This window comes from Trachurus japonicus, chromosome 18 (assembly GCF_045865225.1).
Source record: "Trachurus japonicus isolate A0001 chromosome 18, Traja_1.0".
NCBI classification, from domain to species: domain Eukaryota; kingdom Metazoa; phylum Chordata; class Actinopteri; order Carangiformes; family Carangidae; genus Trachurus; species Trachurus japonicus.
The window spans coordinates 14,258,623-14,330,295 of NC_140924.1; the positions used below are offsets into that span (position 1 = coordinate 14,258,623).

A 71,673-nucleotide genomic window follows, 5' to 3' on the forward strand; every position below is an offset into this window, starting at 1 on the left:
TCTAAGGGGATTACTGAAAAGGGACAGGCTGTGCATTTCAAGCAGATAACAGACAGAGTGAACATTGGCACGGCACGGCGCGGTTCTACACGTGCTGTTCTTCTGTTTGCACCTGTCCTAGTTCTGTCTCTCTTCCGCCTGGCTCGTGCCAAGTCACAAACTCACAAGCACGATGAATTAAAACATAAAAGCTTTGAATTACTTTGACACTTCGTTAAACTGCCTCAAGACATACAGTGAGACAGAACGAGGCCGGAAACAAAGAGAACTTGCCTTCAAAATAAAACTAGGTCAGGGGTTTCTTCTTCTTTTTCTCCATATAACATTGGGAAATTAAAGTGACTTTTTTAGTAAATAAAATAAATAAACAAATAATAATAATAAAAAAGCGTTTGCAAAGATTCTTTACAGTTTGAATGTGAGGATTTAAAATGGGAGTTGGTTTAGGGCTACTGTATGGTAATTAGCCTATATTATTAGGCTACTCTACAAATGATCATAATGTTATAGGCTATGTTTTAATAATAATGGATTATGCATAGCCTATACTCTACACAGGAAGCACATAGAGCAAAAATAAACATCAAATAAGTATAGGCCTATATATATTTCAAATCAGATTCTGTTTTATTTTCATGTTTTTTATTTTTTGTTATGTATGGGCTTATTCTACTGAAAGTTACTGGGAGCAAGAAAAAAAGTAAGATTAAAAAACAGATTTAGGGTGTGGGTGGGTGCACGGGTGGTGGTGGAGAATTAATTTATTACTGCTTTAAAAGTGTCTTTTTAAATCTGTGCATGTCTCATTATGAACGTCCTTTTAAATTACAGTGTTATTCATTATTTCTTAAGCAAAATAATTGGATTATTACTCATTCATTTGATTTATTCATTTTTTAACCTTATGACCTTTGTGTGAATCAATATGGGGCCACACAAGAGTGCACCTCTGTTGTCTCTGGCAGTTTGTGTGTGAGTTTGTTTGTTTGAAAGGAGAGAGCTAATATTGCCATTTTAATCCTCCTGATATGCAAACTATAGAAACTTTGGCATCTACTGTACATTGTTACGTCACAGCCTCAGACTTTTATTCTGAAATTCCAGAACGGAACCCCTACGTTCCATCACGTTCAGCTCGACGCTGGTACCTGTCAAACAGTCTCCGTCCTCCTCTCTGTCTCACTGCTCCGCTGAGAAGCCGGCTCGCCTCCGGGGCTCAGACTGAGCACTCACAGCAGCAGCAGCGGCAGCAGCACTGGCCTCCGGTGTTTCTGCTGAGATCTCTGCTCATTCAAATCCGCTTTTTCCCCACCACTACATGACCTTCAAGCGGTAACGGACTGAACACCGGCTTCAGCACGGACCTCTCGATTTTTCCCCCCTTCTACTCTCTCCGTGCGGCGCTCTGCATTGCAACGAAATGGGAGCTGAATGCACTGAAAGTCGGACGCCGCGGATGCATGCAGAGGGACCGGGAACAACAGGAGAGAGACTATAAGTCTGCAGTAGCCTGATATAGCTCCCGTGGCCGGCATGACCTACATACCACACAGCTTAATGGACCCGTCTCCTGGACATCTCTGCGGTATGGACACCTCACACAGTAACTGACGAGCCGCTCAACCTTGTAACACAGTAATAAAGTGACCTTCGTTTCGTGCTGCTATACTGCTGCAGAAGAACTATGCATAACAAGACACGTGAATGTGCATATGACTGAACGGTGGGGGAGAATCATCCATGCAGACAATGTCCTATGCAAAATAAGGGAAGGCGAGACCAAACAGCATGATAAGGAGTGTGTGCTGGATGTTTTGCTGACCTTATGTACTGGAGCCAAAGAGGAAAAGCAAAGGGAAAACTAATCAAGCAGGTGGCCTGAGGCTTCAGGATAAGCCACTCTCTCTATAGCTACACCAGCTCTGCTCTTTAGACTGGCCTACAGCTCACGAGGATCGTAGTGGAGCCGGGGATCAAAGGTCCACATAAGAGCAAGGTTGGTGTTTTTTTTGTTTTTTTTCAAAGCTGGAGCTGCCTTGATGCCTCACACACACTCACCATCGACAAGTTATACGACAGTGGTCACAAAATGCTGTGATCGGCAATAAAAGTCAACAACCAAGCAATAAAAAACCGAAGTACTCTGCAGGAACAGGTCAGATCCTCACAGACCTCCTTAGGCGGCGGCTGTCCATCAGCAACTAAAACTGTCGCCATCATGCTCCTAAACTGCGGTCAGCAGTTACCTCTGCTTAGACACACAGATGTGCCGCCTCGGGTGATAGAAAACTTCATCCTGACCGGCTACCGGTTTCCAAACTACAGCCTGAGGGACTGCTTGCTCTCAGCTTTCAGACCTACCAATGAGACGGGCAACTTCTGGACCCACTTCCTGCCGGTGTTTGTGTTTTCGTACTATTTCGTGGAGGTGTTCAGTTGGGAAGGCGCGCCGCACGGCGATGCCCCCTTCTTCTATCCGTTGTGGAACTACTACATTGGGGTTTTCTGTCTGCTTATGGCTAGCAGCATGGCCCATCTGCTCAACTCCATGTCTCTGGTGGTAAGGGAAGTCTGCTTCTTCGTGGATTACGGCACCATCAGCGCCTACACGGTTGGGTCGTCGTTGGCGTACTACTACTACATCCACCCTCGGGCAGGGATAGTGGAGACAGAAGGCCATAATGTGGACTTAAAACATGAACCTGCAGCGACTGTTACCTCATCGTTTGCAATCCCAGAGTTCAGCGTGTTCTTCGAGACCTTCTACATCCCAAGCGCATGTATCGTCGCAATCATTTGCATCTTATCTTGCTGTAATACCCGCCAGAGGTGGAGGAAGCATCGATACGTCATCCGGACCCTTGTGTTCCTGCTCCCGTTCCTCGTCTCCTCCACGCCGGTCTTCTACCGCCTCCTCACCAGATCGCCTTACTCCAACTCCTCCTCCTCCTTCGCCTCCTCTGCGTCCATGCCGACCTTCTTCTATCGCCACTGCCTCTGGCTGCTGGTCTCGGCCGTCTTCAACATCAGCAAGTTCCCCGAGCGCCTGGCGCCCGGTCGCTTCGACATCTGGGGGCACAGCCACCAGTGGTTCCACTGCTGCACGTTCTTGTCCATCCTCGACGAACTTCAGATGATCAAAGCCGAGGTGAGGGCCCTCCTGCTCAGCCCGACTCTGCTGCTGCCGCCCGCGACGCTCTCCCGTCTACCGGGACCCACCGTAGCTTCGACCTACGGGGTGATGTTCCTCCTCCAGACCACCATCATCTCCATCATCGTGTGGTTCTCCTGGCATGCCAACCGCATCTACGGACCTCAGAGGGACCAGCTCGCAAAGGAACAACTCAAAAATCACCAGAAATGTCACTGATGATCACGCGAGACGTCCTTTTTTTTTTTTTTTTTCTGACTGTGATTAAAGATTTGCACATTGCGTATGGAGCCATGCCACTAAGCAAAGCGCACAAGTCAAACAATGTTTCCCATCTGATTTCAAGTCCCTTGTTTGTTTCAAACCCCTCGGAGAGCGTTTTTTTTTTTTTTTTTCAAGCTTTCATGAGGAGAAATTGGGGACAACAGGAGATGAAAGGATTATATTCTGAGCTCACCATGGGGTGGCTGTCTGCTTGAGTGGATATTGAAAGACCGTGCCAGCTCTTTCCCCTGAGCTGTTCCAGCATGTTCCAACAGGATGTCTGAGCAGTGGGGATAATAACTACCTCTAAGGGCCTATACTATATGCATGAGGAGAGAGGAACGGTACCCAGGAGAACACATATTCCATATCACATTTGGTAACGTGGCTTAAAAAGAACCAGAAGTAAAGTTGACTCATATGCTGTCATGTCCTTCCTCCTGTGTCACTTCCTCTTCCTCCTAACCTCCTAACGGTATCTTTCGAAACTCTGCTAACGACTCCGGTCGAGCCCATTGTCTCGAAGAATTAATCCTCTCGCCTGAACTTTGTTGACCATACCTTCTCTTCCTCTCTAACTTACACAAACATCCCCTTAGTCCCATTTCCTCTCTCTCTCTCTTTCTGAGTAACCCCCTTGACCCCCTTGCAGGAAGTGTGGCCTTGCTGACGTGAACACAAACTGCTGAGAGCTCGTATAGTGTCTGACAAGTTAAAGCACTTTCAGGAGGCCGGTTGAATCCCTGGCCTGTCATTAAAGAAGCCATGCTCACTTTCTAACCTTAAGGGACAAAAGACATTTTCTTAAGTATATAAGGATGTTCTTTCTGTCGACATGTTCTGTTTTAATACTTGGGTTATTTTAATGTGAAATATGTTCATGGTGCAGTCAATACATCTGCTGTTTGTATGGGTTTTTTTATTACACTGATCACTAGTTCCTCATTCATATGGTTCACATTGTATCACTAGTTCCTCATTCATATGGTTCACATTGTGGTTAGTTCACTACTTCGTATATAAAGTCTGTGTGAATCTGATGTTTTCAAATCAGGATGTTAAGTTTATTTAGTGGGTTTTTCAGGAGTGCTTTGCTGTTGTACCCTACGGTCGCCCTGATAACTCAACACCGTGCAACTTAAGGAAACAAATAGACAAAAACACCACAAACTCAGTTGTACAACACAACAGAAGTGATTCCAGTGGACACAACCAAGTGGAAACACTTCTGTTGTTGTTGTTGCTGCATGTGTTTTCTTAACTTGTACAGTGCTTCGAGCTCTGAAGGCCACCGTAGTAGCCACCACTCTGTAGGTGCATCTTTTTATTGACAGTCCATGTTAGCAACATCTGTCGCTAACATAAGCTAACACGGTCAGTTCCAGCTCCAGTGTGACGGCCGGCATTGTGAACATAGAGGAAAAATGTGGACAAAGGTTTTTTCATGTCATGTGACGTTGATGTACAGCAACCTCTTAGAGAGCAAAAAAAAAGAAAGAAAAGAAAAGCCATACTGTTATATCGCGGCAATATCATAGTTATATAGTCACCAGGAACTTCCTGTATAGTTTTGCACTTGGCAGATTAATCAGGTTAATAGTTCACCTGCAGTTTGTGCCTCTGTATTATCAATACCCTTGAGTCAACAACAACAAAAAAAAACAGAGTTTCTTTTAATAACTGCCCCCTCAAGGTTTTTCCATCATCCTCAGTGACTTTTTTGTATGGAGGCCAAGAAGTGCCCACTAAAAAAAAAAGAAAAAGAAAAAAACATAAAGATAGGCTTTGTAATCCTATCTGCATTAGATTAAAAATAGTCTTTTAAGACTCTGGGGACCACATATTCTGACCAAGCATCTGGGATTTTTTGTTTGTTTTTTTGATATGTAACCATTGTTTTCTAATCGAAACAAATCTAATATAATGAAGTGTCTATGGTAAATTTATATAAAGTAAAACCAAACATTTGTGTGTTTCAAGTTTGACACAATTTTCAAATAATTAACTTCATCATTTACATGGACTGTAAAGTGAACAGTGTTCAGAGTTGTTTAATGACCCACTGGGGATTTGATTATCACCAGGTATCTGCTAATGGATGCCTTGGGTGTGCGACTCAAACACTGTGGTAATACATGAGAGGGACAAACTGTGGCTGCCAACCCTTAGCCCAAACACCAACCCTAACCCATGTAAAATTATAAATTGCTAACCGTAGCACAGAAACTACCATCTTTTTTTATTCAGTTTTTAATTCTAGGAATCAAGGTTAGCATTAGTGCTAGCAATCGTTTTTGTGCATCACATAAAGTTTTGGACCAGGTTTGGGTTTGGTTGTTGTAAGAAATTGTCTTTTAAATCAAAAAGATTGTACCGATTGTTTGCGTCCATGTGTTTCTAGTGTCTGGAAAGAAGGGGAAAGAGAGCAAGTGTAGGGATGAATGCGTCACGTTAATTGTCTTTGTCGTATTTACATTGATGTTGGGCATTATGTGGTGTGCAGGAGTGCTTAGTGCTGCTGTGACCTCCCCGATTAAAGGGGAAGAGGAAAATATTATGAAAATGAAAAATGGACCATGAATATGACTTTTAAATGCTACATTGAGTATTAATTAGGAGAGGGAGTGTGTTTTTCGTTGTGTTTTCATGTGGTGGTTGCATCGTCCTGCAGTATTTCACGTCTTCAAACTGTGACCTGTTGCTCGTTTATCACATCACGTTGCTAACTCGTGTTTGTCAGCGTCTAATTTTTCAGAAATGTCCCAATCATCGTCGTCATTATCGTGTTAGTTCTGCTCGTAGTTGCACATCGATGCATTCACTTGCACAAAAAACGATTTAGAGATGGAAGTCAAGTTGTTGTCGTTGTTTATGACGCACAACACTGGATCGAGTACACGAGGACCACACTGTTATGGTTGCACTTTAAAAAACAACAACTCCTCCTTTAACTTTAAGGGTCGACCCTGCAGTGCTGCATCAATCCAGCACGTTTCAGGTTTAGCTTTCTAATTTACTCGCTAACAAAGACAGATTCATTGCGTCCGATGCTGAAGCGATGTTTCTACCTCAACACAGCTTTGTTTTCAAACAGACCCCGCCCACCCTTTTTTTAAATTTTCTTCTACTTCCTCCGTTAGACTTGAATCTACCATAAGTTGAGCAGTGTTTCAATTCAAGTGTGTGAATGTTGGACTAACAGACTACTGTGTCTTACCTAGTGACGTACTCAGGGGTGACTGATTAACAACATTTATACATTACACATGCACTTAAATTATGAATGAGTACAGATGGAGGTTCATTATATAGTGCACTGTGTGTGGATAGGTTATTAATGCTGAAAAAGTGAAAACCCTCCATTGTTGTGTTAATTGTACATGTCAAATTGCATTACTAATGTGGATGATTTTAAGTTTTATTGAATAAATTATGCCAAGACATGACATACTTGTGGCTCTTTATTCATTTTACTTTTAATATGCAACTCCTTTTCTGACATTTTCTCTCATTTTTGATTGATTCTCTGATAAGTACTTTATATTTGTCCAGTCCATGTGCTTGAGTAAATGTTATATTTGGAATAAACCATCTATTGTTATGCTAACATGCTAACTAAACATTACAAATGGGCAGGTCAACTCCTAATGTTGGCACAGTGACTTTCTAAGTTACATAGTGTTCGCATAAATCCAAATAGTGGCTAATATACTAACTAGTTTATGTTCGCTGAATTCACCTGAAACTGACGGGTTGCAAACATTTAGTGTTTTAATGAGCAGCACTTTTTAAGCCTGGACATAAAGCGTTAACAGATTTGATTAAGGTGGTTTTCAGAAATTTGAATAATTCAAATGTTTTGTCTAGTTCCTTGTCCAGCGCTGCCTGTTTTTCTTTGTTTGAGGAGTGTGTGCGTTCAATGTAGGTTCACTGGACCTCGACAGAGTTATATAGTGTATGTGTGTTCAACACGTGCAGCTGGCTTTTCATGTCAACCTCTACTACACCTCCTCCCCCACCACAGCAGCTTTTTCCATCCCTCTGTCTCTTTTTACTCGAGCGACCTGAGTCACAAACAAACGTCTGGTGAAACATGAACCACAGAGAGAAGATAGATCCTCCTTCTGGTTAAGAAAACCACCAGAGTCTCATATAGACGGCTCACGTCACAGATAAACAGCTACTTAAACATGATCTCTATAGAAACCAGGTTTAAATACTATAATTATGAAAGTGGTCATTCGTTCCAACCCTTCAGTCCTTTCAGGATAATTAACAATGAATGAGAAGAGTCATCATGAACACAATGAAGACACGGATCTGTTTTCACTGTGGCAGCCTGCCACAGGCCAGCACCACACCCTGGAGATACTATTACATTTCTCTTTCTACTACTACACACATTATTTATGAATGAAAACACACATTTAACAATTTTTAAGTGCAAAAAGATTAGAAAACACTAGGTTCATCTTGAACACTTATTCCTAGTCACTAAAGTAAAGTTTTATACTCCTATTATTCAAATGGAGTTTTAATTGGTCATTTTTGACTATAACTTTATTGACAGTGACAGTGTAGAGGAACGAAATAATGTACACTGTTGTGCACTCATGGACATAATCTTCTTCCTATTTCAGATCTGTTGCGTATAATACCCATAATGCACTCTGACTCAATGTATTTCACCCCAGTGTATGAAATATTGCAGCTTAACCGATGCACTAAATATATATACAGTCCTATACATTACTTCTATAACATGTATTTTTATTTTTAACATATGAAAACTCAGTGTTTTAACCTAAAGGGAGCCCCCTGGTGGCTGAAACGAGGAGTCATCTGAGACAGACTGAGCCCAGAGCAGCACAGGAAGGCAGCAGCTCACACACTCGGCCGACCACAAACGCTCACTTCCCCTGCTCCTGTCAGGTTAAAAATAGACCAGTCGATAACGAGCTGCTTCAAGAGAAAAAAAATCCCCCAAAAACCCTCACTGTTCGCAATCAGAGAGCGAAGCACCGTCGGCCCGAAAGACTATTTATGGAATTAAAGAGCGTTCAGGGAACTATTCTCAGCCTCCTTGTCCGCCAGTGCTTTTAAAAATAACACTCCTGATTGTTGTGTTAAGTGTCTGAAGTTCAGACGGAGACTAATAATAGTTATATCGGTTCCTTCTGCACAAAAATAAACATGACAAAAAAATCTGAAATACAAATTCAGTGTCATTTTATTATTATTATTGATCAGAGCTCTGTGGATTAATGAACGTTCAACAGAAACATGGGTTTTGTCAGGTTTCATAATAATCACATCGATCAGTGTTTGAGGATAAACACAAAACAAGATGAGCAAACACATGGTGTTATTATTATTATTATAATTAATATCATTATTATCATCATCATTAAGGCAGTTGAAAACATTAACGTTGACACATTTGAGAGGAGAAAAGCCGGTTTACAACTAAATCTGGAATGTCTGAAAAAAAAAAAAAAGTTAATCTGCTTTATCACAACCTGGCACTAGTGTTTGTCACTATCTGTCCGTCCTAACTTCTTATTCTTCAGTCTTTGTTCTTGTATCTAGTGTATCTAGTGCAAAACTATCGGTGGGAATGTGTGACGTCACCTGTCGAAATGAAACGAGGACAAGACCCGATAAATTAAACTGTTTTTTTTTTGTTTTAAAAACTGTCACTAGAGGCCAAAAACACATCAGTTCTCCAGATCAGAGGACTGCGGTTCAGACTAATGAAGCACTAAATCAAAAGCCAAGAAGTAATAAACTAAGATATTTCACCTCCTCTGTTCCAGATGTGCCACGTCACGTCTCAGGAGGGTTAAAAAAAAACAAAAAAACATCAGGAAACAAAGACGAACATCTGGTTGAAGGGTTAAAATGAAGCTGACTCATTTCAAGCATTTTCCTACCTTGCATATCTTCTCCCCTCAGGTCTTTATGTGCGTGTTTAAAGTGTTTAAAAACATTTTACCATTAGCAGCAAATCTCAAAAAACTATGAGAATATTCTGTCTCCATTCACACTAATGTTGTTGTTGTTGTTGTTTTCAGCTCTCGGAGAGCGACTGACTGGACGGTGCTTCCTGTTTCCCGGGTCAACTACGGCACTAACATGTAGAGGGGGTTCGACCCTGCTGCAGCTGCTGTAGCTGAGAGTAATTAGACTAATTAAAACCTGTTTGTTTGTTTGTTTTTAGTTTCTTTTCTTGTTTTCTTGCGCTCAGTTCTCCGACATCTTGCGGATCATGTAGTTGAGGATTCCTCCGTGGTGGAAATACTCCAGCTCCACGTCCGTGTCGAACCTCATCCGCACCTGGAAGGTTTTCCCCGTGTCCAGCTGCACAGAGAGAGAGAGAGACGTTAAATTAGACTTAAATTAGATAGATAGATAGATAGATAGATAGATAGATAGATAGATAGATAGATAGATAGATAGATAGATAGATAGATAGATAGATAGATAGATAGATAGATAGATAGATAGATAGATAGATAGATAGATAGATAGATAGATAGATAGAGTTCTGATCAGATTTCCAGTTGTTCAAAAGGTTTCATCTGGATCAAAAAGATCCGGATTTTGAAATCCCATGTTTTGCCATCCAGGATCACATAATCTGTCTTACTTTTATCCCTGTTGTTCAAAGCAAAATATGACCCACAAAAAAGGGGGGAAAAAATACAGTAAATTACTGAATATTTTTTCATGCGTTTCATATTCAAACTTCAAATTTCATAGAAATGTGCAGTAGTTGGGGAAAAGTTCTTAATTTGTGGAGTAATCAAAAGTTAACTTTATCTACTTCATCACTCTAATGGTTTAAAAACCAGGTGCAAAATATAAATCAATAAAATTATATATACTACATTATAAATATTGTATTATTTGACCAGTTTGAATTTAATTTAAAGGGATAGTTCCACATTTTGGCAAATTGGCCCATTGCCATAATCCCTATAGTCATAGCAGTAGGTTCGTTACCTTTAATTATCGGTGCAAGCTATTTTTAGAACGGCAGAGCAGAGCCGCGAGCTGAAGGAAACCAAGAAATCCCATGAGCCTCCGTAGCGTAGCTCTGAGCAGCTCATTAAAGGTAACAAACCTACTGCTATGACTATAGGGATTATGGCAATGGGCCAATTTGCCAAAATGTTGAACTATCCCTTTAAATCAAATTTTTTTCCTGAATCCACCAAATATTTGGGATCAGAATAATCCTGATGTTTTGGATCAAAATTATCCAGATCCCACACAGAAAGGGTTTGATCTCAGAACCCATTTTCAAGATTCGATCCGATCTATTATCTAAAATCCGATCATGTTGCTTTTGAACAGCTGGACCCAGGAAGTAGTTTGTTCTTCACCGACCTTCACGTCCACCGTCATCCTGGGCGTCAGCTGCTGGGGGATGATGACGCTGTAGCGCTCTCGACCCGTCAGCCCCAGGCTGTCGGCCGTGTCTCCGTGGAGATACTCCAGAGGGATGACGCCCATGCCGACCAGGTTACTGCGGTGGATCCGCTCGTAGCTCTCCGCCAGGACCGCCTTGATGCCCTTTCAAAATAAAACCACAAAGAAACATCAGTCTTCATCCCTGTGAGACACTCAATTTCTTTCAGACAGATTTTTTATCTTGACGGTGGATTTCAAATCTACTGATGTCTATACTAAACTTTCTCAAATGTTTAATTCATCAAAGTCTACAGTTGATTTTTATTGTTTATTTTATTCTTCTACTTTTTTTTCTGTTTGCAAATAACATCATATTCACTGATCAAGACAATAATGTGGTTGAAACTTCCACGTCTTCACCTCTTTGAGACGCTCGATTTCCTTCAGCCAGATTTTTATCTGGATAGTGGATTTCAGAAAAGTTTAGCCGGATGTATTTAAGTGTATGTTTATATACTTTTGTCTGATTTCCTATATTTTAGATTATAAAAAATGACCACACCTTTGGACCCCTGGAGGTTTAGGGCGTGGGGAATGGGGTTGTTTCTTATTTTGAATTTCTTATTATTGTTAGTAAGATTTCTATTAGTAATTTTATCATTGTTTTTATTTTCTTTTTGCTATTTTATTATACTTGTCTTATTCTTTGCACATTTATTGCCACATTTCTATTTATTTCTTCAAAAAATTTAATAGAAAATGGGTAACAAAAAAGAGAAGTTTATCATGACATTTGAAAACTTAATAGTGAATAACTATTAATCTACTGACATAATTACTTAGATCTCACTAAAATATTAAATACATTACAGACTATAGCTGCACTTTACTTTTGCTAACTGTTCTACAAAAGGCTTTGTACATCTAAAATACAATATCTTGAATATACAAACAAATATCATGATATAGATATTATTGTGAGGGAGGGTCTTCTAATATTTGTGGTGGTGTTTGAGTACAGTGCAGGTTGGAGCTGCTCACCAACAGGAACGGTCCTTTAGCCGCCCAGTCTCTGGAGCTTCCTGAGCCGTACTCCTTCCCCGCCAGAACCAGCAGAGGGACGCCGGCCTGCTGGTACCGCTCGGCGGCATCGAACACGTCCATCTGGACACAACACAGGACGACACATACACAACATCAGTCCAGCTGTGGATGGATCAGTCATCATTTAGCTTTGACACTGTTAAAATACAAAACTCTGCTTTTTAAACAACTAAATTAATGACTGAACATATATTTAGTGTTTGTGTGAATGTTTCATCTTCATCCTCTCATCATTATCAGGTTTCATTGAGTCAGAGACAGTGAACGCATCAGTGCGACGGCGTGCTGGACACCGACCGTCTCTCCGCTCGGCAGGTGGAGCGTCTGCGGCGCCTGTTTGTTGAGGAACTTGTTGAAGAGACGGATGTTGGCGAACGTCCCTCTGGCCATGACGGCGTCGTTGCCTCGACGAGAGCCGTACGAGTTGTAGTCACGAGGACTCAGACTGTCGGGAGAAAAACACGATACGACAATTTAGATACAGAGTTGATCTTTTCTTACAGTTTTATTTTTTCCTATTGTATATAATGTAAAGTTTTTCTTCTTTATCTTTTCTTTTGTCATATGCTATAGTTTTTTGCAGCGTTGGGCTGGAGCAGAAACTAAATTTCAATCCTGTATGTCCAGAAATCATCAATAAACTGACGATGACTTTAGACTTTGACCCCACGCTCTTGTTTCACTTTCATTACAACTCAGTCTTCAGGTTTACGACAGCTTTAAATGAACATAACAGACTGAAAGACGCAGCTGTGATCTCAAGTAGGAGATGAAGGAAAATAGTTTCCACATTTTCTACTCAAATCAGACAGAGGATACCTGAGCTTCATAGTTTTACAGACTGACTGGTTGTTTGACATAAGACAAGACTTTATATTGATCCTATGTGTAGGAAATTCACTTGTAACAGTAGCAAAGAGTACAGGGCATGTAAAGAAGTAAGGAATAAAACTATAAAGACAAGAATATATATATATAAAAAAACAAAGATCTGTACTGTTATGATTTAAATAGAGTTAAAGTGAAAGCACGGCTTGTATGAACGAAACAGGGTAAAAATACACAAGAATAAATTATGCAGAAAAGAAAAGAAAAAAACTACAGTAACCCTCCACACACACACACACGTGCGGCTGCTCACCCTCTGTTGGTGAGGTAGCGAGCAGCCGGACTGTTCCTGGCGATGTTTCCTGCAGGAGAGATGTGGTCGGTGGTGACCGAGTCGCTGAAGTTCAGCAGCACCTGGGCGTCGGTGATGGAGCGAGGAGGCTGCAGCTGCATCGTCTGGAGCAGAGACAGAGAGAGACGGGTCAGAAACTGATAACGATGAATATAATAACAATAATATTGTTAACTGAGTGTTATTTACCAAACCATCGAAGAACGGCGGAGACTTGATGTAGGTGGAGTTCGGGTCCCAGGTGTAGAGTTTGTCTGAGGGAGCGACCAGAGAGTTCCAGCGCTCGTTCACTTTCTGGAACGACGGAGAAGAAGAAACAACATGAGAGACGAGACTGGGATTTAATCTGGAGGGGATCAGATGTGGATCTGTGAGCCCCTTATTACTGCTCACACACTGTGGTTTTCTATTAAACGAGTAAATGAGTGAAAGGAGGGAGGAGGAGAAGTGAAATCTGAAATAAAAATTTAAGATAAAGAGTCACTGATCCTGGATCAACTCATCTCAGCGATTTTTTCCTCATCTCTTCTCCATCTTTTATCATTCTGACAACTTTCACTTAATGTTTAATGTAACTAAATTGTATGAGCCATGTTTTCTTTTTAACATTATACCATCAAACCGCTAGGTGGCAGCAGCAAACAGTTATTGAACTGTGCTCCAGCGGTGCTTCAGCTTTTTGAGCATTTTTTTTCTGTTTATTGTATATGATAAGTGGCTTCATCAAGAAATTAAACGTTTCAAACGCAAATAGGTTTTTGTTGGTTTGTTGTCTGCTCGAGTAGCAGTCTAAAACAAAACAATCAGCATCCAGTAGTGGCTACAGGACAAGCCACTACAGAAATTATTAGTCAGGTAATTTTCTTTTTCCCTTTCTTTCTCTCTTGTCCTGTCTCTCTCTGTCTCCATCTTATTTGTATTATTGTCTCCCTTTCTCGTCTTTCTTTTTCTCTCTGCTGCCCACTGTCTATCAATGCTTCTCTCTCCTTTCTTTCCTTCCTACCTTTTGTCATTGTTTCTTTCCGACTCCTCTTCTCTCCCCATCTGTCTTTCTTTCTCTGTCTCCTTCTCTCCTTCTGTCACTTGTTCACCTTACACCAAGGTCATTTCTCATTTCTAAGGTCGTTTCTGTAACAACCTGTTCGATTTTAAAGTCTCAATAAAACCACATGACGAGACAAAGTGAACGTGACTCGACCTCGATCTTCTCGTAAACTTCTTTGAACATCGATGGGATGACGAACTTCCTCTCCACGGCCTGGATCTCCTCCCGCGTCGGCCAGATGTCTCTCAGGAAGATCTCTTTCCCCTCGGCGCTGACGGCTGCACAGAGACAGAGAGGACGAGTTTATCCCATCAACATTATTAGATCTGGTGTTTATGAATTAAATATTTTACAGCGTCAGTGCATTAACCTGAAATTAACTGTTCGAGCTCTTTGTGTCTTTTCATGTTTAGGGCTGCAACTAACGATTATTTTCATTATCGATTAATCTGTCGATTATTTTAGTTGTTTGGTCAATAAAATGTTTAAATAAATGTAGAAAAATGTCAATCTGTGTTTCCCAAACCACAAGATAACGTCCTTAAATGTCTTGTTTTGTCCACAAACGAAAGAGAGGCTCAGTTTATTGTCATAAAGGAACAAAGAAACCAGAAATATTCACATTTAAAAGCTGAAATCAGAGAATTTGGACTTTTTTTCTTAAAAAAACGATTAGTTGATTATCAAAATAGTTGACGATAATTGTTGCAGCTCTAATCATGTTACAGAGGAGGATTACAGCATCAAACCTGACTGTTACTGTACATTTTTTTTACTATAAAATAAAAGCCCATCAGTGGTTGTTTGTGTTTAGTTGTGTGTCTATTCACCGACTGGCTCCGTCTCAAAGTCGATCCTCATGGTTCCTGCGATGGCGTAGGCGATGACGAGCGGCGGCGAGGCCAGGTAGTTGGCTCTGGTGTTGGGGTGGACGCGACCCTCAAAGTTCCTGTTTCCTGACAAAACTCCTGCAGCGACCACATCGCCCTGAAACACACACACACACAGAGGGGTGAGAGGAGGGAGGTCACATGACACAAGTGGAAACGAATGCCGACTGGACGGCCGTTACCTTGGTGATGGCCTCCACCACCGGCTCAGGCAGCGGCCCACTGTTCCCGATACACGTCATGCAGCCGTAACCGACGACCTCGAACCTGTCGGGACCGAAAAAACGATGTTAATAAAGAAGTTAAAGACGCAAACTGAGTCTGTACGACGCTGAATAAAAAACACTAGAAACTGAGGACTTATCAAAGGATCAATAACCGTGAACTAACGCACCCCAGCTTAGACAGGTAGTCCATGACGCCGCTCTCCTTCAGGTAGTAGGTGACGACTCCGCTGCCCGGCGACAGGCTCGTCTTGATGTACGGCTTCACGCTCACACCGAGCTCGATGGCTTTCTTCGCCAGGAGGCCTGAACACAACAACAACAACAACAGCGTTTATTATCTTTAACAACTGAGCTGAGAGGAAGTATTCTATTCTATTCTATTATTGTTAAAGGGATGGTTCAACATTTTGGCAAATTGGCCCATTGCCATAATCCCTATAGTCATAGCAGTAGGTTCGTTACCTTTAATTGTCGGTGCAAGCTATTTTTAGCACGGCGGAGCAGAGCCGTGAGCTGCTCAGAGCTACGCTAAAGAGGCTAATGGGATTTCTTGGTTTCCCTCATCAAACTCATCAAATACACAATCCAACAACTCCACAACGCTCTGGTGGACAAGTTGTGACCTGCACATTCACCACGCTATGAGATAATAACAGAACGTTATGAGTCTGAGTTGTTTTAGAGGCAAATACAGAGACTGCTTGCTGAAAAACTGTCCCTGAACATGCACATCAGCGGTTTTGAATGAATTTACCTCCAACTCTGAACTATCTCTTTAAATATTTTCTTTTTATATTCTTGTTTTGTTTTTTTTTTCTATGCAAATGACCAAAAGGTACATAAGAATTTCACTGTAATTACTTAATGTGACATATAAAGTTAACTTAAATTTGAAACTTGAACACACACACCTGCTCCGAGCATGACCGAGGGGTTGCTGGTGTTGGTGCAGCTGGTGATGGCGGCGATGACCACGGAGCCGTGGCTCAGCGTGTACTCTTTACCGTTGAACTGGAACGGGACGGCGGTGCTGTGACGCTCAGCGGGAACCTGGAAACCCTTGAAGCCTTGCTGGACACACACACACACACACACACACACAAGAAGCGGAGATGATACAGTGGACGAATGACGATTAAAACAAGTGATGATGAAGTCAAACAGAAATCTAATACAATCTGATAAACTCTTCCTCTTCCAGCTGTAAATGATCAAATTGTCTAAAAGTCTAAAACTAGAAGCAGTGAGGTCTGCACCTTGGCTCCCAGACAGGCCTCGAAGTCCTTCTTCATTTCAGAGACAGCGATTCGGTCCTGTGGTCTCTTGGGGCCGCTGCAGCAGGGGACCACTGAGCTCAGGTCCAACTCCACCACCTGACGGAGAGAAGAGGCGGAACAGAGGATCAAGTTTCTGGTGTTAATGGTGAACATGTTGTCGTCCAAGACTGATTTCCCTATGGAGACAATAAGTGTGTTGTGTCGTATCGTAGTGAAATGTATTGGATCGAATGGAATGGAATGGTATTGTATCAAATGGGATGGAATGGTACTGTATTGAATGGAATGGAATGGAATGGAATGGTATTGCATCGAATGGAATGGAATGGTATTGCATCAAATGGAATGGAATGGAATGGTATTGTATCAAATGGGATGGAATGGTACTGTATTGAATGGAATGGTATTGCATCGAATGGAATGGAATGGTATTGCATCGAATGGAATGGAATGGTATTGCATCAAATGGAATGGTATTGTATCGAATGGAATGGAATGGTATTGTATCAAATGGGATGGAATGGTACTGTATGGAATGGAATGGTATTGCATCGAATGGAATGGAATGGTATTGTATCAAATGGGATGGAATGGTACTGTATTGAATGGAATGGTATTGCATCGAATGGAATGGAATGGTATTGCATCGAATGGAATGGAATGGTATTGCATCGAATGGAATGGAACGGTACTGTATCGAATGGAATGGAATGGAATCGTATCTCCATTGTGCTCAGGAAGAATCCTAACAACCTTTGTAAGACACCACTCAGAGACTCCAATAACACCTGGTGGTGTTTGTTGTTTTAATTCATGCTATAACCTCCTGTTTGTATCAGAGCTGTAGGTCGTCTTTGGTCTGAATAAAACTTAGCATTTCACCTTAAAATCAAACAACCCTCATGTGTTTCTGGGCTGGACAAACCTCCACAGTTAGGTGTGTTTTTCCACTGACGAGGAGCCGAGTCAGAGCCACTACACCGCTGCGAACAGCAAATACGTTTTGATTCTAGTCGTATAGCTGGGTTTCTTCGCTTCACCTGTGCTTGCATCGATTACAAAACAGTTTAACAAACATAACATTGATAACGTCTACGTATATCTTTGCGCCGGTCCTGTTGGCCAGGTAACCACGCCCCCAGCCAGACTCTGGCTCAAAATTAGCCCTGAAACTAGCTTGGTGGAAAAGGGGTTAAAACAGTCTGAGACCGACCTGGGTGAAGTCTGGGTCCTGGGAAACGTCGTTGTAGTCTCTGAACATGCCCACGGCCTTCAGGTACTTGGTGATGTAGGCCAGCTTCTTGGCTTCTCGCCCTGAATCACAACACAGGAGACAAATAAATAGAACATAAAACACATATATATGTTCATAATCCTGAAAAAAACAATGTAGAGAAGAGCTAGTCTGAATTATTTAGTCTCAAACCCAATGAGCGACTTCAGAAACTGAAAAATGGAGCCAAAACACAGAAATACCAAAAACTGCTCTTATTCAAATGTGGACACTTCAACTTTTGAGTCAGACCGACTGACTCCCATTTTAAAATGCAGAAATAAACATATTAATAGTCTGGTGCAAAGAATTTTGATGAATATTTACAAAATCTACTTTATTAAAACTTTAAGGTGGGAGTTTGTTGGAGTAAGACGGTGTCACAAGCTTGACAGCTGCTCCTCAGAAACCTGCAGTTGACTCTTCATCCATCTTTCTTTCTCCCGGCGACTCACCGGTTTGCTCCAGGTACTGGATGCTGACGTCGTCCACGGGGAAGAACGCCGCCGTGGCGCCGTACTCGGGACACATGTTGGCGATGGTGGCTCTGTCGGCGATGGACAGCTGGGCCACGCCGGGGCCGAAGAACTCAACGAACTTCCCCACCACGCCCACCTGGCGGAGGTGCTGAGGGGACGGAGAAAGGGTTAAAAACGTGTTGATGTGAGGAAGAAAATGTGTGAAAAACCGATCACGATGATGATGGTGAGTGCTGTTACCTTAGTAACGGTGAGCACGATGTCGGTGGAGGTGATGAACTTGTCCGGGCTCCCGTGCAGCTTGTAGCCCACCACCTCGGGCAGGACCATGCTGATTGGCTGACCCAGCATCACCGCCTCCGCCTCGATCCCGCCCACTCCTGCAGGGTTCATTACAAACAAACAGACAAATCTTTATTGATCACACTGCAGATGACAAAACTCATGACTAAACCAGAAACCAAAGCCAATTAAATGGGAAACCACAGCTCAGCTTCCATGAACTCTCTCATCAAACTGACTCTTCAGATCTGCACGTCCCTACGGTCAGTGTTGTAAATGTGGTGAAGCACATGCCATTAAGAAAGACTGTATTTAATTGGATTTTTAATTTATTATTGTATTATTTATTTCTCATCGATTTGAGAATCCTCTGAAGAACTTTCAGACTGCGACAACATCACCTAGATGACTGTTTGTTGATTATTTCTGTAAGTCTGTTTTCTTTGTTTTTACCCTTTCCTGTTACCTGATTATAGTTCTTAATATTTATCATTTGAGTTTCATTATTTAACTTTAATTTATTCATTTTTTAATTTTGAAGACAATAAATAAAGTATTGAGTGATCTAATTGGAAACTATAATAAATGGCAAGTTTACAACAACACACTAAAAGAAATACAATTTTGACATTTTGAAAACACAGTTGAAATCCAAGGTCTGTACTGGGATGTGAGTTACTATTTCAGGATAAAACAATAAAATCTGTCTTCTTTTGACTAGAAAAAGATGATTTTTGAAACTATTTTCAACCATTTCTAGATCATGGTGATGTCATCTACACAAGCTGCTTTCATCACACTCAGCGCTGAGGTTTATCACAGTTTAAAGCTACTAAACACGTTTCCATCCTCTATAATGAGTTCAGTTGGATTTCTCCCTCGATAAGTCCTTGATGGAAACTCATCTAATTATAAACCACATCTACAGTACGCTGCAGTGGGACCCTGATGGACACCAAGGAAACAAGACTGGATGAACGCACCCCAGCCGAGGACGCCCAGCCCGTCGATCATGGTGGTGTGGGAGTCAGTGCCCACCAGGCTGTCGGGGTAGAGGAACCCGTCGTGGTTGAACACCACCCGGGCCAGATACTCCAGGTTGACCTGGTGAACGATCCCCGATCCGGGAGGGATGATCCGCATGTTCCTGAAGGCTTTGGAGCCCCACTGGGAAAGAAACAGGGAAGAGATGTTTAAGAGCTGAAGGAAAGGGAAAAGACGTGGAAAAATAATATCTATGGGTTTTGTTTAATTTACAGGCCGTTAATTATGTGATAATGTCAGGAAATAACAATTAATTGCATCATAATGTCCAGAAATAGCCTAGATTTCAATTCAATTTCATAGTAATGTCATGTTTTTCATAAAGGCAAAAGATTTTGATTTTTTTGGGAAAGAAATGTTTCTCCTGTTCTTGCAATTGACAGTTATTTCTTGGCCATATTTCTCAACATTATTATGAAATGTACCATTATTTCTAGACATTATGATGCAATTAATTGTTATTTCTTGGATACAACTATAACCACTTCTAAATCCAGGTTAAAAACATTTCTCTTTTCATGTGCTTATGGCTGAGCTCTTCTAAATAATTTTAAATCATCATTTTAGATTTGCATTTTTTTTCCCTTCTACTTTTTTCTTGCTTTTGTTTTTTATGCTGTTCTTTTTAAATGCTTTGTCTTTATGTAAAGTTCATTGAGTTGCCTATATAAATAAAGAGGCCTTGCCTGTTTCTTGACATTGTCACGAATCAGCGGGCTGTAAATTAAAGGGTTACTAAATGTTTTCATACTTTTAAGAACTGAAATCTTTCTTTGTTGCGGTCGAACTCCAAATCCTGGTTTTTCTGGAGGCTGTCAGACCTTTAGGGACAAATGTACATGTTAAAGCCTCAGGAAACACACAGAGATGTTCATGTATCCGTCTGTCTGCAGGAACAGACACAGCGCTGCTCTTACTTCCTGTTGAAGTCCACCTGGATGGAGTGATCGATGACCAGGTCGGCCGGGCAAACTGGATTAATCTTCTCTGGGTCGCCGCCCAGTTTCATCACAGCGTCACGCATGGCAGCAAAGTCCACGACCGCAGGAACACCACTGGAAATCAGACAGATACTGTTAATCGTAAATTTATTTATTATTGGAGAATCTATTCTATTCTCATCGAGGACGTCCTGGCTGGTCGTCAAGGATTATGACTCTGAGTATATAAATTTGCCATATTCAATAGTCAATAGATTTTTATTTCACACCCATATCTTCATGGCTGCACTTTGTAATAATCAGATTCAATTTTATTTTCAGAATTTACCAACAACAATGAATATAACCACACTTAAAGCTAGGGGAGAAAATCACAAACAATACAAAACCAAACAGAAAGATGTGTCCTTGTACATTAAGATATTTCTTATCACTGGTCAACTCATGCTGGGACCTTCTACAGACTTAAATTTAATAAATTCATGTAGATCTGGGTGAAAAATGCGTTTTAAAAATAACTTTGAAACATGATAATGCTTCCTAAAGGTTTCTCTCTGATACAGACGGATGGTGCCGACTCACGTGAAGTCCTGCAGGATGACCCGGGCCGGTCTGAACGGCACCTCCACCGTCTCAGCCTGGGTCTTCTTCCAGTTCAGGATGCTCTCCACGTCCGAGCCCTTCACCAGGAACCCGTCGCAGTTCCTGACGGCGGACTCCAGGAGGACGCGGATGGAGAACGGGAGACGCTCTGACAAACAGAAGAACAGCAGTATGTGAACCTCTGTAACATTACAACACTGACACCATGTATCATGGTGCGAGCTAGCTATTTCTAGAACGGCGGAGCAGAGCCGCGAGTTGCTCAGAGCTACGCTACGGAGGCTCATGGGATTTCTTGGTTTCCCTCGTCAAACTCATCAAATACACAATCCAACAACTCCAAAACGCTCTGGTGGACAAGTTGTGACCTGCACATTCACCACGCTATGAGATAATAACACAACGTTACCAGACAGAGTTGTTTTAGAGGTAAATGCAGAGACTGCTTGCTGAAAAACTGCCCCCCGACGGGAACGAGCATCAGCGGTTTTGCATGAATTTACCTCTAAAACAACTCTGTCTGGTATCGTTCTGTTATTATCTCATAGCGTGGTGAATGGTGAATGACCAGCTCGCAGCTCTGCTCCGCCGTTCTAAAAATAGCTTGCACCGACAATTAAAGGTAACAAACCTACTCCTATGACTATAGGGATTATGGCAATGGGTCAATTTGCCAAAATGTTGAACTATCCCTTTAACGTAAATCTGTGTTTTTGTTCTTGCAGCTTCAACCAACAAATGTAAAACATAGTTACAGTACTAGAGCAGCCTCAGGTTAAAACTTCACTCGTTGAACTCTCTATAATCATATTAATACATTTACGTTGAATGACTGCATGCAATACTTTTGTGAAAATGCTGTAATGTTCTTCTTCTGTGTGATTTAATGTGGACCCCAGGAAGAATAAATAGTCTTCATTTCAATGAAACAACAATAAACAATATCAATAATTCAGTATAAATGTGTTTTTACCATATCGACTGTCTCCGAGCTTGGAGAGATTGAAAAACTGCTGCTCCGGCTCCGACGGGTCCAGAGGCTCAACTATATGTTGAAAAGGATTATTCACAGTCTCCGGCATCGTCTACGTTTCTGTACTAATCTGCAAAGAGGAAACAGAGGAAAAGTCTTTTAATTAACATGAAGTTTAGTGAAACTTCCTTCCAAATATGTATCTGCAAAGTAAAATAAGATTTCCTTTAACACTGACTGGTCTTTGCTCTGAAACAACACAAGCTTTTCATCCTCAATACGTTTTTCTGGAAACTTCTGAACTCTCTCTCTCTCTCTCTCTGAGACTCTGCTCCTTGTTCACGTGTCTGCGTCGCGTCATTCAGCTGCTGCACGTTCAGCTCAACCGGCCGATCACCTGATCCACTGGATTCAGGTCTGGAGACCGAAGGAGGGAGGTCACTCCAGTCCACGGTCTGAACCCGCTGCCATGTTGAAACCAGTGGGAGTCGGCCGACAGACACGCTGCATGAGCTGCTGGGAGCGGCTCCACCTCTCTGCATCTTACTACAACTCATTTGCTATTCCTTTAATTTGTCTTTTCCATTGTGTTAATCTATTTTTTCTATTTGTGAAGCACTTTGAAGCAATTTGTGTTGCGCTTAACCTCCCTCTTGTGTTAAAAACAATTACTTATCATTCCATTTATCTCTTGGTTACATTGTTAGGCTTCCTTATCCATGAAAAAGTTAGTTTTGCACTTATGATTTCAGTTTTAACTGTAATTATTGTTCTTAACTGGGTCACCACCGACCCTTTTTGAGGTTTTTAATACATAAAAGTACCACATACATTTGTTTATTTCATCAAGGCTCTTTGACTTTGTCAGAAACCTCTATTTAAACAAAATAAAACATTATTTTCCACAAAATTCTTAAAATGCGCTTTATTAAAATTATGTGCTATAACGTTAATGAGAGTTAAAACTGAAATCATAAGTGCAAAAACCAACTTTTTCATGCATAAGGAAGCCTAACAATGCAACCAAGAGATGATAGATAATAATGTTTTAGTGTGTTTCACAGCTGATTTAAGACCCGGGTCAAAACCGATCCCAACACAATCAACAATTCTGTGATGTTATATTTCTAATGTTTCAAATTCACAGACTTTTCCTCATTCTGGTGTTTTACATCAACGTCGGCTGCAGCTTGTGTGTCTGACGGGTTTTATGCATTTCACTGCTGCCACATGACGTGATAATCGCATGGTACAGGTTAGTTTGTGCAAGCTGAATTACAAAAGGGTCCACAACAGTCTCACAATCCTTCAAACTGCAGATGGATTAGCCTGTAACGGTGGAGCGGAGCTGAGTCGGGGGTCAGTGAACTTTTAGCCCCATGTTTTACAAGTTCTTACATAAGTAAAAAAAAATCTCTTTAGCAACCTGATGAAACTTTAAACAGAAAAACGTGGAGGTGTGCACTGTGCATGCATTCGATGAGCTGATCCTCGTTAAAAATAAACAAACTGCAGAAAGAAAAAGAAAAAGAAAATAAAGAAAACCTGGCTCTGCTGCAACAGGTTTTGTTTTTTTTTGTGGAAAGACGTGTTAAGTGTGTGAAAGGTGAGGTGGGCCGTCGTATCCTGAATAACCACATAGTTTCCTGGTTATCTGAAGATCTCCTCATGCTGCTCTTCTGCAAAGTGCAAAGTCAAATTATGGCCCAAACCATGTGACGTAACGTAACATGGTCAGAGCAACCAGCACCAGAGCTTTACTACAAATACATGAGCTTAATGCAGCTATAAATGCATTTATTAACACATATTTAACAGTTTACATATATTTACAAGTCTTGTTCATGTTGTTTCCTCACATAAAATCTAAATATTGACCATTTTAGGCACATTTCTGTAATTATTTTGTCACATTAGGATGGATTTACTGTGTCTTCATTTATGTAATTACAAAATTTGACTTATCTAGTTAAGAAATGGGCCCAATCCTGAAGTTAACACCAAACCAGAGTTGCAAAAGATCCGATTTTGACAATCCAGCATACAAATCGTGATTAAAACTTGCATATATCCAAATAAAAACACTTGTTCTCCAAGTCATAAACACTGTTAAACATTAAATAGAGACTTTTAACCAGGTTCAGTCTGCTCCTCTGGCCTTTAAAGCTCAGTTCACATTAGCTACTTGGTTTTAAACGTCAACATGTTTAAATGAAATACACAAATTAGGTAAGAAAACACTGAAAGGAAACGACTCGTCTCAGAAACATAATAGAATATCGTATTTAAGATTTGGTATTAAAATAATAATAATAAAAGGAGGTGGAGGCTGTGGCTGCAGCAGCTAAAGTTAGCTCTCAGCTAACTAGCAGCTTTAACAACATTAGTTTCCTGACGCTGCACGTGAACACAGTGAAAGGAGAAGAACCGTTCAAATAAACCACGCGCAGGTGTTTTAACTCACCTGTCAGTGTGAAGAACAGGTGATAAAACACAGAGCAGCAAACTGGTGAGTGTCGCCGACTCCTTCTACTGCTGCTTCTTCACTGGTGAATTATTAAAACCATCATCTTCTACTTCCTCCTCCTCCTCCTCTACTTCTCCTTCTTCTGTCCCATGTTTGTTGGCGGCTGGAAACAGCGACACAGCGGATCATCGCCCCCTCGTGGTCGGAAGTAACAGCTACATACTGAATAAAAATAATATAATATGATATAATATAATATAATATATATAATATAATAGTGCATTTTTACGTTTAATAGATGTTTAATGAACGTTCATAGACCATATTTAACCGTCTTTTGCAATAATGGCTTTCAAATTAGTAATTTTGACAAAATTGACCAGTTATGATCCACCATAACAATATACTATGTCTACACACTACAGTAAATAAGCAGAAACTTTTAAATATAGCATTTCCTGGTGAAATATGGTTTATACGTGAATGTTGAATAGACGTCTACAATAGCCGGTAAAAAAACATTCATTTTTCAACCAATTTTGAACGTCTTTTCACCGGTCAGCATAGACATTTTTTAAACGTCTTTTCAACCAAAAAATGCTTGCATTCTCTTATGTGAATTGATCGATTGATTGATTGTGATTATCTGTTATTTTCTTTTATGTTGTTTTGTCTTTGTTTTTCGCAGTGTTTGAGACTGCTAAAATTACCCTTCTGGGATAAATTGAAGTTGTATTATATTATAGTAAGCTTAGCTAATATATTTGTTGTGTGATTTACTTGTGATTGTTTGATTTAATGTCTTTTGTGTCTGTATTATAGGCCTACGTATGTAAATCAAATTTTATCCATGTAATATAATTGATGTCTATGACTTGTGACCTTTGCAACTAATTTCGAACCCAATTCGTGTCCATCCATCCATTTTCTTTGTTGCAGCGATACTCTATGAGATTTTGAGTCTGTATAATTTCAACATACTGTATTTAAAAAAACAAAAAAATCAACATGTCGTTTAACTTCCATCATCACTTTACTAAACTCACTGCGATAGATATTAAATAGTAGCTCTTTATTAGTCTTGACCACAGTCACGCTCAATGATACACAGATTATTATTATCAGGTATGACATCCATTCATTCGATTAGGTAATTTGCAGAATTGTGGCTGCAAAGTGGACAGCAAAAATAGAAAAAGTATCAATAATAATAAGAACAATACGTTAAAAATACTTAAATCAATTAAAAAAAACAATAGTGGTAAAAAAATAATATGACAAAAAATATGTATAAAATAATTGACAAAACAGAGCATCTACATGTATGACAGTTGACAGAGATGTGTAAAGTCAACTGACAGTTTGACATTTGAAATCATGTTTCTATTTCTTAATTTATGCAGATGTTTTTTGTTTTTTTAATATATCAAGATTTATGGTATGTTCAAGATTTAAACAGATTGACCTCAAATTTAATCAGCCTAAAGACCTTTGTGATGGTAAATTACAAGGTAAAAGTTTTACTGAGTAAACTTGAAATCAATAAAACTTAAAGTCTCTTAGTAAAACAGAGGGAAGGCGACCGCACTGACATAGTTCCCCTTTAACATGATCAGGTCTGATCAATACTCATCAATAGTGAGTCAACAGACTGTGAGTCAGTAGCGTCCTCCTGTCTTCATCCATCGTCCATCAGCTGCTTCACCTCCATCTTCTCTCTGGTCCACAGTCAGATCCTTTCAATAATCACAAACTGATCAACAGACCGATCAGACTGATTGATCAGCCATCAGAGGAGTTGGATCAATGGAGCTGCTTCTGTCCTATTGTTTGTTTCAGCTCTGACCTGAGTTCTCTCTGTAGACGAGACAGATACAGAAGACAGTGAGACAGAGAGACAGAGACAAAAAACCAACCAGAGACAAACAAACAACTCTGACCTTTGACCTTGAGAGTCACTTTTGTCTCTCTCAGTAAGTCTCCGTCCTTGTTGTAGACTCTGCAGTAGTAGTATCCTCCATCTCTCCATGTGGGGTGTTTCAGGGTCAGACTGAGGTCTCCAGTCCTCAGCAGGTCTTCATTCATCTCCGTTCGTCCTCTGTAAACCTGGTGCTGTTCTTTAGGACCGTTCTCATACGCATGGACCTTCCTGTTGCCTCTGTCCATCCACTCCACTCTGACGTCTTCAGACAGACCAGCTGTGGTCTTGAAGAGCAGCTGGACAGACTCCGCCCCCTCCTCCACCTCCACCTGTTGCTCTGAGAGACAACAAACCACATGATGATGTCATCAGACAGCAGCAGCAGCAGGTTTTAATCTGACCTGAGTTACTTCTAAATTGTAATATATTACATAACACTGTAGTTACTTGCATTTGAAAGTAAAATGATTATTTGCAATAGTCCTTAGAGAGTAATAAGTTACTGATTACTTTTTAGTTACTTTCACCAACATAATCACTGAGGACAAGACATTACAACATGGAAGAGCGCAATAATCCGTCAGCAGCTGGATGAGGATCTGGCATCTGGGCTGCAGGCTCCTCTGACAAGGAGCTGCACTCCTAAGTAACTGTAATAACATTACAATAAATATAATAAGTAACACATTGTATTACTCTGTTACTGCCTAAAAGTTATCTATTACTGTAACTTTAGTATAACTCATTAATTTTGTAACAAGTTAGCCCAACACTGGACATGAATTCCCTGCAGAGGAGACAAAACCAGAGACAAACAAACAACTCTGACCTTTGACCTCGAGATTCACTTTTGTCTCTCTCAGTAAGTCTCCGTCCTTGTTGTAGACTCTGCAGGTGTATTCTCCTCTGTCTCTCCATGTGGGGTGTTTCAGGGTCAGACTGAGGTCTCCAGTCCTCAGCAGGTCTTCATTCATCTCTGTTCGTCCTCTGTAAACCTGGTGCTGTTCTTTAGGACCGTTCTCATACACATGGACCTTCCTGGTGTCTCTGTCCGTCCACTCCACTCTGACGTCTTCAGACAGACCAGCTGTGGTCTTGAAGGGCAGCTGGACAGACTCCGCCCCGTCCTTCACCTTCACCTCCACCTGTTGGACTGAGAGACAACAAACCACATGATGATGTCATCAGACAGCAGCAGGTTTTAATCTCTGACCTGAGTTACTTCTGAATTGTAATATATTACATGACAGAAGTTACTTGCATTTGAAAGTAAAATGATTCTTTGCAATATTCCTTAGAGAGTAACTTTTTAGTTACTTTCACCAAAATAAACACTGAGGACAAGACATTACAATATGGAGGCACGTTATAATCTGTCATGGTGAATAATCCTCAGTAAAACTGTTGAAGACGTTTAGTCTTGACCTTTGTCTACAGAACTTTTCCACATCACTAAAGTATTTGTTAAAGTGCAACAGGAGAAGCTGCTGGAAGCGTTTATCACTGAGATCCATGAAGATGCTCGGCATTTTGAGGAAACTTCTCCCTTTAATTAACTCCTCAGCTTACTTAACCCTCTATTATAGTTTCTTGTACCCTCATTTAAATGATTGTAACATTGTCTGGGCAGCCACTTATCTGACTCATCTCAGAAAATTACTCTTAATACAAAAGAGGTTTCTGAGACTGATCTGTCACTGGACTAGATATGCGCCATCAGCGCCCCTCTTTTTGAAATATCGACTCTTATCTATTGATAAGGTGAATGCCTATCAAACATGCCTCTTCATCCATAAGTTTATTAACAGGAAACAAGATCTGCCTATTACTTTTCATAATCTCTTTATTCCGACTACAGATATTCATTCCTATCAAACGAGGCTTAGTCATAACATCTTATTTTTACCGTCTTCCCGAACATCAAGTCATCAATTCAACATTACTTATAGAGGCCCCAAGCTGTGGACTGAATTAAACTTATCACTGAGGTCCATCTCCTCCCATTGCATTTTTAAAAAGAATCTGAAGGAATTTTTACTTTCCACAGGAACATAATTATCTTTCTCTTGAATATATTTTCTCTGTCATTGTTCTGCTTTTTATTTGTCAAATATTTTTTTGCTGTTATTTGCTTCAAGTCCTACCTTGATTCCTGCTGCTATTGATCTTTTGTCTTTTGTTTAGCTCATGTATGTTGTCTGCTTGTCTCTTGTACAAGTCCGTCTAGGACTTCGTTCCCTCCCTGTGCAGCGTTATACGCTTTTTTTGTGCTAAATAAATGAACATGAACATGAACAGACGTTTTCCCTTCGGGGTGAGCACCAGTCCCTCTACACTGAAAAGTCTTTCTACTGGTGACCTGGATGCTGTTGCAGCGTGAACCTGCAGTGTCACTATTTTAACTCTCTGAAAGCAGTGGAGACTTTCCATCACAGAGGCAGATTTAAGATCATCTATTAACCTGAGTTACTTGTCTGATCTTCTCCACGTTGCCACTCCAGCACGCTCCCTCAGATCTTCCTCCTCTCTCCACCTCACTGCCCCCTGCTCTCCTCAGCACCATGGGGAGCAGAGCTTTCAGTCGCTCTGCTCCCCGACTCTGGAATTCTTTACCATCTCACATCCGTAACATTAGTTGGGTTTCCATACACCTTTTCTTATGCGCATTTTGTGAAAATGCGCATAAATACTTGAATGGAAACGCCAGAAATTCGAATAAAGGCAGTAAATGCGCATAAAAGTTTATACGCTTGGAGGGGGTGGATTTGTCAGCGTATCGAATAAAGGAAATGCGAGTTTTTGTGATGGAGGCAGAGTGTGTGGGTGAAGTGCTGCTGGACTTCACCCAGCGACGTTCAATGGAGAACGACGCCCCGGTGTCCCAGCTCTCGTCTCTGCACCCCGCGACACAAATGCGCTCCGTAACCCATAATCTTTTGTTTATGACGGTTAAGACTACACAAACACACGCCGTAACATCGTTATGTAACCTATTGATTTTTCACCGGCTTCGTATGTAAACAGATGCACATGGAGGAGAGGAGCATAACCAAAACAGCGGAAAAGCGAGCAGACTGTCACAGTTCCCTACTGTCTTTCTGTGTAAATATCTCATGTTACAACATGAAAACCTGCAGCTTATATTCAAGTGCGGCCTTTATATGTATTTTCTTTTAAAATGTAGCTGGTGCGGATTATACAGGTGCGTCTATAGTCCGGAAAGTACGTAAATTGTCCATGATGTTGAGTGTCAGCTGAGTGTCAACTGTTGGATACATTCACGCTCTCTTATGACGTAATCTCACGGTGCACTCCTCCTAATCGCAAAACAATAATGAATGGAAACGGGCATGAATTCGCTTTGCTTTTTGCGCATTTTCACAAAATCCGCTTTTAAATTCGATACGACTTGGATGGAAACCCAGCTGTGACTCTCTCCCTCTTTTCAAAACAAAAATCAAAACCCACCTGTTTCAAATTGTCTATTCACCCCACCACCCCTCACCCTGACATTTCCCTTTTATTCTGCACAGTTTTATTTATTTGTTCTTTTCATTATTCATTCTTACTGATGTGTTTAATGCTGTTTATTCTGTGCTCTTGTGTTTTGGTATTGCTTATTGATGATTTATTCTGTGTTTTGGTGCTTGATGATTTTAACTGCTGTAAAGTGTCCTTGAGTGGTGTGAAAGGCACTTTCTAAATAAAATGTATTATTATTATTATTATTATTATTATTATTATTATTATTATTATTATTATTATTATTATTATTATTATTATCTCTGTTTCCATGGACACAGGTGTATGTAGATTCATGGAGCTGTGCACCAAAGTACAAAAGTCATCCTCATTGGGGGCAGCAGCAGCTGGATGAGGATCTGGCATCTGGGCTGCAGGCTCCTCTGACAAGGAGCTGCACTCTGTAGTGAGCAGGAACTTGATGTCGTCTTCTAGTTTTCTTACTCATCCAGTGAAGCTTCAACTTGGACAGAGAGACAGCAGCCAGCAATGCATCCTGGGAGTCAAGAGCTGCTGCAAACTGGCTTCTCTATTTACAGCTGTGGAGCCTGAGGTGGTAATTCAACCTGTTTCTGATTGTAACACGTTACCGGACAGAGTAACTGTAATAATATTACAATAAATATAATAAGTAACACGTTGTATTACTCATTAATTTTGTAACAAGTTTCCTCCAACACTGGACATGAATTCTCTGCAGAGGAAACAAAACCAGAGACAAACAAACAACTCTGACCTTTGACCTTGAGAGTCACTTTTGTCTCTCTCAGTAAGTCTCCGTCCTTGTTGTAGACTCTGCAGGTGTAGTCTCCTTCATCTCTCCTTGTGGGGTGTTTCAGGGTCAGACTGAGGTCTCCAGTCCTCAGCAGGTCTTCATTCATCTCTGTTCGTCCTCTGTAAACCTGGTGCTGTTCTTTAGGACCGTTCTCATACGCATGGACCTTCCTGTTGCCTCTGTCCGTCCACTCCACTCTGACGTCTTCAGACAGACCAGCTGTGGTCTTGAAGGGCAGCTGGACAGACTCCGCCCCCTCCTCCACCTCCACCTGTTGGACTGAGAGACAACAAACCACATGATGATGTCATCAGACAGCAGCAGCAGCAGGTTTTAATCTGACCTGAGTTACTTCCAAAACAATTACATAACAGCAGTTACTTGCATTTGGAAGTAATGTTTCTTTGCAGTATTCCTTAGAGAGTAATACGTTACTGATTACTTTTTAGTTACCTTCACCAAAATAAACACTGAGGACAAGTCATTACAATATGGAGACACGTTATAATCTGTCAGCAGCTGGATGAGGATCTGGCATCTGGGCTGCAGGCTCCTCTGACAAGGAGCTGCACTCTGTAGTGAGCAGGAACTTGATGTCGTCTTCTAGTTTTCTTACTCATCCAGTGAAGCTTCAACTTGGGCAGAGAGACAGCAGCCAGCAATGCATCCTGGGAGTCAAGAGCTGCTGCAAACTGGCTTCTCTATTTACAGCTGTGGAGCCTGAGGTGGTAATTCAACCTGTTTCTGATTGTAACACGTTACTGGACGGAGTAACTGTAATAATATTACGATAAATATAATAAGTATCACGTTGTATTACTCTATTACTGCCTAAAAGTTATATATTACTGTGACTTTAGTATAACTCATTAATTTTGTAACAAGTTACCTCCAACACTGAAAATGAATTCTCTGCAGAGGAAACAAAACCAGAGACAAACAAACAACTCTGACCTTCGACCCAGAAAAACACTTTTGTCTCTCTCAGTAAGTCTCCGTCCTTGTTGTAGACTCTGCAGGTGTATCCTCCTCTGTCTCTCCCTGTGGGGTGTTTCAGGGTCAGACTGAGGTCTCCAGTCCTCAGCAGGTCTTCATTCATCTCTGTTCGTCCTCTGTAAACCTGGTCCTGTTCTTTAGGACCGTTCTCATACACATGGACCTTCCTGTTGTCTCTGTCCGTCCACTCCACTCTGACGTCTTCAGACAGACCAGCTGTGGTCTGGAAGGGCAGCTGGACAGACTCCACCCCCTGCTCCACCCTCACCACCTGTTGGCCTGAGAAACAACAAACCACATGATGATGTCATCAGACAGCAGCAGCAGAGGCCTGTACCATGAAGCGAGGGTTCCTCTCAGCCTATCCAGCTGAACGATCCACAACACTGTCTCTCTGGATCAGCGGTACCACGACGCTGGTTATCACCTCGGTAACTCAACCCAGGTTTGTCTTATTGTGAATCGGTGAACGCACACGTATAAAGGGCGGGTTCAAGGCAGCAGACCAATCACAACCAGAGCACCGAAGCCTCAGAGAAGAGGTGAGCAAACATCTTATTTCTCCAGCGAGGAAGAAGAAAAAAAGAAGCCTGTGGTCCGAATTAAATGATTATGTTTATTTATTAGTTGTTGAATCGGTGCTGATAAAACTTGTAAGTGATGCTGCTCTGGATCTGATTCTTTCCTTCTGTTCTGACTCTTTTAAGCAGTGGCCAAACAACAGAACCGTTTTATAATATTATATATTTTCCATCTTTGCTGAGCATAAGGTTTGTTCTAAATTAAATAAAAGCCTGTCCCATATAGACGCGTGTCTCTACACACACACACACACACACACACCCTCAAAAAACAAAAACTACAACAATTGGCATCGTATGGATAATCATCTAACGGATTTGATCTATCCCGGAAAAACCTTTCATCCGTTGTTGTGAGACACGTGTGTGTTTTTTCATAATGTATCATAAACTGGATACAATCACCGCTACTCTGTCTGGAGCTTCGCTACTTTTATTTCCGTCTCCTTGGTAACAGTAACACCAGTGAGAGGACACGTCATTTTCCCTGATTGGCCGGTGGACGGAGCCTTTTACTGGATTCAGATCAATCCTGAAAGCTACGCCGACCTGGAGCAGGTTAGCCGTTCAGAGGAAGTTACCATGGTAACTCACCTCGCTAAGACGGTGATCCTGCTTCGTGGTACAGGCCTCAGGTTTTAATCTCTGACCTGAATCTACAGCTCTGATTTCAACTGTTTCATCTTTGACATGAATTCTCTGCAGAGGAGACAAAACCAGAGACAAACAAACAACTCTGACCTTTGACCCTGAGATTCACAGTTTTCTCTCTCATTAAGTCTCCGTCCTTGTTGTAGACTCTGCAGGTGTAGTCTCCTTCATCTCTCCTTGTGGGGTGTTTCAGGGTCAGACTGAGGTCTCCAGTCCTCAGCAGGTCTTCATTCATCTCTGTTTGGCCTCTGTAAAACCTGTGCTGTTCCTCAGAACTGTTCCCATACATATGGACCTTCATGTCTTTATCCATCCACTTCTCTTTGAGTTCAGCCGTCCACTCCACTCTGACGTCTTCAGACAGACCAGCTGTGGTCTTGAAGGGCAGCTGGACAGACTCCACCCCCTCCTCCACCTCCACCTGTTGGACTGAGAGACAACAAACCACATGATGATGTCATCAGACAGCAGCAGCAGGTTTTAATCTGACCTGAGTTACTTCTAAAATGTAATAGATTACATAAAAGTAGTTACCTGACAGTAATAAGTTTCTCTGCAATAAGAGAGTAATAAGTTACTGATTACTTTTTAGTTACTTCCACCAAAATAAACACTGAGGACAAGACATTACTACTCTACATCTTTACTGAAAGTGTTGGATATGATCAGAGTTTTGTTTGTTGGTTCGCACACACACACACACACACACACACACACACACACACACACACATACAAAATCTCCCACCCTGGGGCTGAAGTGTAGAAATGTGTCTTTGTTACCTGAATAACTAACAGAACCAGGACTGTTTCTGCATTAGTAAAAACTAAACTGTGTGAAAATCAGTTGAAAATTCAGTGAGTTGTGATTATTTTTCCTTGTGCATACACCTCCTCCTCCTTCTAGCGTTGTGAAGCTAAATACATGGGATGCCGTCGGAACGCGAGTGTTTAAAGAAAAAAGTAAATAAACAAACGTAGAGCTCCGTGGTTTCTTTATTGTTCATGGACGGAGCAAAAAAAAAGAGAGAGAGAAGAAGTTTACTGTCAGTATTAACGTTGCTCGTCACAACTGTAGTTTGTCATTATTGACGATGATTTGATCAGATTTGATCCAAGAACATTTGTTCTGAGTCTGTCCTTCACCCTGTGCTGCTGCTGACAGTAAACAGTAAATCATCAGTCCCAGACCGGACAGAGTCAACAACATCTTGTTGTCAAGGTAACGTGAAAAGGGGGTAAGTGCTGTTCTGTTCCCGTTTACAGCATCTGGGGCCCAGGGACCCCCATGGGTCATTGAGAGGGTTCACGGGGGTCCCCAACTCTTTCTGGAAATTTTACTACTTTTTTTGTAGAATGTTTAAAGTTTTGGAGAAATTTTTACCACTTTTTATTTTATTATTATTTTACCTTTTTTTTCTTAAAAATTTTAACACTTTTTTCTAGAAACGTTTTTTGAGAAATTTTTGTAACATTCTTCAGAACAAATATTTGTGTATTTCTGGTTTGCTCCAAAATGTTGTCCAATGGGGATTTGTGGTCTAGTTTGTGTCAATTTAGGGGTCTTTGATGTAAAAAAAAAAAAAAAAAGCTTGAGAACCACTGACTACAGCTACAGCTCTGTAGTCTCTGTCTCTCTCTCTCTCTCTCTCTTTCTCACACACACACACACACACACACACACACACACACACACACACACACACATCCTACCTTTTTTGATTAATCGCCTTTTTTGAATTTTAAGCCACCAGACGACACCAAGAGAAACTCCCAGTAGAACCAGTAGAACCAGGAGACCAGACACAACGGAGACTTCAGCTATGACGGAGAACTTTTCTGTGGATGAGATGAACATAAACAACAACGTGACCTTTACGTGACCTCTGTGACGCTGGTTCAAACTGACCTCAGACCTGTATCTATAGAGGGATTATTTGTTTACCAACAAGTCAGGATGCGTGCGTAACAAGACGGCAGAAAGAACTGGTTGTCATGGTTACCTTCCATGGATCTGGTTTAAGCGGTGTTAGCTAGTGATGTTGTCACCGTACTACAACAGTTCATCACCGAGTGAGTTGCCGATCGGCACAAGCCACAGACGCTCAGAGCATGGCGTCGGTTAACGGTTAAAAACAGCAATGTGCATCCAGGCAGCTATATAACAGTCATGTTCAGGAAAATACTCTTATACAATTACAAAACTTGGTGGCTCTGAGGACTGAGGTGCTGCCTGGTCAGAGACAAGGGAAGAGGACGGACATGTTTAAAAGTCTTCAGAAATGGCCGTTTGTCCTGTTTGTCGCGCCTCCTTCTACGAGTTTCCACGACTTGCTGCACGAGTTTACCCGGGTAAGGAAAATTAATTTGATTGGTCGTTATCGAGCGGGTGGGATATTCAACGCTTGGGGTGAGACCGAGCTCGGTGTGTGTGTGTTGTCTCAGACGTTTGATTGAAGGATGACGGATCCAATATCAGTGGCTGATGAATCGTGAGCAGGCTGACGTATAATCCGTGCACCTGCACTATCCAATGCGAAAAAAAATCTGAATACCTTTAAGTCTGGAACAACTGCATCCTGACTGCGAACTGCACCTGCATGGATGAGTATGTAGCCTAATTGAAAATAACATAACGTTAATTAATCTTATCTTGTTTTCCATTACTGTGTAACCTCGTCTTCAGTCTCTTGTTATTGTGGTAAACATTTCACAACTCATTCTCTGCAGGCATATCTAGCTTTGTCACCATTCAAACCAACGTGTCTAAAGTGTTTCCTATACATTCATTTATTCGTGACGTGGTGGCCACAAATAAATTACATCCGCCACAAATTGATTTTTCGGTTTTTGGCTCGACCAACGCAATATTGTTCCGTTCATTCATCTCCGCATAGCGCTCTTTCTCCGTTAATGGCGTTCACACACACAGAGGCGCATATGCATGACACGGTAAAAGCGAAACTCATATGGTCCGATCGTACCCGGTGTTATGCTGCAGCGCCCCCCCCCCCCTCCTCTCACCCAGACTTGAGCACTCCTCCTGGGCTACACAGTGTTGACTCGCTCTGCTGTCCTGTTTTTCCTGATTGACAGGTTCTAACCAATCACAAACAAGATGCTGTCCTTACCCTTTCCGTAATCTGAAATGTTTTTGTGTTTTGTGGAATGTCGTTGTGTTTTGACCCTCAGGGCCACCGTAGATAATCCCTCTATAGCTCTGACCTTTGACCTCTGACCTGTATCCTGTACTGTAGGTGTTACAGCTTGGTCGCACTGGACGCGGAACCGAAGCGCAGCGCCCTTGAGCGGAGGCAGTTTCAGATCGGCGCACATGTTAACCGGTCTGCCTGGTCGCACATCTCGCGCTGTGGAGCGCAGTGCGCGCGCCTGGAGCGCTTCAGTTCGGTTCATTTCTATTTTTCACGCGAGCCGCGCGCGCCAAGGGCGCCGTCTGTCAAGCTGGATAGACGTGGTCGTACCAGACAGGAAGACGGGCACAGAAAAGGCGAGAGAATCCGGTCAATTTTCAAAATAAAATAATTAAATGATGATTAATTAAGTTGTTGCTTGTCCATCTATACATATTTGACCGTTGCGTCTGCACATGAGACACACAAACACATGTTTAAAATGACGTGTGTGTGGAAAACCGAGTGAATACGAGTATGAACGACTGCAGTCGATGTCTGACCGGCGCGGAGAGAGGAGAAGTACTGTACGCTCCCAGTGCGACCACCCAAGCGCCCGAGAAGCCGCGCGCAGTGCGCGCGCCCAGCTTCCGCGTGCAGTGCGACCAAGGGGTAAGTGTGTGTTTCTGACCTTTGACCTTCAGCTGTATGTTTCTCAGTGTTCGTTTATTTCCAAACGCTGTGATGATGCAGGTGTAGTTTCCGCTGTCAGAGAGGAGGAGGTTCCTCAGAGTGAGACTGAGGTCTCCAGTGATCAGAGCTTCAGTCTTCATGGACGTTCTGCTGCTGTAAACCTGGTTCTGGTCTCTGAGGTCGTCACCCAGCTGGTGTCTCTGGTGGACGGTTGGAGGACGGAGGTCGTGGCGGCTCCATGTCACTGTGGGGTCTCTGGGTAAAGGAGAGTCCTCACAGGGCAGCAGGACAGACCTCCCACTGTAGAGCTCCACAGTGTCTCCATGCCAGGACACTGAGGACAGAGACAGGAACATAGAATATGGTCTTAAATACTAGTTTGATGATAAAGCAGAGTGGGTCTGTGGGTGTGGCTGACACTTGATTGACACAGTGATACTCTGCGCAGTCTGTCCTCATCATGGCACTAACAATGTTTATTAGTCATGACCCTGTTCATTTCAATCCATCATGTAGCCGGTGTAGGTGGGTCTGGTGTACAGTAGGTGGGTGTATAGAGCTTGGGACAGATCTACCCCTCGCTCCTCCACAGCTCCACCCCTTCTTCCATATATAGTATCTATTGGTTACAAAACCAAGATGGCGATGGCCAAATCACAAACTCCTGACTTCAAAACAACAGTTCACATGCCAGTGGGTGACACCACTTGGTACCGACTGACTCTGACTGAACCGTCTGGACCAACGTCAGTAAATCTGTGTGTAGATTTACACATAAATACCCACACTACTAAAACTCTCCTCCAGATTCATGAACGCTGCGGAAAACACAAATTTGATCGTGAGCACGTGTGTAAAATCATGAAGACCAACCCATCGTAAATTAACAGCACGCCCCCCGGCATTGATCTCCACCCATGAATAGCCATACTGTACAAGGAGACCATGACCACCATATAAGGAGGCACGTAGGTGCATCCTGTCCAACAAGGAAAAAGGGAGAGAGAGTGGGGAAAAAAAGAGAGATCGTGGATCAGAGTCATTCTGGGTGGAGTTAAAGCCCCAGTGTGTAAAATGGGGGAAAACCGTGACAACTGTGTTCAGATTCTAGATTGCAAAGCTCACTCAGTTGGTCAAGCTCAGCTCTTCCGTCGGCAAAGTGACGGTGACCTCCGAGGACAAACTAACTTTGACTGATTAGTACTATCATTTTTTAAATTTATTTAACACGTGCTGGTGTTTAGCTGCATTTTGAATAAAAAAAGTTCAACAGTGGGAGATCTAGCTGCCAATGCTGCTCAGCTGGAGCAGTGTGTGTCTTTTATAACGACAATAAAAAATTTAAAGAAAAATCATCATCGATCGGCCTTTCGATAGAGGACAAGCCTAGACACAGACACTCAATAGAGCGTTTGAACCAAGTTTGTCCCCTTTCGGCTACCATATTCAAAGATGGCGATGCAACATGGCAGCTGGAAAATAGTTTCATATGAAACATGAAAAAAAAAAACACATAAACTCCAACAGCCACTGGGGGAGGAGCCTCTTCACAGCCTCAGCTGTCTGCTGCAGAGGAGCGTGGCTGCATCAACATCTACATTATGAAGTTGTATGGGCCGGTTATATTGTTACAGATGAACCAGCCGTCTCTGCCAACTGCACTATTGCGCAGGATGAGGTGTGTGTCCAGTGAGCGTGTAGCAGCGTGTAGCAACACACACTTTACATCACATATCAGCTGCACATTTATGGAATTCAAGTTTTCCGTTATCATATATCAGGTTATTATCATCATTAGATAGAGTCTTGACCCCTAAAACCTGCCCCTCTCCAAATATTTCTACACGTGTGTCATTACGTGTTTCAAAGACAGTTGTGTATTGTGCATTTATAAATTTACACAAGCATGACACGCAGTCTAGAGCAGGTGTCGATTTTGTGAGAAGTTGAAAAGATCAGCTTTGATGAATGCAGAAAAACATGTTAATGTATGGCTGCACACAGTTTACACATAGATTTGTGCTGCTCACGTTTCATGAGAACTAATGAGTGTTTGAGTTGAGTGTGTGTGTTGGGGGGGCAGAGCACAAAGAGACAATTTATACTGACTTATCTACACACACACACCATCTGTGTTCTTAATCCCTTTGTGAAGAATGACACAGCAAGGAACAACAGCAAACAGGAGAACCAGGAGAAGCAGCAGAACCTGGAGAACCAGCAGAACCTGGAGAACCTTGACCCGGTCTGGATGACGTCCTGTAGTCGACACAATCAACAACAATATAAGATTCAAATATTAATAAAACATAAAAAAAGAAAAACACTTTGCTCAGTTCCACTGTGACCTCTTACCTGAGAAATAACCAAATATACACAATATATTTTCTAAATGTGTTCTGACCCAGACACAATAAACCAGGAGAGTCAGGAGGAGCAGGATGAACATTAGACCCAGTAGACCAGTGATCCAGTCAGGAGGAGGTTCTGTCACTGAGACAACATGAGATCAGATGTTAGTGTTGTTGTCAGTCAACAGAGAAGTGACTTCACCCCCATATATACACACACACTACTTACCATCTTTGTTCTCAGTCCCTTTATGAAGAAAGAAAATGCAAAGACCAACACCACAAGCAACCAGGAGAACCAGGAGAACCTGGAGAACCTGGAGAACCTTGATCCTGACTGGTCGAGATCCTGTAGTCGACACAAACAACAACATGAGATCAGAACATTTATAAACATTAACACAACATTTCTGAGCAATTCACACAACAACACTGAGTTTATTTCTACCCGACCTCTGACCTCAGTTAACAGCTCTGACGTAACACTGACTTGCATTAGTTTCCTGGATGCACACACACACACACACACACACACACACACACACACACACACACACACACACACAGATAACTTACTTATTTTCTTTGTCATTGTATACAGTATGCCAGTGTGAACAGCAGCAGTCAGTGAGAGCAGGAGACAACAGACACCAAAGACGATGTAGACCGATTCTTCATGACGTCCTGCAGTCGACACAAACAACAACATGAGATTAAAACATCACTACAAACAACAATGTGAAACATTAAAACACATTTCTGATGAGTCCATGACCTCTGACCTTTGACCTTCAGTGTAACTTGACTCTTCCTCTCCTCTCCCCCCCTCCCTCTGAGGATGCAGCTGTAGCTGCCACTGTCTCTGGTGGTGGGTCTCCTCAGAGTGAGGCTGAGGTCTCCGGTCCTCAGAGCGTCAGTCCTCATGGACGTCCGTCCTCTGTAGTCCTGGTTCTGGTCTCTGAGTTCAGCTCCGTCCGGCTGACGCTGGTGGACGGTTGAAGGACGGAGGTCGGAGCGGCTCCACACCACTGAAGGCTCGTCCAGGTCAAACGTAGGAAAGTCACAGGGCAGCAGGACAGACTCCTCCCCCTCATATGTCTCCAGAGCTGAGGCATGCTGGGAAACTGAGGACACAGACAGAGGTGAGACAGAAACCAGAAGATAATCAGACTCTGATGAAGATCCAGTGTTTGACCTGGAGCTGCAGTGAACCACCGACAGTCTCATCAACACAGACCTGAGGAACCAATCCTGTCCACCTGTGGGGACGGAGGTGGAGCTACATACACCTGGAAGCTTGTTAGTAAGAGTTAACATGGTGTCATGGTGATAATAATGAATCTGCTGGACTGTAGTGTTTTTGTATTGTATGTTGTAAAAGGTTTGTTTCTAACTCGAGGAAATCAATTTCTTCCCCATGAACAACTACAATTGGCTTTATGCACAGCTCCACTACTTCCTGATCTTAAAGGTACAATATGTAAGAAATCTAAAGCAACTGGCTGTAAAATCGTCCTAATATGTAACAGAGACTCAGGAATAATGTTCATATAACATACTGAACTCACCAACAACAATCCTACAGCCAAGATATTCGCATTAATTTTTTATTTTCTTTGCAGACCGCAAATCATGTTTATGTTTTGAATTTCTATGGTTGGCATGTGTCGCCACCCAGCCGCTTTCTCCCTGTCACAGCGTCAGTGGCATGTCAGCCTCCGGGCTGCCAGTTAGCTTCCACTGAGCTGCAAATACGGCTGGGAGATAAAACGAGATCGTGAAAAAAAAAAGATTGTGTTCTATTATCGATTATGGTCATATTTCCTTGATATCACATGGTAGAAGCGGCTTGTCGCTCTGTCGTTTAATAGGCTACACAGCTTGCTGTTGTGAGCATGTAGCCTAGTTAGTTTGAGCTGCTGCTAACGCTAAAGCTAAAGGGAAGAATTACAAAGTGAAAGTTAGAAAAGAGGGAGGAAATGTGGCGAAATAGAGCCGATGATAAATGAAGTGATTGTGAATGTGTGGAGCGGTTCCTGAGAGGAGTCTGTCCCGGTCAGGTCGCCTGTCTCCGGTCGTCATGTTTTATGATCCGACGTCAGAAAGTGGAGGAGAAACGGAGCGGCTCGTGTCGTTTATTCTGCGCTAAGACGTCTCATATGTTGGCTCATCTACGGCGTGATTAACACGCACTAAAGCTCCGGTAGATGCAGGGTTAAAGTGTGTGTGTGTGTGTGTGTGTGTCAGTGCTGCACACACAGACACAGTGTCGGAACGGTGAATGTAACAATAACTTAGAGGTCATCTGAGTGACGTGAACTCCGCTCGTAGATACTGTGAGTCAGAGCAATAAACTAGTTGATGAATATAGTTTTTTACTCTGCTTTGAGACTGACTGTGAGTGAGCAGAGCAGGTTAGTGCGTCGCTCTGCACTGCTGGTGGGTAGGGAAGGGACTGCAGCAACAATTTTGGCCACATTCTTACATATTGTACCTTTAAACCAGCTCCTGTCTTACATTATTGGACAAAGTGATTGATCCAGGTGTGTCTGTGAGGTCGTCAGTTTGTCCAATAATGTAAGACAGGAAATAAAGGAGCTGGCTAAAGTTCAGGAAGTAGTAGAGCTGTGCATGAAGCCTATTAATTGCTCATCACATCTCGCATGTTTTTAGCTATTTGTTTACCTTTTTTCCAACCTCGAAGCAAACTCTGTACAAGGCCTAGAAACAAACGGTTTTCGCGTGGTTGAGGAGTTGATTTCCAACGTGCTCCTTGAAAAAACAGCAAGTTACTTCACAGTTTCGTTTGTGAGCACGAAGGAGAAGGAAAAAATGGAACTCCCACTTTAGTTTCAGAGAAAAACGCATGCCGTTACGTCCAGCGGCCGACAAAACCAAGATCACACATTTTATAAAAAACATCATGTTTTCATTGTGGTTTTAAAAAGTTTTCGGAGGACTACCATATCGACACACAAGGTACTTGAGAGTTGTGTTATCATAATCTGTAAAAGAAAAACCAAAAAATCCACTAATCGTCCACTAATTGGAAGGTTGGTGGTTCGATTCCTAGCTCCTTCAGTCTGCATGTTCAAGTGTCCTAAACGTGTGCTCTCTTGCTCTGTTAATGATTTGCTCGAGCATTAGTGTTGTATGAAAAGGTGAATGCGACACACAGTGTAAAGCACTCTATAGAGACTAGAAAAGTGCTATATACATGAAGTCCATTTTACCAAAGAGCAACATGTGGTTCAGAAGCAGGACAGAGCTTTAGTTTACACCTACAGTTGATCACAGTATCAGGTCACCTCCTCTCAAACATGGCGCTCACAGCAAGAGTCTGTGTGTAGTTTATTTAAATGGAGTTAGATGAAGTTTTTCTCACCGTACAGCAGCGTCACAAACACCACAAACATCTTCATCTTCACAGTCCAGTTAAAACCGCTTCTTCTTGGACTGAGTAACGATCAGAACCGGACTGAACCAGGACTCTGCAGCGATGAACGCTTACTTTCAATTTCAACACAAAGTGAAGTTAGAACAGACCGACTCTCACAGTGTAGAACAGACAAATTTATTTCCTGTAGGGTCAATAAAGTAGTCATGTCCCTGTCATAAAGTCCACATTATCTGAAGTATCAAAGTTCAAGGTTCAGTTTATTGCAGTTTGCATGTTGACACATAACGAAATTCATATCAGCAGTACAATAAGAGTGAGTTGTGATTCATAGGCTATGTATAGTACTCGACTCCAGTACTTGAGTAAGAGTACAAATACTACTGGTCAAAATTTACTCCGTTACAAGTAAAAGTAGCTCCCCTTACGAAAGAAAAATATATTGCAATATATTAGAAAATATCATGTGATATATTAGGCAATATATTCCCATATATGGGATTTAATTTTTATATTTTCCAATATATTGCAATATATGCATGGATCATATATGTGTATATATTGAGAAATATATTGAAATAAAGACCAAAAAGGCACTATATTTTTAAATATTTTATATATTTATATATATATGCATGGATCATATATGTGTATATATTGAAAAATATATTGAAATCAAGGCCAAAAAGGCACTATATTTTTTTAATGTTTTATATATTTTCATATATATGCATGGATCATATATGTGTATATATTGAAAAATATATTGAGATCAAGGCCAAAAAGGCACTATATTTTTTAAATGTTTATATCTTATACAACATACACACACACACACACACATATATACACACACACATATATATATATATATATATATATATATACACATATATATATATATATATATATACACACACATATATACACATATATATATATATATACACACACATATATATATATATATATATATATATATATATATATATATATATATATATATATATATATGTGTGTGTGTAAAACATTTAAAAAATATAGTATATAGTATAGTATATGTGTATATTTATAACCCCCCCCCCCCTGTAACAAGTTAAGTAATTTATCTAACATCACAATTAGTCCGAAGCTGAAGGTAAAAATTCAATTAAAGTAAATATCCTGCATAGTTCTCCTCCTCTGTGTCCTCTGATCAGAGCGGTGACCCTAGCAACGGTGTGTTTTACTTAGCAATGGTCTGTGAACCGATTGCAGGTCAGGAATTATTTTTTTTATTAGATATAAAAATTAAAAATAAAATGTTACCACAATGAAACAAAATCCATTGGCTGTCTCATCGTGAGCATTTGAACATGATTGGTTGATCTGACTGACATAATGGCTCTTGGCCAATGACAGCTGTGCGCGCCTTTCCGGCGCCAAATTTGAAAATAACCGTTACTGCTGCTGTGAAACGGGAACCGCCGCGACGCACTTCAGTCGTTCAAGAATGACCAGTCATGTGGATTATTTTTACGATACGGATAAATGGACAAACAGTCGGCTGGAACCTGGTCCTAGCGAGAGCTTGAGTTAATTTAAATCCTGCAAAAAATACCAGGTAAGATATTTCTCTGTTATTATTGTGGCGTTGTTGGTGTCAGGGATTCAAACAGGCAGGCTCTGGTGAGAGGGAGGGGGCTGTGTAACGTTAACGGATGTGAAGTCCTGGACATGTCTCGACATGTCACCATGGAGGGTTTTTTTTTCTTATTCTCCTTGTTCTAACCAACGGTGAGGAGGATGTTTCAGCCGGTACATGGCTTCATTAACGTGTTACAGAGAAAAGGGTTAGAAAGAAAAGAGAGAAAAGCTAATCGCCATTAGCACATGAGCTATCCGGCTTTCAACCCCGTAGTAGCATTCTAGCGAGCGGCTAACTGGTAGCGTTAGCGGCTAACTGGTAGCATTAGCCACCGGTGTAGGCACCAAATGTGGAGGCTCCGGGCTGCCAAAACCGCCCTGACTAATCTGATGTTTGTTAAATCTACAAAACGAATTACCGAACAAACACCACCACTTCTGTGTGCACGCCTCTGCAACTAGTCATGGCTATCGTAGCCGTTAGCTTAGCTGCTGCTGACAGCTAACAGCAGCAGCTAAGCTAACACCAGGACGTCAGCTGTTAAAACCCTCCCGTTGTCGGACACAACATGAAACTACTCCAATTAGCTCAGTCATGTTGTAACAAAGATATCTGCTGGAAAAAATATTTTTTTCATGGGCTGTTTATTGAGTTATTTAAGACACTGTTTTGAACACTGTGTAAACATAAGTGAAAGTTCCTTTAGAACAGTGGTTCCCAAACGGGGGGGGGGGGGTAAACCGGCTTCGGAATGTGTTTTATTTTGAAAATTAACCGGATTCTTCCGCTGTTTCTTTGTGCGACTTCCTGCCCGGCTTGACAGGCTCGCTCGCGGCCATAGCTCGCGGCTCGCGCGCCGCGCCGCTGCTGCTGTGAACCGGAGCGACGTGGCTCCGGTGTGACACAGTCGTTAACATCAAAGGGCTCCGCTTCTCGCTGCTTCGCGGCTACTCGCGGCGCGTGCGTGTGTGTGTGTGAGAACCACTGCTTTAGAAAACGCACTCTGCTGCAGAAGAAAACAACATGAACTCTGCTAGTAACAGAAACTACTGGAGATGAGACACTACACTGACTGTGGCCTCTTAGCATGGTTACTAATACTCACTCCTGTTAATAAAAGTAAAGTATCACTGATATTAGTGTATACTCGGTTGATGAAGTATTAGTCATCCAGCTGAAAATGATATAGCCTGCAAATAAGCCATCATTAGTGAATCCAGTTTATACACACAGGTGTAATAAGTTCAATTCACCCTTCATAGGTTGGACAAAATAATAGAAACTTTAAAGTCAAAGATATGTGGCAGTAATTTTCATTAGGATATTAGTTCTAAATATAGTGTTATTTGAGTAATAATAATCAGGATCAGCCGCAAAATAAAAAAAAAAAAAATCATTCTATCCTTAATACTGTGACACAGCTAAAGATATTTTTGTCCTTGATTAATTAATGTTTTACTCTGTTTCTAATTGACTGAATACTCTTTGTTATGTCAATCTGTATTTTACACAGCCAAGGACCCACAGCAGTGCTCTACCCATGAGATCATCGTGCTGGAGAACCCGAAGTGACAATAGAGCAAAAGATGATGGGGTACAGACTTCAACATGCAAACAGGTAGGCAAACAGACCAAGAATTATGGCAAATGCATTTTGCTTCTTAAATTTTTTCATTAAACCTAGTTCAGATTAATTTCAGTTCAAGTTTTTAAAGTGATAGTTCACCCAAAATTGAAATTGCACTCATTATCTACTCACCCTCATGTCGACTAAGGGCTGGGAGGAGTTTCAGAGTCCTCAGTGGCTTCTCTCTTACAGGGGGTCTCGACGTAGCAGTGCATGTCCATATAACCGTTGCAAATGGATACCAACTGTCTTCATAACAAAAAGACACACCAAAAAACATCCAAATACCTCCATGCTGCTCGTATGTAATGTTCGTCTTGTATTGAAGCCCCGAAATGTGAAATTGTCCCAAAAACAATGAAATAAGTCAATTTTTCGAGCTTCTCGAAGCTCTTCTTCCCGGTTCGTCATATTTGGACGAACCAGGGTCTGTTCTCTTCCCAGTTCGTCCAAATATGACGAACCGGGAAGAGGAGCTTTGAGAAGTTTCCGCTACAAAACAAGCTTGAAAAATTGACTTATTCAATTTTTTCCGGGACAATTTCGCATTTCGGGGCTTCAATACAAGACGGACATTACATACGAGCAGCATGGAGGTATTTGGATGTTTTTTGGTGTGTCTTTTTGTTACCAAGACAGTTGGTATCCATTTGCAACCGTTATATTGACATGCACTGCTACGTCGAGACCCCCTGTAACTCAGAGAAGCCACGGAGGACTCTGAAACTTCTCCCAGCCCTTAGTCGACATGAGGGTGAGTAGATAATGAGTGAAATTTCAATCTTGGGTGAACTATCCCTTTAAATGTATAGCACCATCCCATACAGAAGTAATTGAAATTTCCACAGGACTGATGCTGGCTAGCCTCGCATCACCAGGCTCTTCAGACAAGCGAAGAGCCTGGTGTCAGTTACCTCCCAATTAGTCTGCATTCTGGTTCCTGTCTGTAGCTGATACCGAAATCACCAAATTCACCAAAATAAAAGTATTCACCAACATAAAACTTATAAAATAACAGGGTACCCGCGGGGTCTTAAAAACTTGAAAAAGTCTTAAATTTGATAACTATAAATTAAGGCCTTGAAAAGGTCTTAAATTTAGTTTACAAGTCTTAAATTTCATTCTCAAAGGTCTAGGGGTGTAACGGTACATGTATTTGTATTGAACCGATTCGGTACGGGGCGTTCGGTTCAGCACAGCGCTGTGAACGAGTGAGTTTCGGTACAGAAGTTGTGTGTGTTTACAGTCCGCCTGCAGCTACACGTGCAGCCCGTTTACGTCGTGGCTATCGCTAATGCTACTGCTAATGCTACCGCTAGCGAGAAAACAGAGGCTTGAAGACCCTCCTGCTTTTGGGAGGAATGGAGGTGGAGGTGGAGGTGGGGGGGCTGTGGCTCCTATCTCCTCTCTGTCTGTCTGCCTGTCCGTCTGTCTGTCTGTCTGTCTCTCTCTCTGTGTCTGTGTTGCGCACAAGCTCCAGTACATGTGGATCTGCTGCAGATGCGCCCAGAGCAGGCGCACGTCGCTGCTGTGTTGACACTACGCACTGTGCCTCGTGATGACCCGCGTTATTCATTCATTTATTTATTTATTTGCGGCCGAACGGTTGCATCGTCAGGCAGCCGTTGTGGCATTTGCCCACATTGCCCTATGGTCAGTCCGTCACTGGCTCGAACTGTTAGTGCTGCACTTTACATGTAAAAAAAAAAAAAAAAAAAAATCATTGTAAGGCTGTATGTTTTGTTATTTTGAGAATAATTTATTGAACTTATTAGGCAGCACTTTACAACAGTAGCCTTTTATATTTTTTTCATATTTTGTATAATGGCTTGGTTTAGTTTAATAAGTTTATTTGTATCAGGGACAGAATGTACCTACAACATAGCATTAGTAGGTGAGTAAAATAATTACATTTGACTAAAACATGTACATTTGGTTTAGAAAAATTCCTAATAAACAACAAGCAAATTTATGTTTTGCATTTTGTTCTCTTACCGAAAATGAACCGAACCGAGACCTCAAAACCGAGGTGCGTACCGAACCGTGATTTATGTGTATCGTTACACCCCTACAAAGGTCTTATTTTTTATCTATCTGCATGATACATCGCAACAACATAACTGTATCTACTTGCAAAAAATCATGGAATGCTGCGTTGGCAAACGTAAAATGACTGTTGCGAGGTTGGTCTTAAATTTCATTAGATGTGGTCTTAAAAAGGTCTTAAAAAGTCTTAAATTTGAGTTGCAAAATTCTGGGGGTACCCTGAATAAACATTAACTTGTAATACAATAAAAGCAAAATGTCAATTTAATGGCTCGGGGACTTTCTTGTAAATTATATTCCTTAAATTAAAGAGTTTTACCGCATTTTATTAGCTTTGTGCTTTTATTTTGAAGGAAAGGTCTGTCTCTCTCGCCCTGGATCCGTTTCCTACCAAAACAGCGGGTCAACGGCCCCAGACTAGATGCTGGCTGACTGAGTGATAGAGTTGAGGGAAATCATTGACTATACAGCTGAATACCGACTGAATACTAACATTAAACTAGTGGTCTATTATCTTGTTTTTACTGGTGTGGAGTCTGGACTCCAGTAGGGATAGGCATTTCAAGAGAAAGTATTTGATAATCGCGGAGTACTAATCGATTGACTCTTTGACACCCCCCTCCAAACCCCCTGTGAATGATCTGATGTTTGATGTTAGGTTGAACATTAGAATGAAGCAAAGGACGTCAGAGCATTTTATACAGATAATTTAAATAATATTTAAAAAATCTCTCTTTTTTTCTCTATTTTTCCCTAGATGCACCAAGGAGCCAGCTGATTACTACCAATTGGAGGGTGGACATCTCTTCATCTGCTACATACATACATCTGCTTTATCTGCTACATCAATTTTCTTTTGGCTATTTATTTTTTTTCCACAGTTCCAAAAGTATATGTATTGTCTGTTCAATGGCATTCTTTAAAAATGTTGCACTGTTCAGAAATGTAGAGTCAGTCACATTTCCTTTGTCTGACCATATGCCAGGCCTGTTGGCAGGGTTCTTACGGATCCTTAAAAAGTCTTAAAAGGCATTGAATTCATTAATCTAAAAACAAGGCCTTAATTGGCATTAAATGTCTTAAATCAATTTTTCAAAAGTCTTAAAAATGTTAACACTTGGTAAGTGGTATTTTATGGTGGCCGTCAACGCTAAATTTCTCACAGCCACCAGATTCCGAGTCAGTGGTGTTTTTTTGTTTTTTTTTCGGACTTTTTATGCATTTATTTTGAAAGGACAGCTGGAAAGAGACACAATCCAATGTTCATGTAGCAGTCACTTTACCTTGGATCACATAGGAAAGTGGGTAAAATTGTCCCTAACCCTATGTAATTGATGTGAGGTGTTTCTTTTTTTTTCTGCATTTGTGTTTATTATGAAGTTGGTCTTAAATTTAATTTCAAGCGGTTTTAAAAAAAGTCTTAAATTTAACTTGGCTTAAGCTGTAGGAACCCTGGTTGGGGTTTTAATAGGCCTGTATAGCTCCCTACCTCAAACTGGGTTCAGTATCTGTGCCTGATTAAAAGAAAATAAAGGTTGCTTTTGATAAATTACCCAGTCTGTGTTAATATGTGGTATAAAGGTTTGTGCACATATTGCAGTTTGCATATTTAAGTATTCATCCACAATATATTGAACACATATGTCATGTTTTTTGTTTCCATATAATTTTCCATATATTAAATATATTCCACAATATATTGAACACATAGCCATACATATATTTCATGTATAATTTTACATATATTTAAAATATATTCTACCATATATTGAACATACATGTGACACTATATCTTTTCATATATTATCAATACATTTTATCATATAAATCTGAATACATTATGGTGGATATTTATAAATATAAAATTGCATATATTTTGGGATATATAAACCCATATATTATATATTCAGGTTTAATATATTTCAATATATTGAAAGGGGCAGTTTTTTGTATATTTTGCAATATATTGCAATATATTACATCAATATATAATATGTTGTATAATATATGTGTCATCAATATATTTTTCCATATATTGCAATATATAATATATTGTATAATATATGTGTCATCAATATATTTTTCCATATATTTACAATATATAATATATTGGAAAATGTAATGGAAGAATAATATATTACAATATATTGCAAGTAATATATTGGTAAATATATTTTTCTTTCGTAAGGGTCAGTCGACATGTTACTCGAGTAAGAGTAAAAAAGTACTTGCTTTTAAAGGTACTTAAGTATCCAAAAGTACATGCTTTTAAATTTACTTTAAGTAAAAGTAAGAGTAAGAGTACATTTCTTATTTTTCACATCAATGAATTACTATAATTTTTTCTAGGTGAATTTAAGGACCTTTTAACTCTTGTTTCTGAGAATTAACTCTTTGAAACCAGCTGCACTGATGTGCTGCTTTTAGGGGTTAGGGTTTCCTTCTTTGACAAACACAGCTTGTGTCCAATAGGATTTTAGAAGAAAAAAAAAAAGAGCAGACCTGAAAGTAACAAGTACTTTTCAGCCTTCCTAGAAATTAGTACAAATCCTCTGGATATGTACTTAAGTACTGTACTCAAGTAAATTTACTCCGATACTGTCCATCACTGTGTATAGATCAAAATAATAATAAACATAATAATATTAATTAGTAGGCATATAACTGATAAATAATAAATACAGTAAATAAACATTACTAACAAGTGCAGTGATTAAAGACTGCAAATTTCATAGACATCCTGTCATTGTGGTAAAAAAGGATACAGTTTTTTAGTCTTCAGTGTTACAGAAAAAACACACGAACTTCACATGTGATGTGAACATTTTTGCACATGGGAATCATGTTATTTGCACATGGGAAACATGTGATTTTAGCCCAATTTTATGTTTCCATGTGAACCCATTTTCCACATGTGGTAACATGTTTTACACATGTACTCTACATGTTACCACATGTGGGAATTCGCATGTGCTTAACATAAAATTTGGCCAAAACCACATGTTTCCCATGCGAATAATATGATTACGATATGCAAAGTCTTTCACATGTGGAAAATCACATGTGAATAACATGTGAAGTGCATGTGTTTTTTTCTGTAAGGGAATCTGTGTTACTATATATCCCACAGTCTTACCAAGTGGGTCCAGCTGTGCACTCACATTAGTGTCCTGTCATGAGTTTAATTAGTTCTGTGACTTTTCTTTTTGTTCAAAATCAAAACTATTTGCTATGATCAGATCCATTTGTTTTCAGATTCAACTGGTAACGACAGGATCTTACATTCTTACATTATGTACATATATACATTACTTCTTGGTGAGATAGTTAACTGTTTACACAAAACATGAATAGCTCCTCTATGTGCTGAAGCTTGGACATTTGGTGTTATTCATTAAAAGTGACACTAGGTGGAGCTGCTGCAGCAGAGTTACAGCTGCAGTTTACAGTAACAGCAGCCTGTCGCCTCGATGCACATTACAGTAACGTGGATATTTAATCATTGGAAAATCAATAAAATAATTTATATTATCATAACCACTGTGTAAAAAAAAAAAAAGAAGAAGAAAGGGAGGGGGTGGCGGCTTTGTGTGGGTGTTTGTCTGTCTGTGTGTGACCAAGTGTCGTTTGTGTCAATGTCACAGCCACTTGAAGGCCACAGACTGGTTGACAGTTCAGTCTCATGACTGAGAAAAAAATGCACACACCAATCCACACATACAGACACACTTCCCGTGATGTCACAGGAGGCTGTGCTCTAACGGCAGGTTGTGATTGGCTGCAGTCTGGAGGTGTGGCCAGAGGAATATGAATGACTTCTAACAGTCTGTGCTGATGTAACTGTGACATCACAGATATGAGGAGGACGACCACCAATATGTCCATACGCAGGGGTGGAAAGTAACGAGTTACATTTACTCAAGTTACTGTAATTAAGTAGCTTTTTTGTGTACTTGTACTTTTTTGAGTAATTTTTAAAATCAGTACTTTTACTTTTACTTGAGTACATATTGTTGGAAGAAATTTACTTAGTTACATTTTAAATAGCTTAAGTTACAAAGTAAATTAAAGCCGCAAGCGGCGATGACGGGCCCTCGCTCGCCCATGCCACCGCGGGGCCTGAGGCATGTCGGGGCTGCAATGCTTCGTTCATCCACCAGGTGGCGCTAAGCAGTTGTGGGTAGGTGCGTTCAGGGACGGCCCCTCATCACTCATGTGAAGTTTGGAGTGAATCGGACAAAGCATGAAGGAATTATGAGCAGTTAAAGGTTCGTCCACCAGGGGGCAGTAATGGGATGCGTGCAGGTGTGTTCAGGGTCAGTCCCTCATCACACATGTGAAGTTTCGTGGAAATCGGACAATGTTGATGTAAAATATGGCACTTCCTGTTTCCACTAGGGGGCGAATGAGTGAGATCGCCTACCAGCATATGGAAACGTTGAGGTCGTGACCCTTGACCTGTGTACCAATTTTCATGTTGATACAAGTTCAATAAAGCCATCCAAAGGGCAAACGTATTGTCATGGCGAGGAATGGTCGCCGCGTCGCCACACGGACGCCATTACTCGTAGCTTCACAGTCTTCATAATGTAGCTTCACCAACTGGTTCTGCATGTTTTAGAAGTGGAATGAAGTTGATGGGGCAAAGTATGTACATTTTCCAAATTTTAGTACACTTCCTGTTACCACCGGGGGGCGCTATGAGTTACGTGGGAAGTTAATATATCGGGACGTTCAGGGCGGAGCCAACATCATGTCCAGCAAGTTTGAAGTTGATTGGATGAAGTATGTGGGCGTGAGAGCCACTCGTATGGACATGGCGAGAACGCCAAAGTCTGTTGAGCACAGGCAGCCACGCCCTTTGACCTACGGACTCACGGAGCACAAGATAAGCTCAGCTAGGTCTGGAGATGTGGTGTACCTAATTTGAACTTGATCGGGCAAATTCTGTGGGAGGAGTTAAGTTTAGGCGGGAAAAATCAAAACCAAAATGGCCGACTTCCTGTTGGGTTGAGGTCATGAGGTCAAGAGGCTTTTTTGTATATCTGGGTATAATACATATGTGTACCGAATTTTATGTGTGTACGACAAAGTAAGACGAATGGCGATGCCATTGACACGTGGTTGTAGGGGGCGCTATTCAGCCATTTTGCGCCGCCCATGTGCGGCACCACCAAAATATCGAATTTCGGAGAAGGCCGGACGTCCGTGCAAAAGTAGACGCATTTTCGCATTTGGGAAAGGGGCGAAATTGGGGCCAGAAGTTGCGTAAGAATAATAATAATAATTAAAGCCGCAAGCGGCGATGGCGGGCCCTCGCTCGCCCATGCCACCGCGGGGCCTGAGGCACGCCGGGGCCGTGGCGCGGAGCAGAAATGGAGAAAAAACCTGGAAGGAGGCCAAAATTGCAATGTTTCGTTCATCCACCAGGGGGCAGTCACCGCATGTGGTGTGGTGCTTTCAGGGGCCGCCCCTCATCACTCATGTGAAGTTTGGAGTGAATCGGACAAAGCATGAGGGAGTTATGAGCAGTTAATGGTTCGTCCACCAGGGGGCAGTAATGGGATGCGTGCAGCTGTGTTCAGAGTCAGTCCCTCATCACACATGTGAAGTTTCGTGGAAATCGGACAATGTTGATGTAAAATATAGTACTTCCTGTTTCCACTAGGGGGCGAATGAGTGAGATCGCCTATGAGTACATAGAAACGTTGAGGTCGTGACCCTGGACCTGTGTACCAATTTTCATGTTGATACGAGTTCAATAAAGCCATCCAAAGGGCAAACGTATTGTCATGGCGAGGAATGTTAGCCACGCCCCCACAGGGACGCCATTACGCGTAGCTTCACAGCGTTCATAACGTAACTTCACCAACTGGTTCTGCATGTTGTAGAAGTGGAATGAAGTTGATGGGATAAAGTATGTACATTTTCCAAATTTTAGTCCACTTCCTGTTACCACCGGGGGGCGCTATGAGTTACGTGGGAAGTTAATATATTGGGACGTTCAGGGCGGAGCCATCGTCATGTCCAGCAAGTTTGAAGTTGATTGGATGAAGTATGTGGGCGTGAGAGCCACACGTATGGACATGGCGAGAACGCCAAAGTCTGATGAGCGCTGGCAGCCACGCCCTTTGACCTACGGACTCACGGAGCACAAGATAAGCTCAGCTAGGTCTGGAGATGTGGTATACCTAATTTGAACTTGATCGGGCGAACGCTCTGGGAGAAGTTAATTTTTGGCGGGAAAAATCTACACCAAAATGGCCGACTTCCTGTTGGGTTGAGGTCATGAGGTCAAGAGGCTTTTTTGCATATCTGGTTATAATACATATGTGTACCAAATTTTATCAACATCGGACAAAGTCAGTCAAATTCCCTATGGGGATTTTGAAAGTTTGTAGGGGGCGCTATTTCGCCATTTCGCGTCGACCATGTGCGACCATCCAAAAATATCGAATTTCGGATCAGGCCGGACGTCCGTGCAAAAGTATATGCATTTTCGCATTTGGGAAAGGGGCGAAATTGAGGCACGAAATGTCGGAAGAATAATAATAATAATTAAAGCCGCAAGCGGCGATGGCGGGCCCTCGCTCGCCCATGCCACCGCGGGGCCTGAGGCACGCCGGGGCCGTGGCGCGGAGCAGAAATGGAGAAAAAACCCGGAAGGAGGCAAAAAACGCAATGTTTCGTTCATCCACCAGGGGGCAGTCACCGCATGTGGTCTGGTGCGTTCAGGGGCCGCCCCTCATCACTCGTGTGAAGTTTGGAGTGAATCGGACAAAGCATGAGTGAGTTATGAGCAGTTGAAGGTTCGTCCACTAGGGGGCAGTAATGCGATGCGTGCAGGTGTGTTCAGGGTCAGCCCCTCATCACACATGTGAGGTTTCGTGGAAATCGGACAAAGCATGAGGGAGTTATGAGCAGTTAAAGGTTCGTCCACTAGGGGGCAGTAATGGGATGCATGCAGGTGTGTTCAGGGTCAGTCCCTCATCACACATGTGAAGTTTCGTGGAAATCGGACAAAGCATGAGGGAGTTATGAGCAGTTAAAAGTTTGTCCACTAGGGGGCAGTAATGGGATGCATGTAGGTGTGTTCAGGGTCAGTCCCTCATCACACATGTGAAGTTTCGTGGAAATCGGACAATGTTGATGCAAAAAATGGCACTTCCTGTTTCCACTAGGGGGCGAATGAGTGAGATCGCCTATGAGTACATAGAAACGTTGAGGTCGTGACCCTGGACCTGTGTACCAATTTTCATGTTGATACGAGTTCAATAAAGCCATCCAAAGGGCAAACGTATTGTCATAGCGAGGAATGTTAGCCACGCCCCCACAGGGACGCCATTACTCGTAGCTTCACAGCGTTCATAATGTAGCTTCACCAACTGGTTCTGCATGTTGTAGAAGTGGAATGAAGTTGATGGGGCAAAGTATGTACATTTTCAAAATTTTAGTACACTTCCTGTTACCACCGGGGGGCGCTATGAGTTACGTGGGAAGTTAATATATCGGGACGTTCAGGGCGGAGCCATCGTCATGTCCAGCAAGTTTGAAGTTGATTGGATGAAGTATGTGGGCGTGAGAGCCACACGTATGGACATGGCGAGAACGCCAAAGTCTGATGAGCGCTGGCAGCCACGCCCTTTGACCTATGGACTCACGGAGCACATCGTAAGCTCAGCTAGGTCTGGAGATGTGGTATACCTAATTTGAACTTGATCGGGCGAACGCTCTGGGAGGAGTTAAGTTTAGGCGGGAAAAATCTACACCAAAATGGCCGACTTCCTGTTGGGTTGAGGTCATGAGGTCAAGAGGCTTTTTTGCATATCTGGTTATAATACATATGTGTACCAAATTTTATCAACATCGGACAAAGTCACTCAAATTCCCTATGGGGATTTTGAAAGTTTGTAGGGGGCGCTATTTCGCCATTTTGCGTCGACCATGTGCGACGACCCAAAAATATCGAATTTCGGATGAGGCCGGAGGGACATGCAAAGTTAGACAACTTTTCCAGTTGGGGAAAGGGGCGAAATTGGGGCATGAAGAGTCGCGTGAATAATAATAAGAATAATTAAAGCCGCAAGCGGCGATGATCGGGCCCTCGCGACTCCACGCCACCGCGGGGCCTGAGGCACGCGGGGGCTGTGGTGAGAAGGGAGAAAAACCCTGGCAGGAGCAAAAAAACGCAATATTTCGTTCATCCACCAGGGGGCGGTAACCAGATGTAGGCAGATGAGCTCAGGGGCGAACCTTCATCACACACGTGAAGTTTCGAGCAAATCGGAAAAAGCATGAAGGAGTTATGATGAGTTGATGGTTCATCCACCAGGGGGCAGTAATGGGATGCATGCAGGTGTGTTCAGGGTCAGTCCCTCATCACACATGTGAAGTTTGGAGTGAATCGGACAAAGCATGAGGAAGTTATGAGCAGTTAATGGTTCATCCACTAGGGGGCAGTAATGGGATGCGTACAGGTGTGTTCAGGGTCAGCCCCTCATCACACATGTGAAGTTTCGTGGAAATCGGACAATGTTGATGTAAAATATGCCACTTCCTGTTTCCACTAGGGGGCAACATGAGTGAGATCGCCTATGAGCATATGGAGACGTTGAGGTCGTGACCCTGGACCTGTGTACCAATTTTCATGTTGATACGAGTTCAATAAAGCCATCCAAAGGGCAAACGTATTGTCATGGCGAGGAATTGACGCCGCGTCGCCACACGGACGCCATTACTCGTAGCTTCACAGCGTTCATGATGTAGCTTCACCACCTTAGTCTGCATGTTTTAGAAGTGGAATGAAGTTGATGGGGTGAACTATGTGCCATCTGTACACGTTAAGGTAAAACCTGGCCACTTCCTGTTACCACCGGGGGGGCGCTATGAGTGACGTAGGAAATTAATATATGGGGACGTTCAGGGCGGAGCCGTCATCATGTCCAGCAAGTTTGAAGTTGATCGGATAAAGTATGTGGGCGTTAGAGCTGTTCGAAGGTGAAATGGCGAGCAAACGAAAAGTCGCCAAAATCCTCAAGGCCCCAGAAGCCACGCCCTTTGACGTAGAGACCTGCGGAGCACAACTTTTGATCAGAGTGGCATCTCGGTGGTCTCCAGCCAATTTGAAGTCAATCGGACAAAATCCCTAGGAGGAGATAGATCAAACAGGTCAAAAATTCAAATCAAAATGGCCGACTTCCTGTTGTGATTTCACCATGACATAAGAGGCTTTTTTGTGCGTCTTGCCATGTTCTATAAGCCCACCAAATTTCATGCGTCTAGGTGACACACAAAGGTGGGGCTGATGTTTTGAAATTTTGTAGGGGGCGCTATTTAGCCATTTGGCCACGCCCATTTCCAACGACTTTAAAATATCAAATTTTTCGCCAGTCCTGATGTGCATGCCAAAATTTACGCGTTTTGGGGCATGTTGAAGCCTCCAAAAATGCGATCCTTTTGAGAGAAAAAGAATGAAAGAATAATAATAAACAGAGCAATTACAATAGGGCTTTCGCTGGGCGACTTGCAGTCGCCGCTCGGGCCCTAATAAACATTACAATTTCAATAGGGCTTTCGCTGGGCGACTTGCAGTCGCCGCTCGGGCCCTAATTAAAGCCGCAAGCGGCGATGGCGGGCCCTCGCTCGCCCATGCCACCGCGTGGCCTGAGGCACGCCGGGGCCGTGGCGCGGAGCAGAAATGGAGAAAAAACCTGGAAGGAGGCCAAAATTGCAATGTTTCGTTCATCCACCAGGGGGCAGTAATGGTATGCGTGCAGGTGTGTTCAGAGTCAGTCCCTCATCACACATGTGAAGTTTGGAGTGAATCGGACAAAGCATGAAGGAGTTATGAGCAGTTAATGGTTCGTCCACCAGGGGGCAGTAATGGGATGTGTGCAGCTGTGTTCAGGGTCAGTCCCTCATCACACATGTGAAGTTTCGTGGAAATCGGACAATGTAGATGTAAAATATGGTACTTCCTGTTTCCACTAGGGGGCGAATGAGTGAGATCGCCTATGAGTACATAGAAACGTTGAGGTCGTGACCCTGGACCTGTGTACCAATTTTCATGTTGATAGGAGTTCAATAAAGCCATCCAAAGGGCAAACGTATTGTCATAGCGAGGAATGTTAGCCACGCCCCCACAGGGACGCCATTACTCGTAGCTTCACAGCGTTCATAATGTAACTTCACCAACTGGTTCTGCATGTTGTAGAAGTGGAATGAAGTTGATAGGGCAAAGTATGTACATTTTCCAAATTTTAGTACACTTCCTGTTACCACCGGGGGGCGCTATGAGTTACGTGGGAAGTTAATATATCGGGACGTTCAGGGCGGAGCCATCTTCATGTCCAGCAAGTTTGAAGTTGATTGGATGAAGTATGTGGGAGTGAGAGCCACACGTATGGACATGGCGAGAACGCCAAAGTCTGATGAGCGCTGGCAGCCACGCCCTTTGACCTACGGACTCACGGAGCACAACGAAAGCTCAGCTAGGTCTGGAGATGTGGTATACCTAATTTGAACTTGATTGGGCGAACGCTCTGGGAGAAGTTAATTTTTGGCGGGAAAAATCTACACCAAAATGGCCGACTTCCTGTTGGGTTGAGGTCATGAGGTCAAGAGGCTTTTTTGCATATCTGGTTATAATACATATGTGTACCAAATTTTATCAACATCGGACAAAGTCAGTCAAATTCCCTATGGGGATTTTGAAAGTTTGTAGGGGGCGCTATTTCGCCATTTCGCGTCGACCATGTGCGACCACCCAAAAATATCGAATTTCGGATCAGGCCGGACGTCCGTGCAAAAGTATACGCATTTTCGCATTTGGGAAAGGGGCGAAATTGAGGCACGAAATGTCGGAAGAATAATAATAATAATTAAAGCCGCAAGCGGCGATGGCGGGCCCTCGCTCGCCCATGCCACCGCGGGGCCTGAGGCACGCCGGGGCCGTGGCGCGGAGCAGAAATGGAGAAAAAACCCCGGAAGGAGGCCAAAAATGCAATGTTTCGTTCATCCACCAGGGGGCAGTCACCGCATGTGGTGTGGTGCGTTCAGGGGCCGCCCCTCATCACTCGTGTGAAGTTTGGAGTGAATCGGACAAAGCATGAGGGAGTTATGAGCAGTTAAAGGTTCGTCCACTAGGGGGCAGTAATGGGATGCGTGCAGGTGTGTTCAGGGTCAGCCCCTCATCACACATGTGAAGTTTCTTGGAAATCGGACAAAGCATGAGGGAGTTATGAGCAGTTAAAGGTTCGTCCACTAGGGGGCAGTAATGGCATGCGTGCAGGTGTGTTCAGGGTCAGCCCCTCATCACACATGTGAAGTTTCGTGGAAATCGGACAATGTTGATGCAAAAAATGGCACTTCCTGTTTCCACTAGGGGGCTACATGAGTGAGATCGCCTATGAGCATATGGAGACGTTGAGGTCGTGACCCTGGACCTGTGTACCAATTTTCATGATGATACGTGTTCATTAAAGCCATCATAAAGCCAAACGTATTTTCTTGGCGAGGGATCATCAGTTGCCATGACGCCACGCGGTCGCCATTACTCGTAGCTTCACAGCGTTCATAATGTAGCTTCACCAACTGGTTCTGCACGTTTTAGAAGTGGAATGAAGTTGATGGGGCCAACTATGTGGAATCAGTACACGTAATGTAAAAACTGGTCACTTCCTGTTACCACCGGGGGGCGCTATGAGTGACGTAGGAAATTAATATATCGGGACGTTCAGGGCGGAGCCATCGTCATGTCCAGCAAGTTTGAAGTAGCTACGATAAAGTATGTGGGCGTGAGAGCCATTCGTATTTACATGGCGAGCACCGAAACAGTCGCCAATGTGAATTGAGCCATAGCAGCCACGCCCTATGACCTACACACCTGCGGAGCACAAGATAAGGTCATCATGGGGTTTCGATGCTGGAAAAACAAATTTGAAGCCGATCGAGTGAAATCCCTAGGACGAGTTAGATCAAACGTAAGTAGTGGAAATGTCCAAAAATGGCCAAAAAATGGCAAAAATTGAAAATTAAAATCAAAATGGCCGACTTCCTGTTGAGATTTTACCATGACGTTAAGAGACTTTTTTGTGCGTCTGGGGATGATGAATGTGTGTACCAAATTTCGTCTGCCTACGACAAAGTAACCCAATAGGCGAGGGCAAATTTAAAGTTTGTAGGGGGCGCTATTTCGCCATTTTGCGTCGACCATGTGCGACGACCCAAAAATATCGAATTTCGGATGAGGCCGGAGGGACATGCAAAGTTAGACAACTTTTCCAGTTTGGGAAAGGGGCGAAATTGGGGCATGAAAAGTCGCGTGAATAATAATAATAATAATAAGAATAATAAACATTACAATTTCAATATAGCATTTTTCCCCCTGGGTCTTCCATACCACATGATTACTTCACTACTTGATTACTTTGGGGTCACTTGCACATTGGGGTCACGTGCACGTTGGGGCATGAACGAATTACAATAGGGCTTTCGCTGGGCGACTTGCAGTCGCCGCTCGGGCCCTAATAATAAACATTACAATTTCAATATAGCAATTTTTCCCCGGGGGGTCTTCCATACCACATGATTACTTCACTACTTGATTACTTTGGGGTCACTTGCACTTTGGGGTCACTTGCACGTTGGGGCATGAACGAATTTCAATAGGGCTTTCGCCAGGCGACTTGCAGTCGCCGCTCGGGCCCTAATTAAAGCCGCAAGCGGCGATGGCGGGCCCTCGCTCGCCCATGCCACCGCGGGGCCTGAGGCACGCCGGGGCCGTGGCGCGGAGCAGAAATGGAGAAAAAACCTGGAAGGAGGCCAAAAACGCAATGTTTCGTTCATCCACCAGGGGGCAGTCACCGCATGTGGTGTGGTGCGTTCAGGGGCCGCCCCTCATCACTCGTGTGAAGTTTGGAGTGAATCGGACAAAGCATGAGGGAGTTATGAGCAGTTAAAGGTTCGTCCACTAGGGGGCAGTAATGAGATGCGTGCAGGTGTGTTCAGGGTCAGTCCCTCATCACACATGTGAAGTTTCGTGGAAATCGGACAAAGCATGAGGGAGTTATGAGCAGTTAAAGTTTTGTCCACTAGGGGCAGTAATGGGATGCGTGCAGGTGTGTTCAGGGTCAGCCCCTCATCACACATGTGAAGTTTCGTGGAAATCGGACAAAGCATGAGGGAGTTATGAGCAGTTAAAGGTCCGTCCACTAGGGGGCAGTAATGGGATGCGTGCAGGTGTGTTCAGGGTCAGCCCCTCATCACACATGTGAAGTTTCGTGGAAATCGGACAAAGCATGAGGGAGTTATGAGCAGTTAAAGGTCCGTCCACTAGGGGGCAGTAATGGGATGCGTGCAGGTGTGTTCAGGGTCAGCCCCTCATCACACATGTGAAGTTTCGTGGAAATCGGACAATGTTGATGCAAAAATGGCACTTCCGGTTTCCACTAGGGGGCCACATGAGCGACACCCCTATCAGATGGAAGAGGTCTCCACCCTGGACCTGTCTATCAAATTTCATGATGATACGAGTTCATTAAAGCCATCAAAAAGCCAAACGTATTTTCATGGCGAGGAATTGATGGTAGCCACGCCCCCACAGGGACGCCATTACTCGTAGCTTCACAGTGTTCATAATGTAGCTTCACCAACTGGTTCTGCATGTTTTAGAAGTGGAATGAAGTTGATGGGGTCAACTATGTATTTTTAATGAATTTTAGTTCACTTCCTGTTACCACCGGGGGGCGCTATGAGCGACGTAGGCAAATAATATGTCGGATCGTTCAGGGTCTCGCCATAGATTTTTGCACCAAGTTTGAAGCGTCTACGATCAACTATGTGGGCATGAGAGCCGTTCGTATTTACATGGCGAGCACCGAAACAGTCGCCAAACTTGGGGGCACGCCAGAGGCCAAGCCCTTTGAGCTACAGACCTGCGGAGCACAAGATAAGCTCAGCTAGGTATGACGATGTTGCGTACCTAATTTCAACTTGATCGGGCGAACGCTGTGGGAGGAGTTCAGTTTAGGCGGGAAAAATCAAAACCAAAATGGCCGACTTCCTGTTGGGTTGAGGTCATGAGGTCAAGAGGCTTTTTTGCATATCTGGGTATAATACATATGTGTACCAAATTTTGTGAGTGTAGGACAAAGTTAGCAAAATTCCCTATGGGCATTTTTGGACTTTGTAGGGGGCGCTATTCCGCCATTTTGCGTCGACCGTGTGCGACAACTCAAAAATATCGAATTTCGGATCCGGCCGGACGCCCATGCAAAAGTACACGCATTTTCGCCTTTGGGAAAGGGGTCAAAATGGCATTTTAAGAGCGCAAGAATAATAAAGAATAATAATAATAATTAAAGCCGCAAGCGGCTATGACGGGCCCTCGCTCCACGCCACTCAGCGTCCCGCTCCCACACCCCCCGGTCCCCGCTACCCCCGGGGCGCTCTTCGAAACCCCCACGTGCCACCGGAGGCGGGCGGCTGCGTCGAGGGCGGTCCCCTCATCAAACACGTGAAGTTTCGAGCTAATCGGACAATGTCGATGCAAAACACTACATTTCCTGTGTCCACAAGGGGGCTACTTGAGCGAGCTAGCCCACGATGAAACAGAGGTGTAGAGGGCGGGCCTCTGATCATGTCCCTAAATTTTGAAGTGACTACGATCAAGTATGTGGGCGTGGAAGGCAAACGTAATAGCATGGCGACTAAACGAGCAGTTGGCCAACTTTGTCGCCCCCTAGCAGCCACGCCGTTTGACGTAGAGAAAAGCTTTTAATAGTGTTTGACCAGCTCGGTCTCCTGATGACTTGTAGCGAATATGAAGTCAATCGGGCAAAATCCGTAGGAGGAGGCAGTTCACGGTGGAGCGCTATTCCTGTCTCCGCCACAAGGGGGCCATTAGCCGTAGCTTCATAGCATTCATGAAATAGCTTCACCAACTTGTTCGGCATGTTTTAGAAGTGGAATGAAGTTGATGGGGTCAACGATGTATTTTTAATGAATTTTAGCGCACTTCCTGTTACCACCGGGGGGCGCTATGAGTGACGTATGAAAGTAATATGTCGGATCGTTCAGGGTCACGCCCTCATCATGTGAACCAAGTTTGAAGCCGCAGCGATCAAATCTGTGGGCGTGATAGCATTGCAAACTTCTTAGCTGCTTCGTGGGACTTGGCCGTGCCCTAGCAGCCACGCCCTTTGACCAACACACCCCCGGAGCACAAGCCGTAATCAGCTCAGTCTGGAGATGTTCTGTACCCAATTTGAAGTGAATCGGGCGAACTGCCTCGGAGGAGTTCGTTTTGCGTCAAAGAAATGCTAACCAAAATGGCCGACTTCCTGTTGGGTTTAGGGCGTGGCTCCAATTCAATTTTTTGTATGTTTGGGTATGATACAGGTGTCTGTCGAGTTTCGTATGTGTACGACAAAGTAAGCGAAATTTGTCTATGGAGAATTTCGGAAAAACTTCAAGGGGGCGCTATTGAGGCATTTAACCACGCCCATGGGAAACGACTCTATCCGCTGAAAGAGCTCGCCATTCTTGACCTGTGTATGAAATTTCGTGAGGACACGACTTCGTTAAAGCCACGAAAAAGGCAAACGTAATTGTACGATAAAAAAATCGTCAGTCGCCGCGGCGGCACACGGCCGCCGTTCGTCGTATCTTCACAGCGTTCATAATGTAGCTTCAGCAACTGGTTCTGCATGTATTAGAAGTGGAATGAAGTTGATCGGGTGAAGTATGGATTTTTAATGAATTTTTGCGTACTTCCTGTTACCACCGGGGGGCGCTATGAGCCAGGCAGGAAGTCGATACATCAAAACGTTCAGGGAGGAGCCATCGTCATGTCCTTTGAATTTCAAGTGGCTACGACGAAGTATGTGCGCGTAATTGGCAAACGTAATTTAAATTGGGATGATACACTTTCGCCGCGGCGGCACACGGACGCCGTTGCTCGTAGGGTCAAAGCGTTCATGATGTAGCTTCACCATCCGGGTCTGCATGTTTTAGAAGTGGAATGAAGTCGATTTGGTCAACTACGTATTTTTAACGAATTTTTGTACGTTTCCTGTTACCACCGGGGGGCGCTATGAGCGACGTACGCAAATAATATGTCGGATCGTTCAGGGTCTCTCCATAGATTTGTGCACCAAGTTTGAAGCGTCTACGATGAAGTATGTGGGCATGAGAGCCGTTCGTATTTACATGGCGAGCACCGAAACAGTCCGCCAAACTTCGGGGCACGCCAGAGGCCAAGCGCTTTGAGCTACAGACCTGCGGAGCACAAGATAAGCTCAGCTAGGTCTGACGATGTTCTGAACCCAATTTGGAGCCGATCGGGCGTAATCCCTAGGAGGAGTTCGTTTTGCGTTTACAAACTTTGAAGCAAAATGGCGGACTTCCTGTTGGTTTTAGAGTATGTCATTTTATGAAATTTTTTGAAGATCTCGGGTTGATAGTTAAGTATACCAAGTTTCGTCCAAATCCGAGACGAAAAATGTAATTCCCTATGCGCGGTCTAGGGGCGCTGTGGTGCCATTTGGCCACGCCCACATGCGAGACCACCACAGTACGCCCGAGTTGCCACTGGTCCCAGGTGCGTGCAAAATCTCGTCCGTTTCTCGGCTTGGGAAAGGGGTCGAAATGGCGTTCGAAGTCGGATAAAATAAATAATAATAATAATAATAATAATAAACATTTGCATTTCAAGGTAGCGTTTTTTCTGCCAGGTCACTTGAGTACTTGATTACTTGCTTGGTTACTTGTTGCTTGTCGGTGATCGGTGTGGATGTCGAATTTCAATAGGGACCTCCCTGGGTCGTTGACACAGGCTCGGGCCCTAATTAAAGCCGCAAGCGGCTATGACGGGCCCTCGCTCCACGCCACTCGGCGTCCCCGCTACCTCCGGGCCGCTCTTCGAAAACCCCCGCGCGCAACCGGACGTGGGCGGCTGCGTCGAGGGCGGTCCCCTCGTCGAACACGCGACGTTTCGAGCAAAACGGACAACGTACGATGGAGTTACGGCAGGTTTACGGTTCGTCCACCAGGGGGCGGTAACGGGATGTGGGCCGTTGCGTACGGGGTCGTGACCTCATCACACATGTGAAGTTTCGAGCTGATCGGACAATGTCGATGCAAAACGCGACATTTCCTGTGTCCACAAGGGGGCGTATTGAGCGAGCTAGCGTACGATCAAATGGAGGCGTAGAGGGCGGGCCCCTGATCATGTACTGAAATTTTGAAGTGACTACGACCAAGTATGTGGGCGTGGAAGGCAAACGTAATAGCATGGCGACTAAACGAGCAGTTGACCAACTTTGTCGCCCCCTAGCAGCCACGCCGTTTGACGTAGAGAAAAGCTTTTAATAGTGTTTGACCAGCTCGGTCTCCTGATGATCTGTAGCGAATATGAAGTCAATCGGGCAAAATCCGTGGGAGGTGGCAGTTCACGATGGAGCGCTATTCCTGTCGCCGCCACAAGGGGGCCATTAGCCGTAGCGTCATAGCGTTCACGAAATACCTTCACCAACTTGTTCGGCATGTTTTAGAAGTGGAATGAAGTTGATGGGGGCAACTATGTATTTTTAATGAATTTTAGCGCACTTCCTGTTACCACCGGGGGGCGCTATGAGTGACGTAGGAAAATAATATGTCGGATCGTTCAGGGTCACGCCATCATCATGTGCACCAAGTTTGAAGCCGCTGCGATCAAATCTGTGGGCGTGATAGCATTTAAACCTTCTTAGCTGAATTCGGGAACTTGGCCGTGCCCTAGCAGCCACGCCCTTTGACCTACACACCTGCGGAGCACAAGCCGTAATCAGCTCAGTCTGGAGATGTTCTGTACCCAATTTGAAGTCAATCGGGCGAACTCCCTCGGAGGAGTTCGTTTTGCGTCAAAGAAATGCTAACCAAAATGGCCGACTTCCTGTTAGGTTTAGGGCGTGGCTCCAATTCAATTTTTTGTATGTTTGGGTATGATACACGTGTGTGTCGAGTTTCGTATGTGTACGACAAAGTAAGCGAAATTTGTCTATGGAGAATTTCGGAAAAACTTCTAGGGGGCGCTATTGAGGCATTTAGCCACGCCCATGGGAAACGACTCTATCCGCTGAAAGAGCTCGCCATTCTTGACCTGTGGATGAAATTTCGTGAGGACACGACTTCGTTAAAGCCACGAAAAAGGCAAACGTAATTGTACGATAAAAAATCGTCAGTCGCCGCGGCGGCACACGGACGCCGTTCGTCGTATCTTCACAGCGTTCATAATGTAGCTTCAGCAACTGGTTCTGCATGTATTAGAAGTGGAATGAAGTTGATCGGGTGAAGTATGGATTTTTAATGAATTTTTGCGTACTTCCTGTTACCACCGGGGGGCGCTATGAGCCAGGCAGGAAGTCGATACATCAAAACGTTCAGGGAGGAGCCAACGTCATGTCCTTTGAATTTCAAGTGGCTACGACGAAGTATGTGCGCGTGAAAGGCAAACGAAATTTAAATTGGGATGATACACTTTCGCCGCGGCGGCACACGGACGCCGTTGCTCGTAGGGTCAAAGCGTTCATGATGTAGCTTCACCATCCGGGTCTGCATGTACTAGAAGTGTAACGAAGTCGATTTGGTCAACTACGTATTTTTAACGAATTTTTGTACGTTTCCTGTTACCACCGGGGGGGCGCTATGAGCGACGTACGCAAATAATATGTCGGATCGTTCAGGGTCTCTCCATAGATTTTTGCACCAATTTTGAAGCGTCTACGATCAAGTATGAGGGCATGAGAGCCGTTCGTATTTACATGGCGAGCACCGAAACAGTCGCCAAACTTCGGGGCACGCCAGAGGCCAAGCGCTTTGAGCTACAGACCTGCGGAGCACAAGATAAGCTCAGCTAGGTCTGGCGATGTTCTGGACCCAATTTGGAGCCGATCGGGCGTAACCCCTCGGAGGAGTTCGTTTTGCGTTTACAAACTTTGAAGCAAAATGGCCAACTTCCTGTTGGGTTTCGGGCTTCGCTATAGGAGGATTTTGTGTTCATCTCGGGTTGATGAACATGTGTGGCGATTTTGGTCCGCTTTCGTTAACGTCATTTTTTTTCCCTATGGGTTTTTTTTGGGAAAATTGTAGGGGCGCTATTTAGCCATTTGGCCCCGCCCATATGCGACGCTGGCATCATATATCAATTTTCCGCGAAGCCCCACGAGGCTACAAAGTTTCGTTCGTTTCTCGGCTTGGCAAAGGGGTCAAAATGGCAATTGAATCGTCGGAAGAATAATAATAATAATAAAAAGAAACATTACAATATCTGGGGTTTTTGCTGCCAGGTCTATGCAGTACTTGAGTACTTGCTTGCTTACTTGTTGTTACTCGTCGGCTGGCAACGTCGACTAATGTGCATGTCGAAATAACAATAGGGACCTCCCTGGTCGTTGACACAGGCTCGGGCCCTAATTAAAGCCGCAAGCGGCTATGACGGGCCCTCGCTCCACGCCACTCGGCGTCCCCGCTACCCCCGGGCCGCTCTTCGAAAACCCCCGCGCGCAACCGGACGTGGGCGGCTGCGTCGAGGGCGGTCCCCTCGTCGAACACGTGACGTTTCGAGCAAAACGGACGACGTACGATGGAGTTACGGCAGGTTTACGGTTCGTCCACCAGGGGCGGTAACGGGATGTGGGCCGTTGCGTACGGGGTCGTGACCTCATCACACATGTGAAGTTTCGAGCCGATCGGACAATGTCGATGCAAAACGCGACATTTCCTGTGTCCACAAGGGGGCGTCTTGAGCGAGCTAGCGTACGATCAAATGGAGGCGTAGAGGGCGGGCCCCTGATCACGTACTGAAATTTTGAAGTGACTACGACCAAGTATGTGGGCGTGGAAGGCAAACGTAATAGCATGGCGACTAAACGAGCAGTTGACCAACTTTGTCGCCCCCTAGCGGCCACGCCGTTTCACGTAGAGAAAAGCTTTTAATAGTGTTTGACCAGCTCGGTCTCCTGATGATCTGTAGCGAATATGAAGTCAATCGGGCAAAATCCGTGGGAGGTGGCAGTTCACGATGGAGCGCTATTCCTGTCGCCGCCACAAGGGGGCCAGTAGCCGTAGCGTCATAGCGTTCACGAAATACCTTCACCAACTTGTTCGGCATGTTTTAGAAGTGGAATGAAGTTGATGGGGGCAACTATGTATTTTTAATGAATTTTAGCGCACTTCCTGTTACCACCGGGGGCGCTATGAGTGACGTAGGAAAATAATATGTCGGATCGTTCAGGGTCACGCCCTCATCATGTGCACCAAGTTTGAAGCTGCTGCGATCAAATCTGTGGGCGTGATAGCATTTAAACCTTTTTAGCTGAATTCGGGAACTTGGCCGTGCCCTAGCAGCCACGCCCTTTGACCTACACACCTGCGGAGCACAAGCCGTAATCAGCTCAGTCTGGAGATGTTCCGTGCCCAATTTGAAGTCAATCGGGCGAACTCCCTCGGAGGAGTTCGTTTTGCGTCAATGAAATGCTAACCAAAATGGCCGACTTCCTGTTGGGTCTAGGGCGTGGCTCCAATTCAATTTTTGGTATGTTTGGGTATGATACACGTATGTGTCGAGTTTCGTATGTGTACGACAAAGTAAGCGAAATTTGTCTATGGAGAATTTCGGAAAAACTTCAAGGGGGCGCTATTGAGGCATTTAGCCACGCCCATGGGAAACGACTCTATCCGCTGAAAGAGCTTGCCATTCTTGACCCGTGTATGAAATTTCGTGAGGACACGACTTCGTTAAAGCCACGAAAAAGGCAAACGTAATTGTACGATAAAAAATCGTCAGTCGCCGCGGCGGCACACGGACGCCGTTCGTCGTATCTTCGCAGCGTTCATAATGTAGCTTCAGCAACTGGTTCTGCATGTATTAGAAGTGGAATGAAGTTGATCGGGTGAAGTATGGATTTTTAATGAATTTTTGCGTACTTCCTGTTACCACCGGGGGGCGCTATGAGCCAGGCAGGAAGTCGATACATCAAAACGTTCAGGGAGGAGCCATCGTCATGTCCTTTGAATTTCAAGTGGCTACGACGAAGTATGTGCGTGTGAAAGGCAAACGTAATTTAAATTGGGATGATACACATTCGCCGCGGCGGCACACGGACGCCGTTGCTCGTAGGGTCAAAACGTTCATGATGTAGCTTCACCATCCGGGTCTGCATGTACTAGAAGTGTAACAAAGTCTATTTGGTGAACTACGTATTTTTAACGAATTTTTGTACGTTTCCTGTTACCACCGGGGGGCGCTATGAGCGACGTACGCAAATAATATGTCGGATCGTTCAGGGTCTCGCCATAGATTTTGGCACCAAGTTTGAAGCGTCTACGATCAAGTATGTGGGCATGAGAGCCAATCGTATTTACATGGCGAGCACCGAAACAGTCGCCAAACTTCGGGGCACGCCAGAGGCCAACCCCTTTGAGCTACAGACCTGCGGAGCACAAGATAAGCTCAGCTAGGTCTGACGATGTTCTCTACCCAATTTGGAGCCGATCGGGCGTAACCCCTCGGAGGAGTTCGTTTTGCGCAAACGAAATTTGAACCAAAATGGCCGACTTCCTGTTGGGTTTTGGGCTTCGCCATAAGAGGATTTTTTGTTCATCTCGCATTGATAAATATGTCTGCCGACTTTGGTCCGCTTTCGTTAACGTCATTTTTTTCCCTATGGGTTTTTGAAAAGTTTGTAGGGGGCGCTATTTTGCCATTTGGCCACGCCCACATGCGAGACCACCACTCAACGCTAAGTTGCCACAGGTCCCACGTGCGTCTAAAATTTGGTGAGTTTTCGTGCATGGGAAAGGGGTCGAAATGGCGTTCGAAGTGGGAGAATAATAATAATAATTAAAGCCGCAAGCGGCGATGGCGGGCCCTCGCTCGCCCATGCCACCGCGGGGCCTGAGGCACGCCGGGGCCGTGTCGCGGAGCAGAAATGGAGAAAAAACCTGGAAGGAGGCCAAAAACGCAATGTTTCGTTCATCCACCAGGGGGCAGTCACCGGATGTGGTGTGGTGCGTTCAGGGGCCGCCCCTCATCACTCGTGTGAAGTTTGGAGTGAATCGGACAAAGCATGAGGGAGTTATGAGCAGTTAAAGGTTCGTCCACTAGGGGGCAGTAATGAGATGCGTGCAGGTGTGTTCAGGGTCAGTCCCTCATCACACATGTGAAGTTTCGTGGAAATCGGACAAAGCATGAGGGAGTTATGAGCAGTTAAAGGTTTGTCCACTAGGGGGCAGTAATGGGATGCGTGCAGGTGTGTTCAGGGTCAGCCCCTCATCACACATGTGAAGTTTCGTGGACATCGGACAAAGCATGAGGAGTTATGAGCAGTTAAGGTCCGTCCACTAGGGGGCAGTAATGGGATGCGTGCAGGTGTGTTCAGGGTCAGCCCCTCATCACACATGTGAAGTTTCTTGGAAATCGGACAATGTTGATGCAAAAAATGGCACTTCCGGTTTCCACTAGGGGGCCACATGAGCGACACCCCTATCAGATGGAAGAGGTCTCCACCCTGGACCTGTGTATCAAATTTCATGATGATACGAGTTCATTAAAGCCATCAAAAAGCCAAACGTATTTTCATGGCGAGGAATTGATGGTAGCCACGCCCCCACAGGGACGCCATTACTCGTAGCTTCACAGTGTTCATAATGTAGCTTCACCAACTGGTTCTGCATGTTTTAGAAGTGGAATGAAGTTGATGGGGTCAACTATGTATTTTTAATGAATTTTAGTTCACTTCCTGTTACCACCGGGGGCGCTATGAGCGACGTAGGCAAATAATATGTCGGATCGTTCAGGGTCTCGCCATAGATTTTTGCACCAAGTTTGAAGCGTCTACGATCAACTATGTGGGCATGAGAGCCGTTCGTATTTACATGGCGAGCACCGAAACAGTCGCCAAACTTGGGGGCACGCCAGAGGCCAAGCCCTTTGAGCTACAGACCTGCGGAGCACAAGATAAGCTCAGCTAGGTATGACGATGTTGCATACCTAATTTCAACTTGATCGGGCGAACGCTGTGGGAGGAGTTCAGTTTAGGCGGGAAAAATCAAAACCAAAATGGCCGACTTCCTGTTGGGTTGAGGTCATGAGGTCAAGAGGCTTTTTTGCATATCTGGGTATAATACATATGTGTACCAAATTTTGTGAGTGTAGGACAAAGTTAGCAAAATTCCCTATGGGCATTTTTGGACTTTGTAGGGGGCGCTATTCCGCCATTTTGCGTCGACCATGTGCGACAACTCAAAAATATCGAATTTCGGATCCGGCCGGACGCCCATGCAAAAGTACACGCATTTTCGCCTTTGGGAAAGGGGTCAAAATGGCATTTTAAGAGCGCAAGAATAATAAAGAATAATAATAATAATAATAAACAGCGCGATTTCAAAAGGGCTTTCGCTGGGCGACTTGCAGTCGCCGCTCGGGCCCTAATAATAATAATAATAATAAACATTACAATATCTGGGGTTTTTGCTGCCAGGTCTATGCAGTACTTGAGTACTTGCTTGCTTACTTGTTGTTACTCGTCGGCTGGCACGTTGACTAATGTGCATGTCGAATAACAATAGGGACCTCCCTGGGTCGTTGACACAGGCTCGGGCCCTAATTAAAGCCGCAAGCGGCGATGACGGGCCCTCGCTCACCCATGCGACCGCGGGGCCTGAGGCACGCCGGGGATGTGGCGCGAAGGTGAAAGGGAGA

At 43.3% G+C, this 71,673-nt stretch overlaps 3 protein-coding genes and 1 long non-coding RNA gene across 6 annotated transcripts; 2 read left to right on the forward strand and 2 right to left on the reverse strand.

Moving 5' to 3' along the window:
• The first annotated feature begins 1,154 nt into the window (after positions 1-1,154).
• Positions 1,155-5,866, forward strand: paqr9 (progestin and adipoQ receptor family member 9). Its single transcript, XM_085759213.1, has one exon. It carries the CDS (start codon positions 2,219-2,221, stop codon positions 3,368-3,370), a length of 1,152 nt encoding a protein of 383 aa, XP_085615339.1. The 5' UTR covers positions 1,155-2,218; the 3' UTR covers positions 3,371-5,866.
• A 3,421-nt stretch (positions 5,867-9,287) lies between these two features.
• Positions 9,288-24,738, reverse strand: aco1 (aconitase 1, soluble). 3 transcript variants are annotated; one of them, XM_085806482.1, is made up of 21 exons: positions 24,614-24,738; positions 22,150-22,279; positions 21,156-21,324; positions 20,550-20,687; positions 20,384-20,453; positions 19,572-19,755; positions 18,547-18,686; positions 18,283-18,454; positions 17,768-17,868; positions 16,534-16,650; positions 16,189-16,348; positions 15,445-15,580; positions 15,233-15,317; positions 14,991-15,147; positions 14,314-14,438; positions 13,305-13,409; positions 13,077-13,219; positions 12,233-12,380; positions 11,873-11,995; positions 10,808-10,993; positions 9,288-9,775 (listed from the first exon to the last, which is right to left on the reverse strand). In XM_085806482.1, the coding sequence occupies exons 2-21, from the start codon at positions 22,256-22,258 to the stop codon at positions 9,659-9,661; spliced, it is 2,685 nt and encodes an 894-aa protein (XP_085662608.1). In that variant the 5' UTR covers positions 22,259-22,279; positions 24,614-24,738; the 3' UTR covers positions 9,288-9,658. The 3 variants fall into 3 exon arrangements, with proteins under 3 accessions (XP_085662608.1, XP_085662609.1, XP_085662607.1); XM_085806483.1 differs by lacking the exon at positions 24,614-24,738 and adding an exon at positions 22,388-22,502; XM_085806481.1 differs by lacking the exon at positions 24,614-24,738 and having other exon boundaries at positions 22,150-22,369.
• A 1,487-nt stretch (positions 24,739-26,225) lies between these two features.
• Positions 26,226-42,757, reverse strand: LOC146968895 (uncharacterized). Its single transcript, XM_085806302.1, has 13 exons — positions 42,622-42,757; positions 40,019-40,360; positions 39,813-39,920; positions 39,466-39,585; positions 39,241-39,378; positions 39,013-39,144; positions 36,884-37,219; positions 34,775-34,900; positions 33,153-33,491; positions 30,796-31,113; positions 27,367-27,690; positions 26,557-26,874; positions 26,226-26,473 (listed from the first exon to the last, which is right to left on the reverse strand). The coding sequence occupies exons 1-13, from the start codon at positions 42,656-42,658 to the stop codon at positions 26,406-26,408; spliced, it is 2,706 nt and encodes a 901-aa protein (XP_085662428.1). The 5' UTR covers positions 42,659-42,757; the 3' UTR covers positions 26,226-26,405.
• A 1,581-nt stretch (positions 42,758-44,338) lies between these two features.
• Positions 44,339-48,812, forward strand: LOC146968896 (uncharacterized). Its single transcript, XR_015038193.1, has 3 exons — positions 44,339-44,409; positions 45,774-45,878; positions 48,691-48,812. It is a non-coding gene; the product is annotated as an uncharacterized LOC146968896 (long non-coding RNA).
• Positions 48,813-71,673: the final 22,861 nt, after the last annotated feature.

Bases quoted from the DNA above. Each gene is read 5' to 3' on its own strand.
- paqr9 (XM_085759213.1), top strand. From the start codon at position 2,219: ATGCTCCTAAACTGCGGTCAGCAGTTACCTCTGCTTAGACACACAGAT.
- LOC146968895 (XM_085806302.1), bottom strand. From the start codon at position 42,658: ATGAAGATGTTTGTGGTGTTTGTGACGCTGCTGTACG. The intron at 39,379-39,465 runs GTAAGTAGTGTG...ATGTTGTCTCAG, and splicing joins AGGGACTGAGAACAAAGATG to TGACAGAACCTCCTCCTGAC. The intron at 26,474-26,556 runs GTCAGAGTTGTT...TCTCGTCTACAG, and splicing joins AGTGACTCTCAAGGTCAAAG to AGAGAACTCAGGTCAGAGCT.
- aco1 (XM_085806482.1), bottom strand. From the start codon at position 22,258: ATGCCGGAGACTGTGAATAATCCTTTTCAACATATAGTTGAGCCTCTG. The intron at 21,325-22,149 runs GTAAAAACACAT...TCTGTTTGTCAG, and splicing joins GCTCGGAGACAGTCGATATG to AGCGTCTCCCGTTCTCCATC. The intron at 17,869-18,282 runs GTGAGTCGCCGG...GTTGTGATTCAG, and splicing joins CCAGTACCTGGAGCAAACCG to GGCGAGAAGCCAAGAAGCTG.